The sequence below is a fragment of the Helianthus annuus genome, chromosome 9, assembly GCF_002127325.2.
Source record: "Helianthus annuus cultivar XRQ/B chromosome 9, HanXRQr2.0-SUNRISE, whole genome shotgun sequence".
NCBI classification, from domain to species: Eukaryota; Viridiplantae; Streptophyta; class Magnoliopsida; order Asterales; family Asteraceae; genus Helianthus; species Helianthus annuus.
In genome coordinates this window covers 47655097-47727185 of record NC_035441.2, presented here as the reverse complement: position 1 = coordinate 47727185, position 72089 = coordinate 47655097, and the positions used below count along the sequence as shown (strand labels likewise).

Here is a 72089-nt window from a genome sequence, read left to right as displayed (position 1 = left end):
TAACGGATGGTTCATGGATCATACGACGCGGAAATTGCACTAAAGTGAAGTATTGTAAACTATAGGGGCCAAAAGTGTCAACATGTTTAATTTATACCTCTGAGTGAACTTTTGGCAGACCCGAAGCTTTGTATAGCTAAAATATACTCACTAGAATATGTGGTAAAAATTTCATGAAGTTTCGTCAACGTATGAGAAAGTTATGGCCAAAACCGTACTTAAGGGACTAGACGCGTCAACGTCGAATTTCAGGGCTTTTCGGTTGAGCGCAAAGTTATCCGAGGGCATTACCATGTTGGTAAAAGTCCTAAGGTCCATAAAAACCAAGTTTGGGGGTTTACGGGTCGAGAAAAGTAGCCGAAACATCACGTACAAGTCCAGGGGTCAAAGCTGTCAACATTGGAAAGTTGTTTGGCTGAAACAAGGGTCAGGCGACCCGCCTGGACATGCCCAGGCGGGCCGCGTGGGACTGCCAGCGACCAGAATTCGGTTTTGGGTCAAATTGGGTCCGAATTTGAGTTGGTAACAGCTGGTTTCTGCCTCCAATTCAACCAATAACAAGCCTTGCATGGCTACAACTACAGGAGCCTCGAAAATTCGTGTTTAAATCAGATTATTGATCACTTTTGGTCATTTGCAATTGAAGAACATAAGCTCTCAACATTCAAGAACTTCAAGCAAGCTTTCTGGAGCATTTCTGAAGATCAAGGCCGACTTCTAGTGTCCACTAAACATCTTTAGGACCATTGTAAGCATTCAATTCGTTCTCTAATCCATTCTTGTTGTAATTATTAGTAAAAGTCAAACTGGGTGTTCATAACCTTTGACTTTCTGATTAAACGGATTTCTTTCAGTAATTTCTCGAATTGAAACTTGTTATAGATTGGTATTTATGTGGGAAACAAACCCTCTAAAGGGTACTAACTGATTCCCACTACATGCATGCTTAATGTCGAGTCAAACCTATTCCTAAAAAGTCAACAGAAGTGATTTTTGCGAAAAATGACATGATTAATGATATAGATGACATGCAACCTGATTGATCATTGAAAATAACTTGTAACATATATATAAATGTGTTTTAATCATCATCAACTCGACAATCTATAGTATAGCCATGAATCGGAACCGAAAGTCTTGTAAAACGATTATTTCATAGACTATCGATTCGGATTCATACATGCATGTTCGAGATCTGCATTGGAATGTATTTTTGACTATTTTTATTTTAGTTAAACTTCCTGGAATTTTCTTTGATTGAGTCTATGCTTAGCCTATTCGAATGCTTGTTTCCGGTTTATGCATAAAGTTGACTATCTTGCCCTTTTTGATTTAAAACGGGATTTTTGGAAAAGTAAAAGAGTAGAGATCTGTATTTTTATTATATAAACTTGCACCGAAAGTTTCGGATCAGTTGGTGGTCCAGATTGTGAGTTATGGCCATTAGCGTAAACTATATTATAAATTTACATAAACGGTCCTTTTTGCGTAGAACCCGTTTCTGGCCACGTTTTGGTACAAAACTTTTTACCAACTGATTATATATAATATTCTGGGAATTTTGATGATTTTTAATTAATTTTTGGCTGAACGGATCCTAGATCACCTAGTCAATTCGGCTTATGTCGGTTTTGACCATTTTAGCCATAAAAGGAGTTTTACACATCCGTTTGACCCGAAACCTTTTTCTACTGATTTTGTATGATGAATAAATTATTATAAGACTTCTGGAAATATAAAAATCTCAGATTTACTGTGAAAACCCGAAAACGCCCTTAAATCGTATTTTTAGCGTTTTAAGCGCATAGTAAGCATTGTACTTGTTTTAAACCTATAAAACTTATACCTACTGATGTAAATCACATATTTTCATATAATAACAGTAAGTATGATATTTTGAACTCAGGTTTCCAGTTTTGGCATTTTTAGCCCTTGTGAAATTACTAAATTGCCCCTACGGTGCATAGTTTGGTTTTAAATGATATATTTGATATATGGGTCATACCCCACTGATATAATATGTTATATTAAGTATATTTACTGTATGAACCAGACCCGAAACTCAGATTCCTAATTTTACCCTTTTATTATCTTTTAAATGACCAAAATGCCCTTCTAAGGCATAAATTGAGTTTAAAATTATCCCGGGCAATATAGGACATAACTTACTGATATAATATCATATTCTAAGCATATTAATTCAGGGAACTTGCATTTGAATCTTTTGGCTACCCGTATCGCCCTTTTCGCGTTCGGTTCGGTTTACGTAACTAGTTTGCGTAAATTGACCAAAACGGGTCAAACGATATCGTTTTTGCTTCAAAATCCAGAATGTATTTAGTATACCCATATTATACAAGTATTCAAACTTGTCGGGTCTAAATCACATTCTATCCGGTCTTTCGCTTAATCGTGCGTAAACCGTATCGTTCTTAAAACTAACCGGTCAAAGCTTAAGCTTAAATAAAAGGCCGTTAGGAATCTAATAGGTTAATTATAAACCTTTGTTCCAGATTAGGAGGCCCGGTAAAAGCTACCACCACTTATCGTTTGTGACTTATACTTGCTCAGGTAAATACATTTTTGACTTATTTTCCCTATACGGGCTTGGGGTACGGTATTTAAAATACCGCTTGATCGGGCGCACAAGTCCTGCTCCCTATGGGTGTTCAGTCTTGAATAGCTTGTGTGATTTCGTTTAAACAGTTTTGTCTTACTTAAAGGCTTTGGGGGGTTGTTGACCATGTCCCGGATATCCTTGGCATTATCTTACGAGATGGCCACGACCAGAGCACGGGGTGTAGGCGTACACCCGTCGTGTATAACTCTTTGATGTGGTGTGTCAATTAAATCTCTAGCCCGGACAGTAGATCCCGGGCCACCAGAGATATAAGTGCATGTAAATCGTTCACAAGTTTATATTTTATAATTATCCCAAGTTAATAAAAATATTTATGCCTTGTGCATTTAAATAAATTTTAAATCATTTTCAAAATGAGTCGGTCGATTTGTATTTACCAGTGTAAACTGACGTATTTTTCCCAAAAGATTAAGTGCAGGTACTATACGGAAATAGGCTGGCTGTTTCCTAGAGAGCGTCCACAATAGTCTCGCAAACTCGGACGACATTTATCTGTTGAACTATTATTTTATCTTATTTTATTGATCCGCCTGTGGATCCATTTCAACTACTGTGATATTTATTATTACGCTTTATTTAAAAGTTGAAATGTTTCTATTCTGCTTCCGCTGTGCATTATTATATTGTGTTGATTGTCTATGACGATGCCAACTACGTCACCGTACCCCACACCGGGCCCACCGGTGACACGTGGAAATTGGGGGTGTGACAGGTTGGTATCAGAGCCAACGCTGAGTGAATTAAACACTATCCTTTTGTGTTTAATCTCAGTTACACAAATGCACATTCCTCGATTTTCGAGTCTAGACAAAGAACTTAGGAAATGTTCAACTTTCGTTTAATTTATTTTTATTATTTATTATTGCATTGTCTTATATATATGTTGTGCAACTTGTTTGATTTTTGACAGGATCAGGATGCCGCCAAGGATGAGAGGTCGTGGAGGATTTCCTACATCGCACGATCATGAGGCTGGTCCCTCGCATAGGCGGGCTCCATCTGCTACACACAACACAGCCGCTAACGACCTTTGGAGGTCTTTTGCCGAGCCTGCTAGGCATTCGGTTTCCGCGAGCACTTCTCCGTCATTACCCCACTCGTTTGGGCCCCATTCGGAGAACGGGCCCCATGATTCGCTTGGATCATACATACCGTTGCACCAATCACCGCACCAGCATCCAGCGCCAGCCTACCAGGGTTTGTATAACCCTAATGCTTATGTGGAGGAGCCAGTGGGCCATAACCCACTTGGACAGGAGGACCACTTTTCTGGTGGTCACGGGATGGACGTGGACGAGGAGACGGACCCTTCGCTCCCACCATCAGGTACACCAAACCACCCGATTGAGATATCGGATGGGTCGCCATACACAGGATCACCATTTAATGGTGTGGACAGCTTCCAGGAGAGGTTCAAGCAGCATGATTGGTACTTCACCCCTAGCCACAACTCTCCTATGCTTCAATCACTCCATGGTACTCCGATGCTTCAATCGCTCCATGGTTCGCCGGTGCACTCACAGCACCACTCGCAGCAGCAGCAGCTCCAGCAGCAGCCGCCTCTACCGCAGGACCTATCTGAGGCCCTGTGGCGTGACGTGATCACTCCGTCACCACCGCCGCCACCAGTCTTACCTCCTCCGCCTCAGAGGCCTAGGAGGAATGCGCGCATGTCTACGCGCGGAGGGATTCGCATAGGCACCCCTCCACGTGTTAGTAGCAGCCGCTACACGTCTCTACCCGGGGAGTCTGAGACAGGGGAGTCTCAGCATCCCGTATCGGAGGTTACTTCTGTTCCAATCCCGCCTCTGCCGCCGCAGAATTTTGGAGAGCCGATTCCGGCTTATGCTAGTGCCGCTCAGTTCAACCCGTTCGAGCAGGTATTCCCTCAGGGTTATGATTACACGGGAGACCCTTATTGGCAAGCTGTGAACTACAGCTCACTCCCACATAGTGGTCCACTTGGAGACCCTTGGGCTGCTGGCCCATCTACTTTTGGTTACCCTCCGGGTTACCAGCAGCCACCACAGCCGCAGCCTTACCAGCCGCCGCAGCCGCAGCACTACCAGCCACCACCACCGGCGCCTATGATGTCGCCACCGCAGGTTCAGGAGATCCTGCAGGGGATTGATAGCATGCGACGCGAGTTTCAGCACAATATGCGAGAGGATCGCCGACGCACCAGTGGCATGTTTAAGAAGGTAATTGATTTGCTCAAAGGTAAGAGCAAGAAGGATCGTTGAATCCTTCGATTATCATTTCATGTACTCATGTCCCTGCGTGGACATTTATTCCAGTACTCTACCCCTGCGTGGGTATATCTATCTTTCTCTACCCCTGTGTGGGTATGTTATCTTGTTAACCCCTGCGTGGGTTTGTTTTATTTTATTATGTTATTGCTGTACTTGTTTAGCCCCTGCGCGGGCATGTTATTCATGCTAGTTATGTTATTTCAAAGTCCCGTTTAGGGCAATTATGTACTGGTATTTTATTGAAAATTTAAATGGTTAATTTGAAATTATCATTTTATTTATATGCATGAATAATATTAAAATAATGGAAAATATCAATTTTTATTTGATTTGCCATTTTATGAGAATCTTAGTAAGGTATAACCTAGCCTGAATGTCTTATTAATAGACCTGGCCCTGATGGTAAAACCTGGTTGAAAAGATTCAACTCCCTGTTAACATCTGAGAACATGTTGACATTCTGGGCTAAGCGTGATCTGTAGAATCACACGACCCACCTTTTAATAAATTATCTACAGATTTTATCTGTATACAAGTCTATTAATGACTTGATACCTACGGGTTATGACTATGTCATATAATGGCAGTTGTGGTTTATAACTCCCTGCCTAGAAAAGAAATATCTACAGATTTTATCTGTATACAAGTCTATTAATGACTTGATACCTACGGGTTATGACTATGTCATATAATGGCAGTTGTGGTTTATGACTCCCTGCCTAGTAAAGAATTATCTACAGATTTTATCTGGACACAAGTCTGTTAATGGCTTGATACCTACGGGTTATAACTATGTTATATAATGACAGTTGTGGTTTATGACTCTCTGTCTAGTAAAGGATTATTTGTTTAATTATACAATTTATAATCCTATAAAAATCTAAATTTATAATTTAGTGATTGTCCTTGTGACTAGGCCTATGGTGCCAATATATATATTTTCATTCCTTGATTGCTAATAAGAGCCTGAATGAAATCTATTAAATTAACTGCTAAGGTTTTTGATACCATGGTTAATAAATCGTCTAGGACGATAATACTGTTAGGTTCTAAATAAGACCTTGTCCTTTATTGTAGCTTAAAAGCTACGATGGCCAAATCGGAAGAAACCAACAGTCATTCTGGGGAACGCTCAGATAATGCAAAGATTCACGTTACCGGTGCAGAACTGCAAGCACTGATTGATAATGCTGTCGCCAAGGCTATGGATAGGCAGTTCAGAGAATCTAGTGGTACTCAGAGTAGAACCCGCTCAGTGACGCATGTCAAAGCTAAGACTCATTCTGGGGCTCATAGTAAGCCGCCGTCTAAAAAGAGTGAGCCAAAGAAAGTTGAGGATGATAATCATTCCTCCAACCACAGCAGCGTCCCGAAGCAGGAGATTGAGCTGAAACGTGACACGTACAGCAGGTCCTGTACGTACAAATACTTTGTATCTTGCAAGCCCAGAGATTTCACTGGGGAAAAAGGAGCCGTCGATTGTATGACGTGGATCGACGAGATGGACACTGTAGTTGATATCAGCGGGTGTGCTGATAGGGACGTCGTTAAGTACGTGTCCCAGTCATTCAAAGGAGATGCGTTAGCATGGTGGAGGTCACTCCTACAAGCTGCCGGTAAGGCCACACTGTACGGTTTGTCATGGGAACAGTTTGTGGCCCTGATTAAAGAAAACTTCTGTCCGCAGCACGAGGTCGAGCGAATTGAATCGGATTTTGTATCCTTAGTCATGAAGAACCTCGATTGTCAAACGTATCTTACTACGTTCAACACGCTGTCTCGTTTAGTGCCTTACTTGGTGACCCCGGAGCCACGTAGGATTGCTCGATTCATTGGGGGTCTGGCACCGGAGATTAAAGCCAGCGTCAAAGCTTCAAGACCCACTACCTTTAGATCCGTAGCTGATCTATCCCTCTCCCTCACTCAAGACGTGGTTAGATTGAGGGCCATGAAGAGCTCTGAGGAGAACAAACGAAAACGTGAGGATGACACCTCACGAAAATCTGAAAAGCGACATAGAGGGAACAACGACCACAGGAAAGGGTCGGGGTCTAGGAGGAATGATCACCAGTCGGGTGAAAAACCCAGATGCAAGTTTTGTAGGAGACACCACTTTGGGAGGTGTCGGTTTGAAACAAAATCCCAGTCTTCGGAGAAGCGATGTGGAATCTGCAAGTCCACCGATCATAAGGCTGTGGATTGCAAGAAGATGAAGGATGCAACGTGTTTTGGCTGCAACGAAAAAGGTCACATTCGGCCCAACTGTCCAAAGTTTGCGAAGAAGGCCGAGGAAGGGAAGAAGACTAATGCGAGAGTCTTCAAAATGGACGCAAAGGAAGCAGTCCTTGATGATAACGTCATTACCGGTACGTTTCTTGTAAACGATATTTTTGCTAGAGTTTTGTTTGATTCGGGGGCTGATAAGTCGTTTGTAGATAATACGTTTTGTAAACTATTGAACCTTCCTGTTAAAACCTTAAGTGTGAAATATGAGGTGGAATTAGCCGATGGAACCATAGAAACCGCCTCAACTGTTCTAGATGGATGTGTTATATCCATTAGGAATCATTCCTTCCCGCTATCCTTGCTTCCCTTTAAGTTAGCTGGATTCGACATAGTGATAGGCATGGATTGGTTGTCGAGTAACCAAGCCCAGATTCTGTGCAATAGAAAGCAAGTAATAGTTAAGACTCCGTCTGGCGAGTCACTTACTATTCAAGGAGATACCCAGCATGGATTGCCGGAGCAAGTGTCCATGCTCAAAGCATCCAGATGCATGCAGAAGGGATGTGTCATTTATATGGCGCAAGTTACCATAGATGAGCCGAAGCCGAAGATTGAAGATATTCCTGTTATCTCGGAATATCCTGAAGTATTTCCTGAAGAACTACCCGGGTTGCCACCGAATAGACAAGTAGAGTTTCGGATAGATATCATTCCAGGCACTGCACCTGTAGCAAGAGCACCATACAGATTGGCACCAACGGAGATGAAGGAGTTGAGGACGCAGTTGGATGAGCTTTTAGCTAAAGGCTTTATTAGACCTAGCTCGTCTCCTTGGGGAGCGCCAATCTTGTTCGTTAAAAAGAAGGATGGTTCGATGCGTCTGTGCATCGATTATCGTGAGCTTAATAAAGTCACTATCAAGAATAGGTATCCGTTACCCAGGATCGACGATCTGTTCGATCAGTTGCAAGGAGCAAGCTATTTCTCCAAGATTGACCTCAGGTCAGGTTATCATCAGTTGAAGGTCAAGGAGGAAGACGTACACAAAACAGCGTTTAGGACTCGTTATGGACATTACGAGTTCCTAGTGATGCCGTTTGGGCTCACCAACGCACCAGCCGCGTTCATGGATCTCATGAATCGCGTCTGCAAACCCTATTTAGATAAGTTCGTTATCGTCTTTATTGACGACATCCTTATCTATTCGAAGAGCCAAGCTGATCATGAGAAACACCTTCGTTGTATTCTCAAACTTTTGAATCAAGAGAAGCTTTATGCCAAATTTTCGAAGTGTGAATTTTGGCTTCGAGAAGTCCAATTCCTTGGACATGTTGTAAGCGAGCGTGGTATCCAAGTAGATCCCGCTAAAGTAGAAGCAGTCATGAATTGGCAGGAGCCGAAGACGCCTACCGAGATTCGTAGTTTCCTCGGATTGGCAGGATATTATAGGAGATTCATCGAGAACTTCTCAAGGATTGCTGCGCCCCTAACCTCATTGACCCGTAAGAAGACTAAGTTTGATTGGGGCCCTAAGCAGCAGGAATCCTTTGACATTCTGAAGCAGAAGCTGAGCAATGCGCCAGTGTTGACATTGCCAGATGGTGTAGATGAATTTGTGGTGTATTGTGATGCATCGCATACGGGCATGGGTTGTGTACTCATGCAGAAAGGCAAAGTCATTGCCTACGCTTCTCGACAGCTCAAGGTGCATGAGAAGAACTACACCACCCACGATTTGGAATTGGGTGCAGTTGTATTTGCTCTGAAGCTATGGAGACATTACTTGTATGGAACCAAGTGTATAATTTATTCGGATCACAAGAGTCTTCAGCATTTGTTCAATCAGAAGGAATTGAACATGCGTCAAAGGCGATGGATGGAAACTCTCAATGACTATGATTGTGAGATACGATACCATCCAGGCAAGGCAAATGTGGTTGCCGACGCCTTAAGTAGAAAGGAAAGGGTTAAACCGATCAGAATCAATGCCAAGCGCATTGAAATTAGAAATAATTTGAATGAAAGGGTGTTAGCTGCACAGAAGGAAGCTGTGCTGGAAGCTAACTATCCTGCAGAAAAATTGGGAGTAACTGAGGAGCAGTTATCCCATGACAAAGATGGAATGCTACGACTAAACGGACGAATATGGGTTCCAGTTTATGGAGGACTTCGGGATGTTATCCTCCAGGAAGCCCACAGCTCGGAATACTCAGTTCATCCTGGAGCTGATAAGATGTACCAGGATTTGAAATCAAACTACTGGTGGATTGGTTTGAAAAAGTCCGTGGCCGAATATGTGGCCAAATGTTTGACTTGTGCGCAAGTCAAGGCTGAGCATCAGAAGCCGTCAGGTTTACTTCAACAACCTGAAATTCCCGAGTGGAAATGGGAAATGGTGACAATGGATTTCATCACCAAGTTGCCAAAGACGAAAAAGGGAAATGATACCATATGGGTCATAGTAGACAGACTGACTAAGTCAGCTCATTTTCTACCCATCAAAGAGACGTATAGCTCAGATATGTTAGCTCAATTATACGTCGATAAGATAGTAGCACTACATGGTATACCTATATCTATTATCTCTGATAGAGATACGAGGTATACGTCACATTTTTGGAAGAGTTTCCAACAATCGTTGGGCACTCGTTTGAATTTTAGTACGGCTTACCATCCTCAGACTGATGGTCAGAGTGAGCGTACTATTCAAACTTTGGAAGACATGCTTCGTGCATGTGCGATCGACTTGGGTGGTAGTTGGGATAAGCACCTACCACTGATTGAATTCTCCTACAACAATAGCTACCATTCCAGCATAAAGGCTGCGCCTTTTGAGGCCCTATACGGTAGAAAGTGTAGATCGCCCATTTGTTGGGCAGAAGTTGGAGATGTCCAGTTGTCTGGACCAGATATCGTCTTTGAGACGACAGACAAGATCGTTCAGATCCGTGATCGTTTGAAAGCTGCCAGGGATAGGCAGAAAAGTTATGCGGATCCTAAGCGCAAAGATTTTCACTTCGATGTGGGTGAAAAAGTGTTGCTTAAAGTATCACCTTGGAAAGGTGTAATGCGATTTGGAAAGAAAGGCAAGCTAAGCCCGAGATACATAGGACCTTTCGAGATAATCGAACGTGTCGGGGCAGTCGCCTATAAGTTAAACTTGCCTGAAGAGCTTAGTGCTATTCATAATGTGTTCCATATCTGTAACTTGAAGAAGTGTTTTGCTGACGATTCACTGGTTATACCGCATGCAGATATACACATAGACGAAAGTCCAAAGTTTGTTGAAAAACCTTTGTCGATTGAGGATCGACAGGTAAAGAAGCTTCGAAGGAAGCACGTGCCTATTGTCAAGGTCAAATGGGATGCCCGTAGAGGACCCGAATACACGTGGGAAGTGGAATCCACGATGCAAGAAAAATATCCCCATTTGTTTGAATAAATCTCGGGGTCGAGATTTCTTTTAAGGGGGTGAGGATGTAACACCTCGAAAAATTTCGGCCAATAATGTCTTGACACGTGTCATAAGGTTCCGTTATGTGAAAACATACTTTAGAGGGACTAAAAGTGACAAACAGTGCAAACTATGGAACGTAAGGGTCCAAAGTGTCAACAATGGATAAATAGGCTCTATGATAACCCCACATAATGTTTATAACCTTTAACGGATGGTTCATGGATCATACGACGCGGAAATTGCACTAAAGTGAAGTATTGTAAACTATAGGGGCCAAAAGTGTCAACATGTTTAATTTATACCTCTGAGTGAACTTTTGGCAGACCCGAAGCTTTGTATAGCTAAAATATACTCACTAGAATATGTGGTAAAAATTTCATGAAGTTTCGTCAACGTATGAGAAAGTTATGGCCAAAACCGTACTTAAGGGACTAGACGCGTCAACGTCGAATTTCAGGGCTTTTCGGTTGAGCGCAAAGTTATCCGAGGGCATTACCATGTTGGTAAAAGTCCTAAGGTCCATAAAAACCAAGTTTGGGGGTTTACGGGTCGAGAAAAGTAGCCGAAACATCACGTACAAGTCCAGGGGTCAAAGCTGTCAACATTGGAAAGTTGTTTGGCTGAAACAAGGGTCAGGCGACCCGCCTGGACATGCCCAGGCGGGCCGCGTGGGACTGCCAGCGACCAGAATTCGGTTTTGGGTCAAATTGGGTCCGAATTTGAGTTGGTAACAGCTGGTTTCTGCCTCCAATTCAACCAATAACAAGCCTTGCATGGCTACAACTACAGGAGCCTCGAAAATTCGTGTTTAAATCAGATTATTGATCACTTTTGGTCATTTGCAATTGAAGAACATAAGCTCTCAACATTCAAGAACTTCAAGCAAGCTTTCTGGAGCATTTCTGAAGATCAAGGCCGACTTCTAGTGTCCACTAAACATCTTTAGGACCATTGTAAGCATTCAATTCGTTCTCTAATCCATTCTTGTTGTAATTATTAGTAAAAGTCAAACTGGGTGTTCATAACCTTTGACTTTCTGATTAAACGGATTTCTTTCAGTAATTTCTCGAATTGAAACTTGTTATAGATTGGTATTTATGTGGGAAACAAACCCTCTAAAGGGTACTAACTGATTCCCACTACATGCATGCTTAATGTCGAGTCAAACCTATTCCTAAAAAGTCAACAGAAGTGATTTTTGCGAAAAATGACATGATTAATGATATAGATGACATGCAACCTGATTGATCATTGAAAATAACTTGTAACATATATATAAATGTGTTTTAATCATCATCAACTCGACAATCTATAGTATAGCCATGAATCGGAACCGAAAGTCTTGTAAAACGATTATTTCATAGACTATCGATTCGGATTCATACATGCATGTTCGAGATCTGCATTGGAATGTATTTTTGACTATTTTTATTTTAGTTAAACTTCCTGGAATTTTCTTTGATTGAGTCTATGCTTAGCCTATTCGAATGCTTGTTTCCGGTTTATGCATAAAGTTGACTATCTTGCCCTTTTTGATTTAAAACGGGATTTTTGGAAAAGTAAAAGAGTAGAGATCTGTATTTTTATTATATAAACTTGCACCGAAAGTTTCGGATCAGTTGGTGGTCCAGATTGTGAGTTATGGCCATTAGCGTAAACTATATTATAAATTTACATAAACGGTCCTTTTTGCGTAGAACCCGTTTCTGGCCACGTTTTGGTACAAAACTTTTTACCAACTGATTATATATAATATTCTGGGAATTTTGATGATTTTTAATTAATTTTTGGCTGAACGGATCCTAGATCACCTAGTCAATTCGGCTTATGTCGGTTTTGACCATTTTAGCCATAAAAGGAGTTTTACACATCCGTTTGACCCGAAACCTTTTTCTACTGATTTTGTATGATGAATAAATTATTATAAGACTTCTGGAAATATAAAAATCTCAGATTTACTGTGAAAACCCGAAAACGCCCTTAAATCGTATTTTTAGCGTTTTAAGCGCATAGTAAGCATTGTACTTGTTTTAAACCTATAAAACTTATACCTACTGATGTAAATCACATATTTTCATATAATAACAGTAAGTATGATATTTTGAACTCAGGTTTCCAGTTTTGGCATTTTTAGCCCTTGTGAAATTACTAAATTGCCCCTACGGTGCATAGTTTGGTTTTAAATGATATATTTGATATATGGGTCATACCCCACTGATATAATATGTTATATTAAGTATATTTACTGTATGAACCAGACCCGAAACTCAGATTCCTAATTTTACCCTTTTATTATCTTTTAAATGACCAAAATGCCCTTCTAAGGCATAAATTGAGTTTAAAATTATCCCGGGCAATATAGGACATAACTTACTGATATAATATCATATTCTAAGCATATTAATTCAGGGAACTTGCATTTGAATCTTTTGGCTACCCGTATCGCCCTTTTCGCGTTCGGTTCGGTTTACGTAACTAGTTTGCGTAAATTGACCAAAACGGGTCAAACGATATCGTTTTTGCTTCAAAATCCAGAATGTATTTAGTATACCCATATTATACAAGTATTCAAACTTGTCGGGTCTAAATCACATTCTATCCGGTCTTTCGCTTAATCGTGCGTAAACCGTATCGTTCTTAAAACTAACCGGTCAAAGCTTAAGCTTAAATAAAAGGCCGTTAGGAATCTAATAGGTTAATTATAAACCTTTGTTCCAGATTAGGAGGCCCGGTAAAAGCTACCACCACTTATCGTTTGTGACTTATACTTGCTCAGGTAAATACATTTTTGACTTATTTTCCCTATACGGGCTTGGGGTACGGTATTTAAAATACCGCTTGATCGGGCGCACAAGTCCTGCTCCCTATGGGTGTTCAGTCTTGAATAGCTTGTGTGATTTCGTTTAAACAGTTTTGTCTTACTTAAAGGCTTTGGGGGGTTGTTGACCATGTCCCGGATATCCTTGGCATTATCTTACGAGATGGCCACGACCAGAGCACGGGGTGTAGGCGTACACCCGTCGTGTATAACTCTTTGATGTGGTGTGTCAATTAAATCTCTAGCCCGGACAGTAGATCCCGGGCCACCAGAGATATAAGTGCATGTAAATCGTTCACAAGTTTATATTTTATAATTATCCCAAGTTAATAAAAATATTTATGCCTTGTGCATTTAAATAAATTTTAAATCATTTTCAAAATGAGTCGGTCGATTTGTATTTACCAGTGTAAACTGACGTATTTTTCCCAAAAGATTAAGTGCAGGTACTATACGGAAATAGGCTGGCTGTTTCCTAGAGAGCGTCCACAATAGTCTCGCAAACTCGGACGACATTTATCTGTTGAACTATTATTTTATCTTATTTTATTGATCCGCCTGTGGATCCATTTCAACTACTGTGATATTTATTATTACGCTTTATTTAAAAGTTGAAATGTTTCTATTCTGCTTCCGCTGTGCATTATTATATTGTGTTGATTGTCTATGACGATGCCAACTACGTCACTGTACCCCACACCGGGCCCACCGGTGACACGTGGAAATTGGGGGTGTGACAGTTGAGCGAGTTCACAGTTAATAGTTCAGTAATAGTACAGTGTGAGTAGTAGTATGTTCGTTCGTTATGTCACGTATCGTATTAGTTTCCATCGCGGCCTCCCAGGCAGGTATGCGAAGATATTAGGGGGATGTTCATCCCGTGTATTCTAGACTAGGTTTACCTGTATCGCGGCCTACCAGGCAGGTGTGCGAAGATCAGTAGATTACAGTTCGCGGCCTTCCAAAGGCAGGTGTGCGAAGTCAGTCATAATATCGCGGCCAACCCTTGGCAGGTGTGCGAAGATTAGTTCAATAAGTGTTACTAGTCTAGTAGTAGTTTCTAACAGTGGAGTTTGTACAATAGTTCATCAAATCACATCACTACGTTCCAGTATACATAAGTACCAGTAAATAATCAAATCCCATTCCCACCCTGGGAACCCCATGCCTTGGCTGTGTGAACTCACCTTGGTTTGCTCGGTATGCTAAGTTATGTGCTCACAAGTAATCGGTCAAATCCTATTGTTATACACGTATTCTCAATTAGTACATGTCGGTAAAGATTCACATGCAATTAATACCACAAGACGCGTTTGGCAGTTATCATCATGCGTTACACAAGAGTCAATCACATGCAAACAATTCATGTTTCACATAACTGTCATTATCAGTTTATTCTAACATAACTATCCTCTCATGCACTTGACAGAGTTGCATACTTTAACAGAGCCAAATGAGGTTAACGGCGTTAATTGGCTAACAAGGTTAATTAATTTACAGGGTTAATCACTTACAGATAACAAAACCCCGACCATTCATTTGTTCATAACCCTCAGATCAAGGTTCAACATAAACTCGACTTCATCAAGCATATAAAGTTGGACTAACATAGGCCATCAAAACTCTCGGGCCATATGTGTTTTGTAAAGAACTTCGGTCAAGCATTTAATCTTATAAACTTCGGACAAGACTCATTAACATAAGGGCCATATATTATAACACACAGTTCGGACCCCCCCTATCTTCTTGCCAAAACTCGGACAAGACAAGTGATTAAGAAACTCGGACCCCTCATCCAGAGTTTAAAAGTCGGACAAGGAAAGGGTATAATATTCGGACAGTAGCATGCACACAAAACTCAGACAATCTACCATCACAAAGCTCGGACAAGAGTTAATAAAACTCGGTCATGAAGGCTTAATACAAACTCGGACCAATGACTCTTTTATTAAACTCGGACATGATCAACACATAACATCGGACATCCACTCCTTTCATGCGAAACTCGGACCACAACCACCTCATGTAACTCGGACAAAGGCTGCCCCCATTAAACTCGGACTAGAGTGCTAAACTCGGACATTATTCATCAAGGGGAGGTTTTAAACCTCGGACATCACACACCAAAAAAAAGTCGGACCTTTTATGTTTTTAAAACTCGGAACTTATGTATCTTGCATTAAAACTCGGTCCAACCTCATCATATCTAAATCTCGGACCATGCATGATGAATTAAACTCGGGTAACACAATGTCAAGAAGCTCAGACGTACAGTTGTGAGGAAACTCAGACAAGAAGCATGCATTTAAGAACCTCGGGCAAGTATATCATATAACCTCGGGCTAAGGCTTTTAAGCATGTTATTCAAAAACTCAGACAAGTCAGACAAACATATGCATATGAAACTCGGATTACACAATTCATGAAACTCAGACAATAATATTTATTCACAAAACTCTGAGCAACAATTTAATCATTCGTTCTGTGCATCAAAACAGTTACGCTTTTCTTAGGTTCTAACCCTAATATCATACACAGTGACGGCAGAATCCTAATCAATCTACTTATGATCAACAACAATCAACCTATAATCATTACAGGAACCATCTATCAATCATACAACCATTCATATTCGTTTCTCAACAATCAAAATCCTTAAACACAGAAACATCACGTGTGAAACTAGGGTTTTTCATGAACACATAATCAAGAAATCAATAAACCATAATCATTTGATAGAATCAAGAAATCAATAAACAATAATCATTTACCTTGCGATGATCCTAGAGAAATGTGGAATCGAAAGTGATGAATAGCCCTTGCCAATAATGATGGTGATGATTGCTAGGAGATTAGAGAGTGTAGTACGTGTTTTGGTTTTGTGAAAATGATTAGTGAAATGAGATTAGGGTTAAGTATGATTTAGGTTTCACTAATAACTCTTTACACCCTCCATTATTCTATTTTACAAGAGTGCACTATCTCAATTAATTTCACAGTTTCACCACCAAGTTTATACATTTGACAAGTTTATCACAATTAACACATAGTCATACACAATCACACAATACACTTCATTGTATCAAAACGTATACAATTCTATAGCAATCAATTGTGCAAATACAGCTACACAATACATGAACGTGCAATAAATGCGAAATGGAAATCTTGGAAATTCGAGTTGTCACATTATCCCCAACTTAAAAGAAATTTCGTCCCGAAATTTGGTACGCACTCACTGAGGAAGCTAGGTAAGTCATATCGTTTACTGGTTTTCCTGGGGTGTCACATCATCCCCCCGTTGATTTGGAATTTCGTCCCGAAATTCAGTAGTAGTAGCTTCAGCCTCAGTAGTGGATGCATTGGTTCTGACTAACTGGGGGTACTTTTCTTTCATTTGGTCTTCGCGTTCCCAGGTGTACTCTGGGCCACGTCGGGAGTTCCAACGAACTCGAACAAGAGGGATTCTCTTGTGTTTGAGGACCTTAACATCCCGGTCCGTGATTTCAACTGGTTCCTCGACGAACTGCAACCGCTCGTCGATAGTGAGTTCCTTAAAAGGAATGATGAGGGTCTCATCTGACAGGCACTTCTTCAGATTCGACACGTGAAAGACATTGTGAACTGCACCGAGTTCAGCTGATAGATTCAGTCTGTAGGCTACTGGGCCTATTCTTTCAGTGATTTCAAACGGTCCAACATACCGTGGATTAAGTTTGCCTCGTTTACCAAATCGAACCACACCCTTCCAGGGTGAGACTTTAAGTAAAACCCGGTCCCCGACCTGAAATTCCAATGGCTTCTTACGCTTATCCGCGTAGGCTTTCTGACGGTCGCGTGCTGCCGCCATGCGTTGTCGTATTTGTGAAATCTTTTCTGTGGCGTCCACTACAATCTCTGGACCCGTGATCTGACTATTCCCCCACCTCTGCCCAACAGAGAGGTGACCGACATTTACGTCCGTACAATGCCTCGAATGGAGCGGCTTGAATGCTGGTGTGGTAACTGTTATTGTACGAGAACTCCACTAAAGGGAGGTGCTTTTCCCAGCTGCTGCCGAAATCGATAACACACGCCCGAAGCATGTCTTCTAGAGTTTGAATCGTGCGCTCAGACTGCCCATCCGTCTGAGGATGATACGCTGTGCTCATGTCTAATCGTGAGCCGAAAGATTTGTGCATCGCTTGCCATAGCTCTGACGTGAATCGTGCATCCCGATCCGAAAATAATGGAGGTGGGCACCCCGTGCCTCGAAAAAACTTCTTTAAGATAGATATCTGCGAGAATGGAGAACTTATCCGTTTCTTTTATAGCCAGGAAGTGTGCAGACTTGGTGAGTCGATCCACGATTACCCATATAGTATCATTCCCACGCTGGGATCTGGGTAGGCCTGTAACAAAATCCATGGAAATCTCTTCCCATTTCCACTGTGGTATTCTGGGTTGCTGAAGTAAGCCTGCGGGTTTCTGATATTCAACCTTGACTCTTGCACAGGTCAAGCACTTGCCAACATAGGTGGCGATGTGGGCCTTCATGCCAGGCCACCAATAAGTAGTTCTGATGTCGTGGTACATTTTGTCCGACCCTGGATGTACCGAGTAGCGAGACTTGTGTGCTTCGTCCATCACAAGCTCTCGTAAACCGCCATAGAGTGGGACCCAAATACGCCCCGTTACATAGTAGGCGCCATCTTCCTTTTGTTCCATACGTTGCCTTGAGCCGCGTAAGGCTTCAGCTTTGACGTTTTCGGGTTTCAATGCTTCTATCTGGGCAGTTCGTATCTGAGCAGGAAGACTAGACTGAATGGTAAGCTGTAGCGCTCGCACGCGCTTAGGTAGGGTGTCCTTTCGACTGCGGGCGTCAGCCACAACATTGGCCTTGCCTGGATGATACTTGATGGCGCATTCGTAGTCGTTCAGAAGTTCAACCCATCTTCGTTGACGCATGTTCAAATCCTTTTGCTTAAGAATATGCTCGAGACTCCTGTGATCGGTGTAAATAGTGCACTTGGTACCGTACAGGTAGTGTCTCCATATCTTAAGCGCGAAAACAACAGCTCCCAGCTCTAAATCGTGCGTCGTGTAGTTCCGTTCATGAATCTTGAGTTGCCGCGAAGCGTAGGCAATAACCTTATCCCGTTGCATCAATACGCAACTAAGCCCCTGTATCGATGCGTCACAATAAACCACAAAGTCATCCGTGCCCTCGGGCAGTGAGAGGATAGGTGCGCTGCATAGTCTATCCTTCAGGTACTGAAAAGCAGTTTCCTGCGTATTACCCCATCTGTAAACGACACCTTTCTGTGTCAGCATAGTAAGCGGCTGCGCGATCTTGGAGAAGTCTTTGATAAACCGCCTGTAGTATCCCGCCAAACCCAAGAATTGGCGTATTTCTGTTGGTGTACGCGGTGCAGGCCAGTTCCTGATCGAATCTACCTTGGATGGATCAACATGGATCCCGTCCTCGTTCACTACATGGCCTAAGAAGTGGACTTCACGAAGCCAGAAGTCGCATTTTGAAAACTTTGCGTACAGTTGCTCCTTTCGAAGAAGTTCCAAGATAAGACGTAAGTGCTGCTCGTGCTCCTCTTGACTCTTAGAGTAGATCAGAATGTCGTCGATGAAGACAATGACGAACTTGTCAAGATAGGGTTTGCACACCCTGTTCATAAGGTCCACAAATACGGCAGGTGCGCTCAATAATATCAAACCATCCATCATATCAAACATAAAGTATAGCAGTTAAAATAATTCATAAAACCCAATACAATTGATGTTCAAACCAAACTTTGTTTGAGTAGCGGAAACATAATAATGAAAACCCAAAATAAGTTATAAGTTCAAATATCGTTCATTGCGTCTCCTCGTCCTAACACGAAAACTCGACCTCTTGCCTCGTTGCCATTGTTGTTGTTGTTTCCCCCGTTGTTGTTGTTGTTCCCGTTGCCCTGGTTATTGTTGTGGTTCTGATTCTGGTTCAACTGAGGGCAATCGCGTTTGTAATGACCTTCTGCCCCACACTGGAAACATCCCCGGTTTCCACGCTGTGGTTGCTGCTGCTGGTTCTGTGGAGCTGGCGGTGGGAGTTGCTGGTTCTGATTTGCTGGCCGAGAGCTTCTACAATCCTTAGCCTCATGACCCATCTTGAGGCATCTTTGACAGCGTTCCCTGCGACATCTTCCGCTGTGGTGTCTGTTGCACTTATTACACAGTGGGTGAATTCCCCGATATCCACCCTGCCCCTGACTGCCAGATGATTGCTGACTCGAATTCTGGTAGTCATTTGTCTTGCGCTGCTGAGACTGAACAGAAACTGATCCCTTGCTGGAATCCCCCTCCCATTTTCTCTTGTTGTCACTGGGAGTAGCAGAAGTGGTGACAGCAGTAGTGGTAGCCTTGACACGTTTTGGCAGTCTGTTCTGATCCACTGCCTGATCTGTAATACGATGAGCAAGGCGCTGAATTTCCTGGATGTTGTCAAGATTAGCCGAGGTAACATGGCTCTGGATTTCTGGTGCCAACCCCTTGAGATACATCTCGATGCGCTTGTATGGAGGGTCCACCATAGTTGGGCACAGCACGGCCAGCTCATTCGACCGTTTAGTATACGCTTCGATCTCTGACCCAACCATTTTCAAATTATACAGCTCATCTTCCAACTTGTGAATATCTTCACGCGTGCAATATTCCCTTTTGATAAGTTCCTTAAAATCGTTCCAGGGTGTGGCGTTAGCAGCTGCCAACCCTAAGATCTGTACTTGCGCGTTCCACCAAGTCAACGCGATTCCTTCCAAGGTGCCAGTGGCGTACTTGACCCTGCGAGCCTTAGGGCATTCACACATTTCGAACACGGATTCTAGCTTCTCAAACCAATGGAGGAGTCCCACTGCCCCCTCGGTGCCACTGAATGAGCTTGGACGACAGTCCATGAAGTTCTTGAAAGTGCAGACAGGCTGCTGCGCGTGTTGACCTATTGTGTACGAATAGGACAAAGTTAAATACGAGGGTTAATGTAGGATCTAAGGATCCTAGTGTGTGTCTATACTGCAGGGTATACTACCTGCTTGAGCAGCTGCAAGTGCCGCAGCAACTTGAGCTTGAACGAGAGCCTCTAGCTGGGCTTGAGTTATGTTAATTCGTCCGGCCATTGATCTTCACATCAAAGGCAACATAAGTGAGAAAGGTTCGCGAATAGTGCGATGACAGAAGAGTGTAAGCACGTAAGTGTTCTTAAGCAATAACAAGTAGTGAGCAAAGTAATGTAAACATACTACGAGCAAAGTTCTATGCAGTTCTAGCAAGCAGGTAATAAACATAAACCTTATTACCTAGGATGTCGAGTCTTGCACGTGGAGCGAAGCGTCGTTGTGGATCGTTGAGAGCACTGTTCTGGTTATAGTCTGGTTTTAATAAAAACGTTTTCCCATATTAAAACCAAGTTCTCTATAACCAATGGCTCTGATACCAATCTGTCACACCCCCAAAATCCACACGCAGAGTACCACCGCTTGGGAGCGTGACATGACCAGGATCAAGCCACCAATCATATTGAACATGTATTAATATCAAATATAACAATGTAAACCAATCATTCAATTCGATAGGTGATCAAAACATAATCATAGTTTTTAAGTAGCGGAAGCATAATCATGAAACCCAAAGTATGTAATAAGTTTAAGTGTTATAAGATTAGCAAAACATCCACGATCCATGCTCCACAACGACCTGCTCCTCCCTGTGCAAGCTCCTTATGTACCTAATGTCCTGCAAGGCATGCAGCAGAGGGTCAACAACTAGTTGAGCGAGTTCACAGTTAATAGTTCAGTAATAGTACAGTGTGAGTAGTAGTATGTTCGTTCGTTATGTCACGTATCGTATTAGTTTCCATCGCGGCCTCCCAGGCAGGTATGCGAAGATATTAGGGGGATGTTCATCCCGTGTATTCTAGACTAGGTTTACCTGTATCGCGGCCTACCAGGCAGGTGTGCGAAGATCAGTAGATTACAGTTCGCGGCCTTCCAAAGGCAGGTGTGCGAAGTCAGTCATAGTATCGCGGCCAACCCTTGGCAGGTGTGCGAAGATCAGTTCAATAAGTGTTACTAGTCTAGTAGTAGTTTCTAACAGTGGAGTTTGTACAATAGTTCATCAAATCACATCACTACGTTCCAGTATAGATAAGTACCAGTAAATAATCAAATCCCATTCCCACCCTGGGAACCCCATGCCTTGGCTGTGTGAACTCACCTTGGTTTGCTCGGTATGCTAAGTTATGTGCTCACAAGTAATCGGTCAAATCCTATTGTTATACACGTATTCTAAATTAGTACATGTCGGTAAAGATTCACATGCAATTAATACCACAAGACGCGTTTGGCAGTTATCATCATGCGTTACACAAGAGTCAATCACATGCAAACAATTCATGTTTCACATAACTGTCATTATCAGTTTATTCTAACATAACTATCCTCTCATGCACTTGACAGAGTTGCATACTTTAACAGAGCCAAATGAGGTTAACGGCGTTAATTGGCTAACAAGGTTAATTAATTTACAGGGTTAATCACTTACAGATAACAAAACCCCGACCATTCATTTGTTCATAACCCTCAGATCAAGGTTCAACATAAACTCGGCTTCATCAAGCATATAAAGTTGGACTAACATAGGCTATCAAAACTCTCGGGCCATATGTGTTTTGTAAAGAACTTCGGTCAAGCATTTAATCTTATAAACTTCGGACAAGACTCATTAACATAAGGGCCATATATTATAACACACAGTTCGGACCCCCCCTATCTTCTTGCCAAAACTCGGACAAGACAAGTGATTAAGAAACTCGGACCCCTCATCCAGAGTTTAAAAGTCGGACAAGGAAAGGGTATAATATTCGGACAGTAGCATGCACACAAAACTCAGACAATCTACCATCACAAAGCTCGGACAAGAGTTAATAAAACTCGGTCATGAAGGCTTAATACAAACTCGGACCAATGACTCTTTTATTAAACTCGGACATGATCAACACATAACATCGGACATCCACTCCTTTCATGCGAAACTCGGACCACAACCACCTCATGTAACTCGGACAAAGGCTGCCCCCATTAAACTCGGACTAGAGTGCTAAACTCGGACATTATTCATCAAGGGGAGGTTTTAAACCTCGGACATCACACACCAAACAAAAGTCGGACCTTTTATGTTTTTAAAACTCGGAACTTATGTATCTTGCATTAAAACTCGGGCCAACCTCATCATATCTAAATCTCGGACCATGCATGATGAATTAAACTCGGGTAACACAATGTCAAGAAGCTCGGACGTACAGTTGTGAGGAAACTCAGACAAGAAGCATGCATTTAAGAACCTCGGGCAAGTATATCATATAACCTCGGGCTAAGGCTTTTAAGCATGTTATTCAAAAACTCAGACAAGTCAGACAAACATATGCATATGAAACTCGGATTACACAATTCATGAAACTCAGACAATAATATTTATTCACAAAACTCTGAGCAACAATTTAATCATTCGTTCTGTGCATCAAAACAGTTACGCTTTTCTTAGGTTCTAACCCTAATATCATACACAGTGACGGCAGAATCCTAATCAATCTACTTATGATCAACAACAATCAACCTATAATCATTACAGGAACCATCTATCAATCATACAACCATTCATATTCGTTTCTCAACAATCAAAATCCTTAAACACAGAAACATCACGCGTGAAACTAGGGTTTTTCATGAACACATAATCAAGAAATCAATAAACCATAATCATTTGATAGAATCAAGAAATCAATAAACAATAATCATTTACCTTGCGATGATCCTAGAGAAATGTGGAATCGAAAGTGATGAATAGCCCTTGCCAATGATGATGGTGATGATTGCTAGGAGATTAGAGAGTGTAGTACGTGTTTTGGTTTTGTGAAAATGATTAGTGAAATGAGATTAGGGTTAAGTATGATTTAGGTTTCACTAATAACTCTTTACACCCTCCATTATTCTATTTTACAAGAGTGCACTATCTCAATTAATTTCACAGTTTCACCACCAAGTTTATACATTTGACAAGTTTATCACAATTAACACATAGTCATACACAATCACACAATACACTTCATTGTATCAAAACATATACAATTCTATAGCAATCAATTGTGCAAATACAGCTACACAATACATGAACGTGCAATAAATGCGAAATGGAAATCTTGGAAATTCGAGTTGTCACATTTGATGTATTGGACGTTGTTTTGATTGGATAAGAAGATTGTTGAATTGATTTGTAAAAGAAAATGATACGCTTGAAAGCGTGGCCCTCTCCAGTTACAGGGGAAACTCTGGCGAAATTTTTCAAAAAAACCTAACACTTAGTATTATTTTCCATTATAAGTGTTAGACATACTTTTTGACATGTTTTCAAAATATAAGTTTCGCCACGATTTTATTTACAAGATATCAGAGATGGGATTTTCACAAGTTAAACGTGATAAATATATATTTAGTAAATATATTTTTCACCACATTATTCATGATTATTTTGTGAAGAATATAATATTATTTTTAGAGTAAAAATAATATTTACGAACGTAACGAATCCAAAATAATACGAACGCTTTCACAATAAATATATAAGTTACATCGGTAATTATTATTACCACTCGATCGTTAAAACGTAACTTACGCATTATGCGAAAATATTTATGAACACGTAATTTTGTCGACGTATTATTTTTGGGGAAATTATGTGAAATGAAAATATAATATTTTTGAGAAAAATATTTATATTTTGGAATTGAAATAAATATATATTAAGTGAGACGTAATGATATAATTCGAACGCACATGTATTTAATCCCCCATCCTTGGGAAGGAGAATAATTACCAAGTATATATACGAAATGTAAACACGAAATAGTTGTCTAACTATTTTCCAAAAACATAAACCATAAAGCTAAGGCACGGCCGTCCGTCTAATAGAGTTAGTACATGTAGGTCGTTGCATAGCTGCTTGATTTGGAGTATACTTGGTAGAGACGCACCGACTGTGAGTTCATCTCACCCTTTTCTCTTAACTGTTTTCAGTTTTCTAAACTGCGGGGGTGAAATACATGTTACAATGTTTATGAATACTTTATATACGGTATGGTTAGCGTAAGGAGGTTTACTACTTTAGATCATGTGAATGGGTAGGCGGAAACTTGAGGTCATTAATCCTCAGGGTAGGACCGAGGGGCAGGAGCGATAGATCTATTTGGGTGTAGCGAGCCCAGTCCCAGGCCCAGCATAACGGACCTCGGGATGACTTTGTACCCAACGCATAAATCTGCTAGGTTTGAGCCTTCCTACTTGCATTTCACACATATCAATGGCCTTGCAAACCATTGGTGATCTCTTTTTCCTTATTTGCTACATACCAGGATTTTGATAAATACAAAGGTTTTATACTCACTTACACATGAACTCGCTCAACATTATTGTTGATTTTTCAACTTACATGTATTTCAGGGAACTAAGAGATCTGGCACGGTATGGCACGTTTTCCCGCTGCACTAGTACAAGGTCATCCGGGGTTTAGGGAATGTGACTCTTTCCTGGACAAGTCACAGTCCTTAAACTGTGTTTATGTTGTGTTTGAGTTTGTAAGGTTGTTGAACAATGTTATGGTTGTTAGGATGTTTTCCCGTTAAGACAAAGGTATTGTATTTGGTTTTTAAAACTTAATGGATGATCTTGCATGTTTTTAATTCATATAGCCTTGTTATGATAAGCTATGGTATTAAAAAGTCACACCAAAATAACCACGCTTCCGCAAAGCCAGGGTGTGACACTTATAACTTGGAAAGATTAAAGAAACAGAATGTTCAAAGCGTAACCCACGGTTTAAACCGTACGCCGGTTGAAAGGTTGAAAGAGGCAGCACACATGGAAGGCATGTTAATAAGTTGGAAATAAAAAAACTAAGTGGGCCGTGACTAGACTTGTAGAGTTTGGATTAATATTTTCCATCTAAAAAGAAAAGAAATATATACACGCATGCATTTGTATCGGAGGAAAAAGTTTGGTAGCCATAATAATTATTTTCAGTTCTTAAAATAAAGAGATCACTATCATTGATTTGGGGGGAGGATTTATGAGCAGCCACTATCACGTGCAAAAGAACTTGGATGGACTTTTGGGCTCATATTCACTCCATCGATTTTGGGCCTCACTTCGGGGCTCTCGAATATTGGGGCAGCTTTTAATGACTTTTTGGGCTCTCAAAAGTCACTTATGGGCTCACGAGGATTGGCAGCCGCATATTAGAACTTTGGGGGCACAAAAATTAGGGAACATCCTCAATATCATCACCTCAATATCATCGCCCATCATCTACAACATAACGAAGTCGATCATGTCTTCATCAATTTCTTACCAAGCTATTGAAGATCAAGTCATGAGCATGAGCGGCTAAATCTCTCGTGGACACTTTGGGTGAATGATTCTTGTGAGACACTTTTAATTCAAGTTTCTGTTTTGTATTGAGATTTGGATTTGTAGTCGGGTGACAACCGACTATTTGCGTGATTATATAATTTGTGTGACAGACAAATCCTGAGTGACAGTCAAAGTTATAATTATGTTTTGAATCCAATTATGCTTTTGTTGATTGAATGATTCCTATGTATGCTTGTTTTAATATTTATCTGATCAATTAATAATAAGATTTTGAACTGTATAGGTAATTGGTATATGTGACAGATTTACTATTCAATCAATAGCATCCAATAAAATCAGAACTAGGTTATTAGTAATTACAGAATCTGAATCCCGGAGTGATCACCTTTTCTCATCATTGTTTATTGCAACTCAATCTTTTTCTTAATTGCAACTTGTTTCATGTGTTTTTAATTTCATATCAGTTTTATAATCATCAGTTGGTTTAGTAAAATTTGTAAACAAAACGTTTAACACTAACCACATGCTCCTTGTGGATTCGACACCCGACTTACCCTATCTATAGGTAAAGTTAGGTTATTATTTATTATTTTTTGAGTGGCCCACGACAGCCTTCACCAAGTGCACAATCATTACCAATCACAAAAGTCTTTAACATAATATTTAACCAGAAAGAGTTAAATATGCGCCAAAGGCATTGGCTTGAGTTGTTGAATGACTATGATTGTGAAATCAAGTACCATCTGGGCAAGGCAAACGTTGTCGCGGATGCTTTGAGTTGAAAGGAACGAGTGAAATATCTTAGTCTACGTTCATTAGGACTCACTATTCACAGCAACCTCACTTCTCAAATTCTTGGCGCTCAGCGAGAAGCGTTAAAGGAAGGAAACCTTAAAGCGAAAATGCTTAGAGGCATGGAGAAACATCTAGAACCAAAAGAGAACAGAGCTTTGTACTTCGCAAACAGAATTTGGGTTCCTCATTTTGGCAATTTACGAAACCTAATCCTAGATGAAGCCCATAAGTTCAAAATACTCGATACATCCCGGAACGGATAAAATGTATCAAGATCTCAAAGAATTCTATTGGTGGACTAATATCAAAGGAGAGATTGCAACTTATGTTGGAAAAGTGTCTAACATGTGCAAAAATTAAGGCCGAATACCAGAAACCTTCAGGATTGTTACAACAACCTGAGATTCCCACTTGGAAATGGGAACAAATTTCCATGGATTACATAACCAAATTACCCAGGACTTCTCGCGGTCATAACATGATTTGGGTAATCGTCGACCGATTAACCAAGTAAGCCCACTTCTTAACGATATACGAGAAATACAAGATTGAGAAATTAGCTGAACTTTATCTAAAGGAAATCGTGGGCCAAGGCATGGAGTGCCTATTTCAATAATCTCCGACCAAGATGGTCAATTCGTATCAAGAATTTGGCAATCATTCCAAAAGGCTTTTGGATCTCGTTTAGATCTAAGTTCGGCCTTTCATCCACAAACTGATGGCAAAAGTGAACATACAATTCAAACCTTAGAGGACATGTTTCGTGCTTGTGTGATGGAATTTGGCGGAAATTGGGAAACTCACATGCCTTTAGTGGAGTTCTCATACAACAACAGTTATTACATGAGTATTAAAGCTACTCCATTTGAAGCGTTTTACGGACGTAAATGTCGATCTCCGCTATGCTGGGCGGAAATAGGCGACAAACAATTAATAGGTCCCGAGTTAGACCAACAGACTATCGATAAGATATTTAAGATTCGAGACCGTATTAAGGCGGCTCGGGACAGACAGAAAAGCTAAGCGGATAAACGTTGCAAACCATTATCCTTCGAGGTTGGAGACAAAGTGCTGTTAAAAGTCTCGCCTTGGAAAGGCATAGCTAGATTCGGGAAACAAGGAAAGCTTAGCCCGAGATTTATAGGACCATATGAAAGCTTGGAAAAGATTGGAACCATCGCCTATAAATTGAATTTGCCCGAAACACTTGGTAATGTCCATGACACTTTTCACGTGTCAAATCTTAAGAAGTGTCTATCTGACGAATCACTTATTATTCCCCCGAAGGAAATCCGTATAGACGACAAACTCCATTTCATCAAAGAACCTGTAGAGGTTTTGGATTCAAAGATTCAGAAAACAAGGAGTCGTATTAAACTAGTGATGGAACTCGAAGCGCGGACCCGAGTTCACATGGAAACGAGAAGACGAAATCAAAATAAAGTACCCTCACCTGTTTAAGAAAGTCCCAGCAAAGAGTAACGCAACTTAAATTTCGGGACGAAATTTTCTTTAACAGGGGGAGAATGTGACACCCGACAAAATCTCGGTTAATTCCGTACAACCCGAACAACTATTACATTATTTATTTTCGCATATTTGACTTGATTTTATTTGATTATGTCTTAATAGTCTAGGAATTATAAAAATCATAGCTTATTATGATAACAAATCCATTACGATTAGAAACTATGTCCTAGACTCGCGGCAGAAATGCGAACAAACAATATCTGTCAGTACTAGTCGCGGTACAGTCTGACACGACAAAAATGAGACATAAAGATATGTCGGCACAAACATTCTATAAAAAAACTTCGTCTAAAAATAACATGTGTCTTATATTATTTATATAATTCCATTTAAAAACCAAATTGTCCAAGTTCGCAGAAAAGTATAGTAATCCTGCGGAAGTGTACAACATTACGCAGAACGAAACGGTAACTGTCCAAAAACCAAAAAATAAATATTATTTATCATGAATAATATAATAAGTATTAATAACGACTCAAAATCCGCACTTAAATCTCATTGTGTTAAGCTGCACAGCTAGTTCAGTAAACTGCCTACTGCCTGACAACAAAGCCGGTATAGGAACTGTGTCAGAAATAATTATATTTTTAGTCTGGAAAGTTGGATTAATAAATTGGATGATAAAACATGTGCAAATATAATTTTTGTCATAGATTTTATATAAGAAAAACACCATGTTAGTATTTAACCCGGTATAAGACCTGAACCAAAATTTTCAACCAAACAACGAACTAATAATTTTAGTGGGTTAGTTTTACCTAGTATTACATTACTTTAAAATGTTAAACCTTGAAACTTTATAGAAAGTTATATATAAAATAAATAAGTTCTTGAAGTTTATATATTTGAACAAGATTAAAAAAAACAAAACACCTTTTCTCCCTTATTTCCCACGAATTGGTGGGTCCCCTCTTTGCCACCCATATTCTAATTGATGTGTTGGAACCAGTGTTGTAAAAGTCGCTAGGCGGTCTCTAGTCGGCCGACTGGGGAGTTGGGAGTAATCGGAGTACTCGGAGAGTACTCGAGGAGTACGCGGACATGGTAACTATAAAGAAAATTAATTGTTATATATTATACATATGTTAAAATAAGCATAATTCATGTCAACTGAGTATAATTTAAAATAAAACATGTTTAAAGTTCAAATATTCTGAATACAAGTCCGAGTAGTCCGAGTACAAGGCCGAGTAGTCCGAGTACAAGGCCGAGTAGGCCGATTTTGACCGATTTTGACTAATTAAAAGTCAACAAACCACGTTGACCGCCTAGACCGACTAGGCCGAATCTTTCCGACTACGTCCGACTAGGCGCCGAGTTTGACCGAGTTTGATCGAGGCCGACTAATTGAGTCCGCCTAGGAGGAAGTCGCCTCGGAGGGGTTCCGAGGACCGAGTACTCGCCGAGTACTCGGTCTTGGAATCCGACTTTTACAACACTAGTTGGAACTCCAAGTGGATGATTAGTGTTGAGGTGTAAGAACTAGAATCAAGCAAAATCTTCTAAACACTCCATCTCAATTCACTTTCCAACAAACTCAAAAACTTTTCATCTCCTTCCTTTCTCTCTCCTAAAATCGGCCAAGAGCAATATCACCATCTTCATCTTTTTCAAACTTCAAACACTACTAAATCATACTAACATGGAGGTGCATGAATGATTCAAGACGTTTACAAGACTTGAAGATACACTTGAAGCACTTTGGTGGCGCTTATAGTTCTTAGATCATCATCTTCTTCATATCTTCATCTTGTTCATCCATAACAAACCAGTAAGAACCAAAACTAGCATTTACATTCTTATGATTTTTTATTAAACAATATGTTCAAGTTCATCTTGAATTATACATAACAAACCCACTTGAAAAAAAAAAAAACAATTAGAAAAACTAAAACCATTATTATGATCTTATTATTTCTTGGTGATTTTGGATGAACTTGAAGCGGTTTATGTTAGTGATTTTGAATCTTGTATGTTCATGTACAAAAATATGATCTAAACACATGCATGTCTAGATTTAACAAGATTCACCAACAAAATGTTATGAACATGGATTTTTATTCTTAAAATAGTTACATGCATGTTAGGAGACATGAATAATTATATAAAACCCAAGAACTTAATTTTTTGTCGAAATGAATGAATAAAGTTTCTATTTCTAGAAAGATCATGGATTAATAGAAAAGTTTTGAACACATGTTTATACTTAAAATGACTTCATACGTCACCTAAAATATGGGGTTTTAAATATCATTATGATCTACAAGTTTTTGGCAAAAATTATAAATAAAGTTTCCCTTTTGGGAAAGATGGAGACTACAACATGTTCATAACACTTTTGTTGTCAAGATAAGATGATTCTTGATACTTGATGATGTTTTGAGTTGAAAATGGTTCAAAAGCAAGTTTGTTTAAACTTGGCAAAAGTCTATAATTTAAGTGGAACTATGGAAAAATTTTTATAAAATCGGTTACGATCGAAAGGTATTGAACGAATGATTTGGTGACTAGAAAACAACTTGGGATCTTTAAACTTGATTAAACGGATTTTCGGACAAGAAGTTATAAGTTCACATGTTAAATGGCAAAGTATACACATTTTAGATAAAATATATACTTTAAAGATTCATCAAGTATCATGATTATATATTTTGTGTATATTATGTATTTAGACCAAATGAGAATAAATACAAAGATGTATAAACACATCAAAGTACAAAAATATATGTTAATACTTGAAAAACGAAAACTATAAAAATGGAAGTGTCCATCCTTGGACATAAACAAACAAATCGGACAATTCGGACACTTTTGACAAAGTGGACAAAATAAAATAGATGGCACAGACGAAATAAATAAACGAGACGGACGATACGAATGAATCGGGCGACGCAAATGAACCAAAATGAAACGAAGGAAACGATCAAAACAAACAAGCGAACCGACACTCACTTTTTTTACTAGTATTTATAAAAGTAACTTATACAAAATATTTATTAGTTTTATTAAACTAAATTGTTATAAGTAATTATTTTTACTAGTAAGTAATAAAAATATGGATCAACCCAAATAAAAGAATCATATGGGCTAACCCATCTTTTAAAACTAAATTAGGCTAACTTATCTTTTTATGTTAAATTGGACTAAAGCCCACTTTTGTAAACCCATATGGACAAGCCCACATTTTAGAAACTATTTTTTTGGGCTAAGCCCACTTTTATAAGAACATATTGGGCTAAGCTCACTTTTGTAAACTATTTTTGGGTTAGGCCCACTCTTACAAACTAATCGGGTTTGATCTACTTTAAACAAATTTACTTGGGCTAGACCCACACTAATCAAAATGAATTGGGCTAGGCCCACACTAGTTAAATGAAATAGGCTAGGCCCACACATACAAAGTCAATTGGGCTAGGCCCATATACCCTAAACATTCAAATTGGACTTTACATATAACATATGGGCTAGACCCATTCAAACATAATCGAAATAGTGTATATATATATATATATATATATATATAGGGGAAGGTTCAAATGAAAACCACTAGTTAACGCGAAAACTCGAAAACTAATTAAAAAAGCCAAAAAATCACACAAATTTTTTTTTTTTTTTTTTGCAAACCAAATTTCGCAGGTTTTTTTATATAAAAAAAATTTTCAAAAAAAAAAAAAATTTTTTTGTGTACTGCACATGTGTAATACTACATATGTGTATGTGTACTACACATGTGTATTATTACACATGTGCACTACACAAATTTTTTTTTTAAAAGTTTTTTTTTTATATATAAAAACCAGCGATTTTTATTAAAAAAATTGAAAAAAAAAATTTTTTGTGTGTTTTTTAGGCTTTTTTTAGTTAGTTTTCGAGTTTTCGCGTTAAAAGTGGTTTTCATTTGAACCATCCCCTATATATATATATATAGGGTAAGTTTATTTTAAAAAAAATTAAAAGTGTGAGAAATATTGTGGAAATGACATGTGTCCTCAATCTAAATTAATTCAAAAGGGTAAACAAGTAATTTTATCATTGATTCAATTAATTAAAAACATTCCATAATCGCCACCTTATTTATAGGAACATGATTTTTTTAAAAGATCTCTATAAAAACACTACGAACAACACTGCAACCACCATTCAGTATGTATATAACACCATTTAATAAGTATATAACACCATTTTAAAGATCTCTATAAAAACACTACGAATAACACTGCAAAATCACCATTCAGCACATATATAACACCATTTAATAATTATATAACACCATTCAATAAGTATATAACACCATTCAATAATTATATAACACCAATAACACCATTCAATAAGTATATAATACTATTAAAGACACTACTTCCATTTCTAGAATGTGTTCTTAGTATAATGTTCATAGTATGGTTATTGTACATGGTGTTTTAAATCGGCATTCATGGTGTTTTACATCTGCATGCTAGTAGATGTTCCAGATTCCATATGTTAAAACACCATGGTATTTTAAACCTACATTCAGTAGATGTTCTTCGCATGTTCATCATATAGTGTTTTACACCTGCATTCCAGTATGTCTTTAAAACACCACGCTTTAAACCACAATACAATTAAAACACCACTTTATGAACATATCATGGACTAAACATCTGATCGAAACATATTTTTTTCTCTATATAAGTATAGGAATATGGTACTCATGTTAAAGACAAAAAAACGCTCGTTATTATGGTGTAATTTATTTTTAAAGTTATGTATAAAAAGTTATTGACGTTTAAAAAAGACGGGGGGAAGTTGCATGTGCATTAATGTTATTTTCTTAATTTAAAAATGTTAAATTTACCTGTATATACTTAATCTAGAAAATTAATATGTTTATTAGTAAAAATTATTTACAATTTTGCCATTATGATCTCAACCCTTAGATCAAAGATCTAATGGTGTAGAATCTTTCTTACCTTTCTCACAAAAAACCTCTTTTTTATAGGAACCTCTACCTATATATATATATATAAACAAATAAAGCAAACGAATACAAGTATAATAACGAATTCAAGATGAGATACTTGTACGATGAACGAATATAAACCTAAGTGTTTAATGAGATTAGAACACTTGTAGGTTGAGAAACAAATGTAGAATCTGAAATCAAAATGAGATTTGCTTGGAACGCAAATTAGTGAGTTCATGTTTTCCCCTTTTATTTTAAATGTTTATAGTATTAAACTTTCGGGGATGTATACATGTTACAATTGGCATGATTATAAAAATGAGAATATTTAGATCACATGCGGATGAGGATTAAACTAAGGGGCCATTAATGTATAAACAAGTATCGAGGAACAAAAGTGATAGATCTATTGGGTTTTGGCGAGCCCCACTCTTAAACAACAACAATAACAGATCGTTAAGAGTGCTTTTGTGTCTAAAACTAGTGTCACTGACACACACAATAAATCGTCAAGGTTTGGTTGCCTCCTATTCGGCATACAGATTAGTGTCCTTGCAAAACATTAATGATCTTACAAGTTTCATTTATACCAATTTAGAACTATCAAATATTTTAAAGAATTATTTGACACAAGTTAATACACGAATTCACCAACCTTTGTTGACGTTTTCAAAACTAACATGTATTACAGGAAATTAGTGGATGGCCTCGCGAAAGTGTGTCTGTGGGAATGTCAAGTCAAGCTGTAGAATGTTACCTTGTGTTTAGTCTTTATGTTTGAAACAATGTATTTGGAAACTTGTGTTTCGATACAATGATGTCAAGCATGGTACTTTTTCGAACAAACGAATGGTTGTAAATTCGTTTTAAATAAATGTATGGATGAACAACTTGTTATGTTTTACATGTATTGTTTACTTGGTTGAATGCTATGATTATCGCTCTAGCCACACCTCGCGACGCTTCCGCTAAACCGAAAATCAGGGTGTGACATTACAAGTTCATACGATGAATCTATGATTAACAAGTTTAGTGATCTATGAACTTGTTGATTGGTACCATAACACCTATCTTGAGTTTTACTTTAAAGACCAATCCTACGATGCTTAAGCAATGGTAAAGAACTAGATCTCTATGATCTCTATATGGTGGTTCAACTATACACACGATAAATTAAAGCAACAATAAATAATACTTGGGATATGATAACTACGGATATTAGATACGATTTTGACATGGATTATGAAGTAAAGACTGTTTATTTACTCTAACTAGAAGGCATTGAATGGTACTGCAACATAATGAAGGCAAGAAATGTCAAGATTGAAGTTGATGAATCGGGAACCTCACGCCCCATCCGGAATGAAGAAAAGGAAGCTATCGGTGTAAAGGCTATTCAAGACCTAATATCGTTTTGTAATTCAGGGGGAGAATGAGGTTCTAATCACAAATAATACTTAGGGTAAATATATGTTGCTATTATGTATTAGTGGGCTACCTGTAATATGTCAAAACAATATTGGTCTACGTGTATAGTCTTTGTTATTAGGTTACCACATAAGCAGCTTGTTAAACGTCATCTTTATGTAAACGATATGTTAAGGTGTGCCTCTGTTGATTCACACATGTTCAGACTCCATATGGAGGAGATTCCTGCTAGTTTGTAATTCATACAAATAGTACATCGTTGTATTGTGCAAATCAATATCTTTGTGTTATTCAATATCAAGCCTGCATTCATGGTAATCGTTATTCTTCCATCAATATTACTTAATTCAAACATCTCTCCTTTCAATCAAACCTGTGTAGATTGCCTTTTTGATTACCCAACAACATCATCATTAGAAATACTTTTGTTAATTTGAGACACACTTTTTTGGTAATTGGAGACACATTCTAATTTCTTTCTTAATTAGAACAAGATACCAAAATTCCACAACAAACACAAGTATAACATAAGTCATGTAGATGACAACATTTCATTGAATCGTACAAAACTATAGTAATATATTACTCAAATTACAAGGTAATGGGAAAACAAGATAGAAAAGAGACTAGTATGACCTAGGGTATGGTTACTCTTGGAACCTTTATCTGGAATTTTATAGTAGAAGGTCATCGTGAAGATTCACTTCATTCAACCAAAATGGAGTATGTTCTTCATTTGAAGATTGTTAATTTATCGTACAAGCAAGATAAGGCCATATTCAGCATAGAAGAGCTGCAACATACACAAAACGTTATTTAAAAACCAATATAAAGTAACAATAAAGCAAAACCCTCTTTCTTGTAATGTATGACGAGGCGAAACAAAAAGATCACAACGAATAACAAATGCGACATCACATGTAAGGGTTATCGTCAAAGCTACACTACTAGGGTTTGTAGCCTAGCAATATCATGATGTGTACTAAAGGTGTTCATTCTCAAGTGGTTGAGGGTTCTCATCCCAATATCCCAATATGGACATTGGTGTAAATTTAGCAGTATGTTTATTGTGTGAGTTAGTTGTTCCAAAAAGAAGAAGAAGAAAGAAAAAAAATTATTTGGGGGATGCAGGTGACACTTTCCACACCCTTACTGTCAAGAGAATTGGTTTAAACTAAGACAGAACTTGGTTTAGTTTCTTATGTTATAATGAAAGGTTGGTGCAAATACAAGACACTTACGTTAACTTCAAACAATGTATACTAGGATAATTGTTACAACTAATGATGAAACTTACCTGCCAAAGGAACATATACATGGATTGAACGGCTTTCACGTTCTTCACATCTACTGATTTGGCACGCATCCAAAGTAGCGCTCCCATCGCCAGATGACTAATAATCTACACTTAAAAATGTTTTCATTAACAAATTGCTCTACTCTTGTGATCATCACTTGTTAAAGGTTCTACTGTTTGTAACGAAGCATTTTTTACTTATTTTAGCAGTTATGTTAAAGTTTGGGATGTTACAAACTAATACTCTAAAATTATATATTTACAAAGAAAATACAAATGTGTATATTACAATTATGTTTTGTTTGACCTGGATGTTATGAAACAACATATGTTGCTCATGATATATGATTTTAAAAGGTCACAACGGGACATCATAATTCAAGTTTGTGTTTAAAAGAGTTATAATCATGTAAACCGAAAACATATGTTGTATTGTTTGTATGTTACAAGTAGATAATGAACTGAAATGCCTAAATCACAGGCAAAGGTGTTTCAATAGAAATGACAAGGTTCCTCGTGACATCCATGCTATATTTTGTATACCAATAGAAATCTTGAAAATGTGGCTAGATTAATAATCGCCTAAACATCCCTCTCTTCATGGTTTTTACTGAATGTACCCCTTTCTCTACTAGATCAATTAGATCATTTACTGCCTTTTCTTATAAGGGGGTGCGCTAAGCATACAAAAGGGCACTCGCGGATTTAGGATATGATTAGGGGTACCCCTCAACTTGGCGAAGTACATTTTAGTGCATTTTATTCCTTCCTCATTTTATGTATCGGCTACCCTTGAACAAATTTTTTTAGCCTACGCTACCCCTCAATTTTTCTTTTAAATCCGCCACTTCAAAAGGGGTATCTTTAGCATCATCCGGATTCAATCCCATAAAGTGTGTTTCCTTGTGGGTTGGTTTGGGTGCTTTCATGCATATTAATTTCCTTCTTGTACTTGTAAACAACTAATACCCTTTGTGTTATAAAATACACCATTTATTGTTCACGAAATATTTTGCTATATATACAACTGTGTGTTACACCTTAATTATGCATATTTATAACTTACCGTTGCATATTTACTCCAAGTGATGGATGAAGTTGCTCCCACTAAACCAGCAGCAACATAAGCCATTTCTAGAATCCAAATGCATATCCAAAACACCTGCAATGTGTCATGTCAAAACTAACTATCAAACTGACTAATATTTTTATTAATATTTACAATTATATACACTTTTATTTCATAAAGAAGTAAAGTTTTTTTTTTTTTTTTTTTTTTTTTTTTTTTTTTAAGAGAAATATAATATTATTCCACACGAGAAAGGGCAATTACAAAGCAATGGCAGGTAGTCGGGCAACAAGTTGCGCCGCCACCCCCTTTTGAATAGTAAAGTTACAATATATATATATATATATATATATATATATATATATATATATATATATATATATATATATATATATATATATATATATAAAAGCTAACCCGTGTTTCACCCAATCGTATAGCAAGGGACTTAATTCCATGCATTCGGTCTCCTTCAATATCTGGGATGTCCTATCAATGGAATAATCAAATAAGTGACAAGAAATGCAATTAATATGTTACTTCAAGATTACTTGAATTAGAAATTTGATTAGCTACCATGGTGTTTAATTACCTTGAAGAATATCATTGAGAGAGAGAAGGCACTAAGTATTCCGACTGCAAATAATAGTGGTCTTGAAAGTAAACTTGCTCCTCCATTGATAGAATTCTATAAATTTTCATGTAGTTAGTGCATATAAACAACGGAGAACGAATAGTAAATATAAACCCTAGATAGTATAAACAAAATTCAAACCACCAGAAGATAATATTGTTGTGTATTAATCGTATTAAAACTGGATTCTTTTAAGAAAACATGATGGAAAATTGGTGTTTTTATTACTTCAAATATGGGTTAGTAGCTATTTAAAAATTAGAATAGCGGCTTTGGTTTATTGATATATGTAAATTTGAGAGGAGCCTAATTATTGTCTTTTCTATTGAGCTATTGAGGTCCCTATGGTAGATGGCGACTTTAGTTAAATTAGTTACAAGGAAAATGAACCTATTATGCTAATTTTATAAGCACTTAAAATTTCCTTTTATTATTATAATTATTTTTTGAATAGTTACAGTTTTAGGTGATAATAAACATAGGGTAAAGATCAAATACAAATACGTTTTAATATATTAAACGAGAGAATTAAAATATACATGGCATCTTTTCCCATCTATTTAAACATAATTTTTGATTGAAAAAAATATTTTTTTTTCTGTATAATTACTATAGTAACTCTAGTTATATGCACACTACTAGAAAACTAGGCAATTCCGACCAAATTTTGCGACTAACATAAGACGGTCGCAAAATTAGCGACCGATTTGTGACTAAAACCAAAACAATCGCAAAATTAACGACCAATCCAGATTCGATCGCAAAACGGTCGCAAATTTTGTGACTTTTTGTGGTCGGAAAAGAGTCGCAAATACGAGAAAAATAAAAAATAGCAAAGTTACGACCGTTTAAAGCAATCGCAAATAAAAAAACAAAAAAACAAAAGTTGCGACCGTTTAAAGCGGTTGCGGATACAAGAAAAAATAGAAAAAGAAAAAAGGATAAAAACTGCAAATAGTCATAAGTTCTGGGTCAAACTGCAAATAGCCATAAGTTTAGAAGCTTCAATCAAAACTTTAGCTGATGAGGATTTCCACATCTTGCTTAATTTTGACGATGAAGATTTAGAGTGACGGGTTTGTTTGTTATATATAATGGTTAGTTTGTTTTTATATACAATGGCCATAATTATTTATTTAAATACATGACTAGTTTATGTGGTCTCTAGTTGTATGATTATCATAATGACTTTACTCATTTAAATACAGGCACAGGTTCATGCGTCTACCCTTCGTCGTCATCGTCATCATCTTCCCCATCATCACCTACACCGGCAATAACCCAAACGCCTCGCCTACTGCACCTATAGTGTTTGTTAATTCTGAATTTGGTTTAATTTTGACTTTGTTTCTGAAATTTGGTTTGATTTTGACTTTAATAGTATGGTATATTATAGTTGCTTGCAGTTTAGTTTCTACACTTTCATGCAGTTTATTTTATAATTCCTACAAATGCCATTTGTTTTGCAATCGTCAAATGGGTCAAAGGCTGCACAAATGCCTGTTTTGGCTGCAAGTTTGTTTAATGGGTCAATTTTGTAATGGTCATCTAGGCTGCAAGTTTGTTTAATGGGTCAGTTTTGTAATGGTCATCTAGGCTGCAAGTTTGTCAAATGGGTCTGTTTGTCAAAATTAGTTTTGGCTGTAAGTTTGTCAAATGGGTCAAATGCCACTTATTGGTAATTAACTGCAAGTTCACAATCATCATCTGGGTCAGATTGTTATGGCAGTAGGTTTCAGCAAATGGGTCACTTTGTACATCATTCATAACACACAATTAACTTCAACAAAAAGTTACATCAATCCATCACTAAAAGTTAGATACTATGAAGCCACTCCTTTTTATAAAAGTTAACTGGTATGAAAAGTTGAATAGATGATTGTAGTAGTTGTTGCCCATCGAATACAATTAGAATTAGAATAATAACAACTAGTATCAATCAATAATGACTCTTAAAAAATAAAGCTTTTTTACCCTGATATCCTACGTTGACAATGTAATTAAGTTAACAACTGTTGACATTAATATTTATTTCACTAGTCATTATATTAGTTTTGCGTAAAAAACGAGCCGAAATAGAGTTTTTAATTAGTTTTAGTGAAATAAGTAGGTTAGATAGAATGTAATTTTAATCTTATATTGATTTCCTTTATACTTTATATAGTCGAGTCAGTGTTGAAGTAATCGCTAGTCGCTAGTCGGGCGGTGGGGCGAGGACTAGCGATTAATCGAGATTAATTTTGATTAATCGGGGATAATCGGTGATTAATCGGCGTTATAGTAATATCAATTAGTGACATTAGTTATATTTATACATACTTATTAATTCACTACTACAAAATAGGGCAACTGCCAGCATAATCTGCTACCGAACAAAACAGTAGCAAAATAAGCAAGAACTTTCCACGGGAGGTTATTTTTGGTGGCAAATTACTGTCAAAAATACATTGAATCGCCACGTCTAGTGACCCTTGTTAAACATCCTACGCGTGACTCACCCATACCTCCTATTCATCTACTCATCTCCTCTCTTCGATCAAACTTCTGTCAAATCGTAAACCCTAGATTCTTTTCAGATTCTCCTCTCTTCGTCTCCTCACACTTCGATCAAATGGTTAATCAAATCTAAACTTAGATTCATCGATTCATCCGTCAATCTAAACCCTAGGTTAAACGATTCAACCGTCAAAAGATTCAACACCAGAACTCAATCGATTCAGAGATGTTAATGCTATTTCGGAGCAAAACTCTGACGACTTTTCCAGAACAGATAATAAGCCTGTAATTCGTGATCTTAGGTATGACTATCTTCTCAAATTTGTGATTTCTGTGATCAGTTATAATGTTGATTTGGTTGTACCCTAATTATGCTTCGTTTTAGTTAACTAAACATTTGTAACGATTGGTAGGAACATATTATAGGCCTGTAATTCGTTTATTAATAAACGAACAAACATGAACTGTTGATTTGGATGATAATTACTCAATTGGCTCTCAATTTTAGCATATTTTCTACACTGAAATTGATTTGTTGTTGTTTGGCTACTTGATTGGTTAGGTTTTAGGTTTAATTGGTTATATACTTCGTTCATGCTTGATGTGTTAGCTTGTGATTGGCCAATTAATATGTTTATTTGCAAAATTCTTTTCATAGTTAGTAATGAATGATTTATGTACATATACGTATTTATGATGATTTTGAACTTTAGGGACACCGGTTTGATTAGTAATGGCATGGTATAGCTGAATGGATGGCAATGGAGATTATTCGCCGACTAGGTCTCAGGCTTAAGCTTTTTTTGTGAAAAGGACAGATTGCGATATGAGATTGAAACAGGGGATTGTAAAAAAGTTGGCTGGCGAATATACATTATTTTCATTTGTGTTAGCTATCTTTCGTATTGACCTTTTGTTTGTGAGTGTGTAGGGGCTGCCACTAGTCAGAAATCAGGCACCTGACTTCGAAGCTGAGGCCATTTTTGATCAAGAGTTCATCAAGGTAACTGAAGTGACTACGGATGTGTGCTTTTGAAGTGGTGAGTGGTCTGTTGAATTTACATGTTTGGGCGAGTGGAGGTTTGTGATATTATTCATGAGCATCCAACTATTTCTCGGTTTCATGCTGGTAAGCGTCGCCTTTGGTTTCCTTGTTAAGCACCGATATATGTATTTAGGCGTGTAAAACTATCGTGTAGGAAGTTGTTTTGTTTTATAATGACATGAAATTGTTCAAAATTCAGATCCGTACAGTTATGCTCCAAATCTATTTGTCTTGCAGTCTGTTGCTTTTATTCTTTTGTGCCTTTTTGATTTTATTGAGAAATTAATATTGTTTTGGTTGTGTTTTATACATTGAGGTTTTAACTCATATCAGATATTTTCTCTTTGCTAGTTTTCTAGTTCAACAAATCTGGTGGTGCTTTCAGTCATTAACTTGATTTGTATTCGATAAGTAATGTTACGGCCCCGAAGAGGTCCTACGGTTCTGCAGAATCATTGACTGTGGTTGAACTGTAAGTATCCGCCGTGTTGATCTAGTACTCTTCAGGTACCAAACGCTACTCTATTTCGGTTACTTTTGACACAATACTAAACATTTGCATTATTTTCCATATGCAGAAGTTGTGATTCATCATTTGGACTTCCCAATAGGCACAGAGGTATGTGGCATCATCAATGTCAATTGTGTTATTTTTGTTACAGTGTGTAGGCTACTCATTAGGTTTGAAGTTTTATGATAGTGGGACCAGATTGACTTGCTGTCTAAACACAACTAGAATTTTTTTAAATTTGGAAGTAAGTTGCACGCTGTATTGATTGCTTTCTCCCCCAAAAAGAAATTGATTGCTTCTTACTCTTTGTTTCATCGAGTCTTAGGAAATTGTGAAAGGTTTAGATGAATGTGGCAATAATTTTGGTATTGGTGAGATCGATCATATTTTTATTAGGATTTCTTGTTTTTATTTTGCTAACTTGATAAGCATCGGTATAATGTAGTTGACATTTATGACATTAAAGTCCAAGTTATTTAATATTTTGTACATTTTGTGGTTAGGCTTGATAGGCTGCTAAATAAAGAAAGTTGTGATAATAGCTCTACTTTCTTTATTTGGATTAAAGAAGCAAATCCACAAAACTATGGAAACTTTGTCAACAAATGTAATCGCTTAATTAGCTTTAACTAGAGAGAAACTCTTTGTGGGATGTAAAGATCAATGATGTGAGAAAATGAAAGGTTGTTTGGATTTATATTTTGAAACTAATTATTGCACCATTAAGAACTAGTTAATGTATAATCTGATTATTTCTTACATCTTCTTATGTGAGCCTCCGAATCTGGTTATTTTGACCCCTAAATAATCAGAAAACCGTGATTACCCCAATTACTTACAACTGATGAAATGCACATCCAAACCCTCTCCGTGTTTAGTTATAGAGGTTACACATTATTCCCCTTGAATGGGTTAATAGGCTGATCTTGTTTAAGAAAGCACATACTTCAGATATAATCTTGCGGTGGGTGGGATGATGTAACACCGAGAACTTGACAAAGAATTGTGGTACCGAGCTTCCGGGGGAAAGAAGAGAGGCAAAGTATATGGGTTAAGCAATCTTAAGAATGATTTTAACGTTCAGCATCATGGCAAACAAGACCAAGAGGTATGTTTATTCTTTTAAGTTGTTTGGTTCAAGCATGTTTAAACTCAAATATTGACATTATATTTTCATGCAATCACTTCTCAGTTAATAATATGTAAACTTTTGTATGGATATTATTGAAAAATAGGCTATTTGACCTTAGAAGTCAAACTGATTTTTTTCTCTTTATTCTATAATTGTATAAGCAGCTAATAAGTTTCATGAATTGTATAAATTGTGATAATGTTGGGCATTAATATTTCACTTTGCATTGGTTTTATTAGATCGAAAGATTCAACGTGATTATCCAAGATATGGTGAAAGAAAAAGAAGAAGAAAAAGAAAGGCTGAACGATGTTATTGCAGGATTGATGGTGGAAAAAGAGAAAGATAAGGCGGAGAAAGAGGCTATGAATGAGAGGATGTCAAACATTGAAGCGATGCTAAAAGCTAGGTTTCAAAACGTATAAACACTTTGTTTTGGATATGTATTTTGTTATGATAACTTTTGTATTTGATGTTTCAAGTGGGATGTTTTATATAATTGTGAAAATTTGATAATATGTGGAATTTAAAATTGACATTATATGCAGGCTAAAATAGAAAATGGATATTAAAAAAAAATAGAAATTGCGACCGCAAAAATGGTCGCAATTTTTCAAAAGACAGGCGGTCGGAAAACGGTCGCAATTTGTAAAAGACAGGCGGTCGGAAAATGATCGCAGTTTGTAAAAGCATGCGGTCGGAATACAGTCGCATCAAGACTGTCGCAACCGAAGTCCCACAAAACCAGGAACAGTCGCAATATTTGTGACCATTATTGAAGTCGCAAAACCCGGGTCGCAAAATATAGTAGCAGTCGCAACATAGTCGGAATAGAGCAATTGCGACGGGTGTTTTTCCGATTGTAGTTCCAGTCGGAAAACGGTCGCAACGGGGCAATTGCGACCGGTTTGCGACCAAAATTGCGGTCGGAAAAACCTAGTTTTCTAGTAGTGGCAATTGCTCTACTAGAGTAATTTGATTTATGTTTGATTGTTAGTTATTATGCTAATTTAAATACTAGGATAACTATTTATGTTTTATCATTATTATTAGTTGATTGGTTTTATCGTTATCTTATTCTTTGTAAATTTCTAATATCCATACATAAAGAGATGCGGTTTTGATCATTATTCAACATATGGAAAATATTGTCACCAATACAATTTTTTAGCTCTTTTGAATTCTTTCAATCATCTTTTTCTTATAAATTCTGCAATTGTTTTATTTTAATTCTTTTTGTTATATAATGCAAATAATTTATTATTTACACAAACAAAAACGTACCCATAAATATTTCACTACTTTTCCTTAATGAAACCCACCACAAAAAAATTTATTATTTCCACACAAGAATGTTGATCAGTTCTGTTTTAGGCATAATGGAAAACATGAAAAAACATACCTTTGATTGCATCGGTACAGGCCAGCAGAGAATCCAGATGTAGATGCAGTAATAGTGTTTGACATAGTTGTCAGTTTGGTCTGGTTCCTCCTTAGGGTGCAATCTAATGATGGTGATGATGAGAACCGATAAAGGGGTAATCGGCTATGGAGAGGAGGCCGAACATTATGATGTTATGGCTAATAGGGTGTCTGATTGTGTAACTGAGTAACCCCTTAACCTCCATATAATTCTCCTTATATAAGCACCCAGGAGGAAACCCTAATTAGTTAATAAGGGTAATTGGGCCCATCAACAATTACCAACTAATTATTTAATAGGATTGTTATATATTTTGATCCATATAATGTAAATGATTATAATGGCTACTAGATTAAATATAAAATAAATATATTTAATCTTACATTCTCCCACTTAGCCGAGTAATCATTTACTATGAGTGTTAGATAAGCCTGATCAGGAGTTAACACTCATTTTAGCCTTAAACAAGTACTATAGCAGAAAAATACAGCCGTTAAATCATTATGCGACTCAGGACCCCCATTAATCATACTATAGCCTTAATTTAAAACCTAATCGTTATGATCAAAATACGCGTAAGCCCTTTGTTTGATTTGTAACTATATTTGTCTATATGCCATTATGCTAGCTTGACATATTCTTAGAGACATACAAAATCAAACTGATGAGGAAAATTAACTAATACTTAGTCATTCATAGTACGATATGCAATTGCGCACGACTATTAATTAATACCCGTCTATGAGCTCTCTTAATAAGACTTATGGGTAATAGCCCTTCAGTTATAGGATCCTTAAGCATATCATGAATGTATTCGATACAAAACTTAGTTTCCTCAATTCGTTCATAAACGAATAATTAATTGCGTATCGAAACTTAATGCAGCACCTCTTGAACTGTTACTGTTCAAGGAGTTATGGTAGCTGACTTTATCACACTAATTCTTCAAAACATTAATTATATGGAGTTAATAAACTTATGAGTCCACTGATAAATTTCCAACAACATTTAGTGACTATATTATGTCGTTATAACTTAGGTTGTTAATATCAGTGCATTATGATTCCTCCATGAAATAAGTTTTGTCTGCTGACATAAAGATATACCCGAAATTACATTTTGTCATCTTTGAATATCTCAAAGTTAGAGTAATAAACCGGTTTTAATTCTCACTTCTTCTTCAAATTATAGCTTCTCGTTTCCTTTAAAGATATTGTAATACTCCATTAGATGCTTCACATTAATCTAGACATATCTAATGTGTTGCAATGTGAGTAATATCTAAACGAGTGTAGACTTAAACTTACATAAGGCTTCCAATTAATGAAGCGTAAGGAAATAATCTCATTTATCTTATTATCCTCTAAAGGAGAGCAGTATTTTGTTACATATGTAAGGACCCATTTAACGTTAAACTTATAGAACGAAACTATTGTCCCATTGGGTCTATCTCGGTATGTTATGATATCTATTACATAAGAGACATCTCTGAGATCTATTATATCAAAGTTTGTGTTAACAATGCTTTGACTTATGTAACATATACTTGTCAAAAGAATATCATCTATATAGACAAGTTTATCTTAGTTGCTCCCACTCATTTTGAGGTAGGTTCATTAATCCACTTGATTCTTGATGAAAATAATTACGTTAGCTTTTCATCACGTTATGATGTTTGCATTAACCCATACATGGATATTATTGGCTTACAAATAAAGTGTTCTTTAACCTTCAGTTTGAAACTTTAGGTTGTTATCTAATGAACATGTAAATGTGTCAGCCATTTGTTAAGGAAAAATTGTTTTTAATGTTCATCTAATGTAGCTTTAAACCATTATAAGCTACTAGAACAGTGATGATCCTCAAAGAAATCTTTGATAATTTATCTCTTCCTAAGTATAACCTTTGACAATCAATCATGCTTCTTAGTGTCTTAACGCTTATATTGGGATTTGGTTTAGTTATGAATACTCTTAGGTAATTCAATCAAATCCCAAACGTTATACGAACACATAAAATCAGTTTTACTAGAAAACTGTTTTATTCCATTCAGATGATTGATTTACGCTAATGGCTTGATTTTAAGAGATACGATCATTAAACATTTCCAAAATCCATTTCAACTTCATTAGGGAGGGTATGTAATCATCAAAGTTAGTAGGCTTTTAAACTTAGATGACCTCCTGAGTTGATTATTGGGTTCATTAGAAGTTTCAGTTTTATGGATTAGCTCTTGGTTAGGTTGCTATCATTTTTATTCTAAGTTTGTAAGGGTTGGTGCAGTATGGTATACAAGAGGTGTAATCGGAGTTAAATTCGGAGTGAAATTTAATGACACTCTTCCCCCCGCCTCTTGTATTCCTTGCAAATCATGATAAGGACTTTGACTGCTCCTACCGAGCTTAGAAATCTTTAGGAACTCAGCATACGTAGGGTCAATGTGTAACGACCAACAAATTCTAATAGAGAAACAAGTTAATGATGTTAGTCGTTGTAGTTTCTCTTGTTGAGGATTATGTTAGTTTAGGTAAGAAATCTAAGTGTGCCCACAATTAAGCAACAATGAAACTTTTGTAAGAGTAGCATTAGATTTAAGGAGACAAGTATTGATGATAGAACAGTGTCATGATGGAGCGGTGTCTTGTACAAGAGGTGCAAACTTATAAGGTAATGTAAAATTTTCACTCCCTCACCTCTTGCAACTATTGCAAGTTATTATTAAGACACTTAATGCTCCCACTGATCTTTAATATCTCTAAAATGCTACAAGAAAAGTTTCAATGAGCTACGTGACGTGGGAACCTATCACATATACGCTAGACTTTATTTGATTTCTTTAATGTCCAGGTATCATAAGAAACTTTAGGGACATATTTAATAGAAATCTTATAAAGTATATGTATGAATAAATTTCTTCTAAGACCGTGGGCCATATGTGACAAAATTTAGATACAAGTTGATAGTCTGTTAAATGATAAATGAATTATGTCTGAATATTCCATTTGGAATAAGTTCCACGAATGTCAATGAATGACTTATGATGGACCCATGCTTATTCCTTAAGCCAAGTCATATTTTAGGGCTTTAACGTCATGATTTAAAATCACTTAAAATGAGATTAGATGAAAAAATCATCCTCATTAACTATGTCATGATTTCTCATGAATTTTGGTTCTAATGGATGAAATTTATAAGTCTCATTTACCTGTTGTCAAATTCTCATTAGCATGATGACAAAAGGTGTGAAAAAGTAAGGTATCATCTAGTTTCATCTTAGTAATGTTTCTATCCAGATATTTAGAACAAATAAGAGGAGAGTTTAAGATAAGTGTGACTTTATGTTGACTATGCAAACCTCACAACCTTCATAACATTGCTTAATTATGATACTATATTCTGATTAATCTTCAGAATATATAAGGTATCGAAAAGCGTTGTTGGAAGACTGCTCATTATGGTTCTTATAGTCTTAACATTTAATTTTGTCACTAACTCTCATGTTAGTTATTTGTCGAGTTCTGGTAAGGAAACGTATGGAACTAGAGTCAACTAATCATTTGTTAACTGGAATATTAAAATTAGCAGACTTAAATATCATTAGTAAGTGACTATCTAATTAATTTGCCCAACTGTTCTTTAGAATAATGGATAGTCTCGTTGCTTATGCCTAGTCTAATGACATAATTATGCAGTGAGATTTTCCTTTGAAGAACCTTAACATTGGGATTAGCACTTGTAATTTGTCTATGGACCTTAGAACAATCCTCTTTTAAAGTTTTAGTGGTTGTAAGGTGAATAACATCTTATTTTCCAGTTTCAAACATTTATTTCTATGTACATATGTTGCTTATCAACACACTCGTTATACTTTGGTACTTTTGAGTGTTATAGCTGATTTATAATGCATCAAATTGTACAAATGAAAACTTAGTATGTAATGTACTGGAAAAAATGTACTTATTTCCATGCGTAAGCCCTTAACTTTATGGGTCATGGTATTGTACATTATAATATATTCACATATACCACTTAACCTTATAATTTATAATTTTAAATGAAGACATGCGCCTTAGGAGTTCTTGTGATTATTCCACAATTATAGATTAGTCTTAGGAAAAACTTAATCTGGAATAACTTTAGTGATAGCAATTATGTTAGAGAGTTCTTGATTATCATAAGAGACATCATGTTCGATTTATCCTAATCATCATGCTCTACTTTTCTTCTGTAGTGCCTTATCAGAAGAAAGCAATAGGGTTATCGTCTCTTAAGAGATAATCAAGTATTTAATTTAAGAGCTAATTCTTATAGAAACTTTAAATAAAGCAAAACATTTTAGGCTTAGGAATTAGAGTGGATGAGATATAGATTTATAGAAGAAAATTATAGTGAGTAAAAATTATGGGTACTAAGAATAAGGCAGACAGAATGATCACAAAAATTAATTGAGGATCATTAATATAAGGATCATTATGTGAAGAGGTTGTGATATGTCTATTACTAACATCAAAATAATAGACTACTTAAAGTTCTACTTAAACGAAGAGAAAACAGCTTTGGCCAGAAGTGTAATCATTTAAGCATATGTGCAAAGTGGTTGTAACAAATCAGCTTTGGCCAGAAATTGAGACAATCACTTTAGTTATGCACTTGTTAAGTATGCCATCTATGAATGAATTAAATCAGCTTTGGCCAGATATTAAAACATTCATGCTTATGATGCATGCTTAACATAGCTTTCGTAATACTTGAACGATAAGTAGATGTATCAAGTCAGCTTTGGCCAGAAATGATATATCAAAAACTCATTCAAGTAAAGCCATTTTGGTTTTGTAAAACATTATTTGATCCTCATTAATTAACTAAATAATTACAAAAACCAATCATTTAATAGCAAACCACCCATTAGCGCGGATCGAACTAACGGGTTCGAAATAATTACGGGGTTCGGGGCGGAGCCCCGAGCTAAATCTTAGTTCACATTAAACAGCCTAAAATAATGAAGTTTCGAGTCAGGTTTCGACTGAGTTATGAGATCTCGAGTCAGTTATGAGGTCTCGAGTCGCAACCTTGTTGTCACGAGTCGGAACCATGGTCTCGACTACTATATCTTATGAGATCTCGAGTTATGATGAGGTCTCGAGTCGCAACCACGGTCTCGAGTCGTAACCTTATGGTCTCGAGTTATGACGTTATGGTCTCGAGTCGCAACCTTATGATCTCGAGTCGAGATCTGTTGGTCTCGAGTTGTGAAGGTTTAAGGACCTGATGATTTCGAGTCGAGACCTTATGGTCTCGAGTCGAGACTGATGGTCTCGAATCGTAATCTGATGATCTCGAAGCTTCCTGTTAACAGCTGTTAATTGTGATAACATAACTGAAAATTCGAAATCTAAGGGATTATGAGATATTATTTCCTGTTTTAAGATGATCTAATTTTATCAACATATTTCGAAAAATTGTAACTGTTTATCTAATAACAGTTTTCGAATAAACTTAAAAGATAAAATTGGATCAAACATGGAAAAAACACTCATTAATCCTAAAACATTCCAAAACATAATAGAATTTTCGAATTTTCCTAAGAACATGATGAACCCTAAAAAAAATAAAACATAAATTCTGGAACCCGAAACCTGAAATTTAATAGTTTTTCTAAACAGATTTCGGTTAAAGCATAACCCAGTTGAAATCGAGTGAACATGTAATTAATCCTTTTTCCCGAAAACAGAGATCTCGAGTCGATCTTCATGACTCGAAACCGGCTGTCACCGTTTTTAAAGTTACAAAAAAATCCGTTTTCCAAGTTTCAATCCCAGAATTATGGATACAAAAACAGAACTGACTAATCAACATATGCTCTGATACCACATGTTGATCAGTTCTGTTTTAGGCATAATGGAAAACATGAAAAAACATACCTTTGATTGCATCGGTACAGGCCAGCAGAGAATCCAGATGTAGATGCAGTAATAGTGTTTGACATAGTTGTCAGTTTGGTCTGGTTCCTCCTTAGGGTGCAATCTAATGATGGTGATGATGAGAACCGATAAAGGGGTAATCGGCTATGGAGAGGAGGCCGAACATTATGATGTTATGGCTAATAGGGTGTCTGATTGTGTAACTGAGTAACCCCTTAACCTCCATATAATTATCCTTATATAAGCACCCAGGAGGAAACTCTAATTAGTTAATAAGGGTAATTGGGCTCATCAACAATTACCAACTAATTATTTAATAGGATTGTTATATATTTTGATCCATATAATGTAAATGATTATAATGGCTACTAGATTAAATATAAAATAAATATATTTAATCTTACAAAGAATACAAGATGATACAACACTACCAATGAAAGTAGGAAAAAATATACCTGCATATGCATGTAATATGCAACAGGAACAACCAGTGCTTTCGAAATTAGCATATAAAAAGCTGTCATGAAAGGAAACCTCTTCCATCGCAATAAGGGGTACTAGAATGGTCACACATAAGAAAATTTAGTTTAGTAGTTGGGTACATATTTTTAGAGCAATTGAATCCAAAGAAATTTTTAAAACCTCACCACATTGGCTGAATATGCAGTCGCAACCGTAAACCACCCGACGAAACCCCAAAACAACGGTGGAGAACCAACAATCCACGCAATCGAAAAGCCCTGCGTTCAAATCAATCTATATTAAAATCCATTACACCTAATATGGAACCCTCTAAAAGTGTTAGTGATATATTATGTTTTGTGTAACATTTTACAATTACAACACCCCCTTATATATATATAGGTATATAGGGTGAGGAATAACAAACTAGTTAATCCTATGATTATGCTAACCTAATCACAAAATATATTTTACATAAATATATATCTCCAATACCCTTATAAAAGTCATGATCAAATCTGTGGGCGGACTCAGGGGGTCAAAGGCTCCCTTGAATTCGTCCTTATAAAATATGAGTTTTTTTAAGAAAAACATGAGTTTGACCTCTAGTTGTAATAAATAAAAGAAAACTGCCCCTAACAAAGACGTTTTGTGACCGCCACTGACAAAAACTAATGAGGGAATACCAACGGCGGTTCAACCATTAGATCAATCCCAAAGGCAAGCCGGCTATATATACGGTTCTTTCTTTTGAATGATCTCTACAACTTAATTAAGGAGGTTCATTAATAAACTATTGAATACCATGACAGCTGATATTGAAGACACAATGATAGCAGTTCTCATAGATAGTTCCCCAGCAGCTAATGGGAGAGAAGGCTTGTTAACCTGAAAGATTCATTACACTAAGTATCAACAATCGTTATATTCTATAACTTAACATATAGACGTCAATGTGTGTGTGTGGCCAAAATTAGTTTTTTTAACCTTGTCGAGTTCTATATCGCATATTTGGTTGAATCCACAGACGTACATTTGCATAAACAAGCCTCCAACAAGAGCCTGAAAGTAGTAATTAAATATATAGAAGCATAGAACATTAATTTTAAGAAAAACAAATTATAATAGTACTTGAGAGTTAAAATGTTCTATCTAAATATACCTGCATCAATTTAAGGAAGAACAATGGGGATAAATCTGACATTTTCTGGACAGCAAGAAGTGACATGGAGAGTACACTAAAAACCTACAAAATGGAATTAGACATAGTGATCAGGTAACTTGTATCTTAGTCTTTTTCAATGTCAGTTTTTATATTGCAATATTTGAATTGCCATTATTTAGACTTAGAATTGCCACAAGGCATAAAACAAACACCCCCTCGCAGACTCTACCAATTGCCATTTTAGGCTTGAATTGAAATACCCAACGGTTAATATTTTGATATGCTATTTGTAGAATTCTTTTTAGATGGAACGTCTATCGGTACTAGACCCCACACCAATAAATAACTGAAAAGTCTAAGCAGGAATCCAGATGAAAATCATACCCTGAAAACATCGATAGATTAGCGAGGGAATTCTTACCCTCAAAAACAACGATGGATTAATAATGAAATATCCGTCGGTTAAACCAGTCGCCTAACTTTCATTGGTAATATGTCAATGATTAATGACAATCTTAGTTAAGCTAGTTTTTTTTATTTGTTTTATCGAAATTTTGTGAAGTTTTGTTGCTGATTACTATATTTTCTGTTGGTGATACTTCTTTGTTTAGTAGTGTTGATATTTCAAATCTATTAAGATTTACCGTTCCAATCGCTACATACGGCCTCATAAATCTATACAGAACATCCACAAAACGGATAGCATTTTCCAAGGGATTTATCAAATCATGAGTTGCATCAAATTGAGGATTATCGGTAGATGCTGCATTCAGTTCAAACTTCTCTTTCTTCATTTGGCGAGGCGTTAATCGGTTATACAATTTCTTATCGGTGTGATTGGTACAATGCCTTCCTTGCAAGGACTCTTTCATATCAAAGTTGGATATCCGAGGAATTTTTGAAGCTTGTGCTCCTAAACATGTTGAATCCATTGAGTATGAGAAAATATAATGAAAAGCAAGAAATATAAGGCAGACAATCAAGTATATGAAACATTGCAGATTTCAGATTTAACAACCACAATTGAACAAACTAAAACATTATTAGATTAAGCAAATCTCAGTTCTAAGCCAATAATGACTCCCTCTGGCTGCCAAATATCATATCAATAGAGATAATGTTTTAATGTAATTTAACCCTCAAATTCTAGTGTGGTTCAAAGAATGTGTAACAAAATTTTCATTTTCAACCCTATTAAAATAAATTTTTCTAGTTTAAACTAGTAGGTAACCCAATTATTATTAAAATTTTCTAGTTTAAGGTAGGTAACCCAATCACCCTCCAATTAAAATGAGGAATACATAACAATACAATAAACTAACTTTGCCCAAAACCGAATCATTATAAGAAATTTTTAAAATTTATCCTTTTAGTGGCAGACCCTGTTAAATTAATGAAACTTTGACTTTCATAATTAGAAATTAACAGAATATTCCCGAAGAGAATACAACAGCATCTCCAATGAAAACCCAATCCCCCCCCCCCCACACACACACACACACCCCTTGCGTAGCATAGTAGGGGCGGGAGAGGCGACCGACCCCCGAACTTTTCGTTCAGTAGTGGAGGGTATGTAGTTTTCGTATAGAAATTTTTGGGTATATACGTTTTCGATCCCCCAGCGCCACGCCCCCCCCCCCCCCCCTGCCTAAATATCAACCATTGGAGATGATCTAAAGAAACATGATGATAAAATTTAACTCATAAGCTAGTGGGAGTACCTGTGGCAAGGGAAGAAGCCTTAACAACTCCAGAAAACAAAAGCGAAGTTGGCTTGCAAAGTGACCCCATGCATACAGACGCCATATATGTCCTTCCTGAAATAGTGTTACTAAATTGTGTGAACTAGAATTATGGCCCGCCGCAATGCGGCGGGGATTCTTTAGTTATAATTAAATTGATTTAGGATAAGCACGTTATGTTGAACCCGTCAAACGGGAAAAAAGTAGATGATGTAAAACTGTTCACCCACACACGCACATTGTGTCTTGTTAACTCGCAAAATTTAGAACGAAACGTAAAAACACTAAACCAAAGACACACGGTGCGATGTGTTAATTCACAAAATTTAGAACGAAGCATATAGCGAAAAATTTTGGGAAAATGAAAACTATAAAGGACCAAAGTTGAAAGTAAAAAAAGTTGTGAGGATAGATTGCAAAAGATAAAAAGTTTTGTGTTAAAAGTAAAAAAAAAACAAATAGTTTTGGGTTAAAAGTAATTTATGAAATACTTTTGGGTGAAAAGTAAAAAAACCAATTTTTTTTTTAAAAACCTCCAAAGCCAAGGTTACAACAACCATATGTATAATCATTTTTTCTTTGAAAAACCTCCAAAGTCAAGATTACAACACATAAGTAAAAAAAATCAAAGTGGTTAAATCGCAAAAGATGGAAACTTTTGAATTAGAAGTAAGAAATCAAATTAATCAAAGGGGTTAACTTACCAAAAATTAAAACTTTAAAGTTAAATTGTCAAAGATTAAAACTTTAGTGTTAAAAAGGAAACAATGATTAAAAATTTTAAACTTAAATTGTCAAATATTAAAACTTTAGGGTAAATTGTCAAAGATTAAAACTTTAGGGTTAAAAGAAAACAAAAATTAGAAGTTTAAACTTAAATTGTCAAACATTAAAACTTTTGGGTTAAAAAGAAAATTTTCCATTTTTTTTAAATGAAAAACTCTCAAAGCATAACTTACAACACATACATGCACATATAACTTGCTTCTTTATATAGTGTTTAATTTTCATTTATATAAGGAATACACATGTAGGGAGGGGAAGGTTCAAATAAAAACCACTAGTTATTGTAAAACTCAAAAACTAATTAAAAAAGCAAAAAGAAAAAAATACCAAATTTTTTTTTTTATTTTTGCATACCAATTTTCGTCAATTTTTATATATAAAAAAATTTAAAAAAAAAAATTTGTAGTGCACATGTGTAAACTACACATGTGTATGTGTACTACACATGTGTATTATACTACAAAAGATTTTTTTATATATATAAAAAAACTTGCGATTTTTATAAAAAAATTGAAAAAAATTTTTTTGATGTGTTTTTTAGACTTTTTTTAGTTAGTTTTTGAGTTTTTCACAATAAAAGTGGTTTTCATTTGAACCACACATGTGTTCATTATTGAATATGCTAACTATAACATTTTAACCGGTTAAGATCAAAACTGCAAAACATTTAAAAATTACCAAAAGCTATTTCCATATTATAAATTAGCAACAAATTGTTGCTTAATGGTATTGTACCCCATGCATGGGGATTTTTTCAAAAATAATTTTTGATTTTTCACTTTTAACCCAAAGGTTTTACCTTTTGCATTTTAACCCTTTTGCTTTTTTAACTTTTAGCCTAAAGTTTTTCATCTTTTACAGTTTAACCCCAATACATTTTTTATTTTCAACTTTGGTCCCCCAAAGTTTTCATCTTTCGCAAGTTTTTCGTTTTACATTTCGTTCTAAATTATGCGAGTTAACACGCCATAACGTGCATGTGAGACTCAACGTATTTTCGTCATTTTTTAACGTTTGACAGGTGCATCGCAACGCGTATATTTCCCCAATTGACGGATTCGTCGCAACGCGTGTGTCCTAGATCGACTTATTTTTTCTTTTCTACATATTACGTTTCATTCTAATTTCTTCGCATTAACACATCGCAACGATCGTGCGTGGTTCAACAATTTATTTCTGTTTTTCGTCCAATATTGTTTTTTTCTTTTTTATTTATTTTAATTTTACAAGTTTTTCCGATGTTGGTGATCGCTAGCAGTGATGTGACATTGGTGCTACTTGACACGGTTACATGCATATTTTCACGTACATATTTTTATGTGCGTTTTGCTATAAATTCGAGTTGGTCTACATTTCAACATAAACTATTTTGGAAAACGACTCAGGTCAAATACAATTTGTTTTCATGTTTTTTTATGTATGTTTCGTAAATTTTGTTTTGAACCGAGTGGAGTCATATTTTACTTTTCCCTTTTTTCAAAAGGTCTAATTAATCCCTTTTGATTACATGTGTCGGTTTTTCCTTTATACCCGCTAATGTTTTCCATATATGAGCCGGGTCACATATAATACGTTATGATCGAACGGTATAAACTCGATTTACTTTACGTTTTGATCCAATCGCAATGCTCATATAGGTCACACTGAGCACAATCAGATACGTCGAAATATACTTTTTCATATAATTAACGCATAACATAACATTTAGACTAATAAATTCTATATTTACGGTGCACAGATGTTAGTGCTAGTTACTATTAATAATAATAAGATAGATGACAGATGTACAAGGTTGTCTGGTCAGAGCCGGCCCTAAAGGAGGGCGGGGAGGACAACCGAACAGGGCCCGTGATTTCATAGGGCACGTAATTTAAAAAAAATCTGATATTATATATGTAATTTTTCTAATAAGGTTTAGCCAAACAAATACTAACATAGGCTCACTTACAAAAAGAAATCATATGGTTAGATTTATTAGCCCATTAGGTTAGTGAGCCCAATACCCAAATGATTTTAAAAACTAAAAAAAAAAACATTTATCCCATGTTGGGCGGCAACTGCCATTAGGTTAGTGCCCTGGATAATTGTGCCTTCACCTTTCACGCATAGAGCCTGTTCAGTTCAACCATCTGCACTTTTGCTTTTAGTTCTTCGATTGTTGTTTGATTCAGGCCGTATTTACAAAATCACAAAGATCGTGGATCAACGTATAGAGCCTGTTTGTTTGATTTCAGCCTGTTCGACTTCAATCTCAGACAATACACGGACACGGATCATGTTGAAAGGTAAACATCTGTCGAATTCAGTTCTTATGTTTTGTTTTTGGTCGAATTCACAGTGAATTATTCACTCATTCAGGCCCTTATTAGTTATACAATTGTTGAATTCAGGCTCGTATTCACAGTGAAGACTAAATTGTTGGTAACTTATACAAAAACGATTGTCGAATTCAGGCCCAAATTCTGTTTTTTTTTTTTTTTTTTTTTTTTTTTTTTTTTTTTTGTTGTTGTTGTTGAATTCAGGTATGGTTTACGATTCTATTATTAGTTGATTCATGATTTTGGATTTTTTTTTTTTGTCGATCATTAGGCGTTAATTTAATTTGATACAAACTTTGTCGATTATTTAGACGTTAATGGCTCCTAAACAACCATCCGGATGGCAAAAACGTCAAAAGAGGAAACGAGTTGAAGAATTGTTGAAGTCTCAAAATTTTGTATTTTGTTGGCTCCTAAACAAGCATCCGGATGGCAAAAAAGTCACTCATTCAGGCCGCTTACGGTATGTCACTCATTCGAATACTGTATTTTGTATTTTGTTAATTGCATTGTTTATCGAATGCTATATTTTTTCAAAGGTTCACGGTTGAATGAAAAAAACTAGTTTAAATTACTTATTTCGTTAAGCCCTAAGGGCACGTTTTTTCAAGCTCGAACAAGGTACAGTAATTCTCAGGGCCGGCCCTGTGTCTGGTGTTCCTACATCACATTATTTAGATACTTCCTTTTCTATCCAAGCTGGCCATCCATGTCGGTATGAGTCCCACATGGAGCTACATCTTCCGATGACGTGGCTTTCTTTAAATAGGCGTGCTACAAAACTATGAATTTATCAAACCCTACCCCTGTTGTCTTCTTCAAACACATACAAACTCATGCCAACCCTTCCTAATCAATCTTTCTAATAACACCAACAACAAATTATTGTCTCCTTAGTAAAAACAAATTTTCATTTTGGATGGTTCAACTGTAACAATAAAAAAACACACGTTTCTTTTAACATATACTTTAGTTTGGTTCTTTGTTGAAGTTTTATTTTTACGGTATTCATGTTTATTACAACTTGTTTTGTTTATTAATCAATACATATTGCATACACTATAACCTTTTAATGGCGTATTGATAAATATATGTCCTTGGAAGCTTAATAAAAAGTGTATTCTTCATAGTATTGAAGACAGTGGTTTGGTTATTATTTACATCCGCTTAATCAAGCTTTAATAAAATTAACAAAAATATTTATAATTTACAAATATAAAAATCACAATTGTTTAACATTATTCGACCTATATAACATTTTTTAAGACTAATAATAATCAGGCTTTAATAAAATTAACAAAACTATTTTAACTATAAAAACCACTCATATAATTAAAATTAATTGTTTAGTTGCGTACTTTTTTATATTTGGTTTAAATTAAAGAACTTTTATTATTGATTAGTGATTTTAATAAATTATAAGCTATACAAGTGAATAATAATAAATTATATGCTATACATGTGAATAAAAAAAGGGGAATTGGATTTAGTTGATATTAACCTTTATCGGTTGGCCGGCGTTGATTCTAATTTAAGAAATTTCATTTGACAGTTCCAACTTACAAACATTTTTATTCCATCGAGCCTTTTCTTACTGAGGTCAAATCCACTTAAGTTTTATTATTATTATTATTTTTATTTTACAGATATGTCGGTTTATGTGGCAAAAAACGTGGTTATTTGTTGACATGGCTGTTATGTGACATCATCACCACCTCCAACTCCACCACGAACAAAACCCACCACCACCATCAGCCGCCACCACCATCACCCACCCCACCTGCTACCCCGCCAACATCCATCTTCTGTCAGTCCGACTTCGAACCCGCCCGCCACGCATTATGTTTCCATAACCATAATTACCAAATCCTAAATTCAAAACATTGGGTTTGGAGCTCCGGTTTAACATCATACCCGTTTTCAAAACCCAACTCCAAAGTGTAAATATTATTGGCTGGAAGTGCATTCATCTCCGACCTCCGGACAAATATTATAGGGGTGAACATAGGTGTCAGAATGGTGGATGTTGGTGGTGGTAGCACGTGGGTTGGCTGATGGTGGTGGGTGGGTGGTGTTGGTGGTGTAGGTGGAGATGGTGATGGTGCCACATAACAGCCAAACCAACAAAATACCCAAGTTTTTCCATATAACTTGTCGCGTCAGCTAAACACTAACTAGGCTAGATCTTATTTAGAAAAGGCTTGGTGGAGAAAAAATATTTGCAAGTTGGGACTGTCAGGGAGAATTTCTTAAGTTGAGATTATTACCGACCAAGTGGTGAAAGTTAAGATTATTGATGTACATGAAAAAATTTTAACTTTTATGCGTTTTGTACATTTGAAAAAAGTTAAATAAAATTGATGCATAGTATGGTTCATAAATTACGATATCAATATATTTTCTCTCTTTTACACACAACTACTTTCAAAAATATTAAAAATTTATAGAGGATGAATAGTGTTTTATCCAAATTTATTGATGAACATCCTCATAACCAGTGTCACTCACTCTACATAATATACAAGACCCCACTCACGTAAATTCAGAGGATCAAATCTGAAATAGTTTACAGATTTAACCTGAAATAGTTTACAGATTATTTCTCTAGCTTCTTAGATTCTGAGTGCGCCCTACAGAAAGACTTGTGTACCCCTATAAAATGACTTTAATGCTCCTCAAGTCATCACTTTTAGATATTATTTAGCAAGTTTATTTTTTTCGAACAATTTGGCAACCATGTAAATGAAGAGAGAGACATATGAAAGTTTTATGTTGAGAGATATTTAGGAACAAAACACATACCTCCAAAACGATTTCAACCAAGAACAATATTATGATTTAAAAGTGCTGCTTGGTTAATGATGAAAAGAAGATCAGCCAAATTATCACACACCAGAAAATATGAAAATGTTTGAACCACAATCAGGGCTTTATATAGGTTTAAAACGACAAGTTGCCATCACTAAGATATAATTAATACGTTGAATTCCACAAGGATTATATAATATTTCTAAATTCGGAAACCACAAACTTTAAAGTTTGAACACACAGCAAACTAAATTTTGCGTCACCGAGTAATATGGTATTTTCTTTGAGGGCTGCCATTTTTTCAAACACATGTAAAGGTTTAGTTTTATTAATATTCACACACACACACCACATACTTTTTTATTTTGAAAGATAACATATAAAGATATGATATTCCCTTTTTTGAAAATTCATTCATATTCTAAAAAAGGTTTTTTATGGTTTCTTCTTCCGGGTCAAGTTATTCTACAAAGACTTCTAATTGTAAGAAGTGTAAGAAGAATTTATAAAGTGACAAGTGTCCAATAAGCTAAAACTAAACCCACTACATCACCACCAAAAACCATACACCCCACCCCACCACCACCCAGAAACCTAACCCCCCCCCCCCCACCCCCCCCACCCACCCCCGGCAAAAAAACAAAAAAAAAAACTATACCTCACCAAAAAAACCCCCAAAAAACCTAACCCTCCCCCCCCCACCCCCCAAAAACTTAAAAAAACCTAACCCCCCCCCCCCCCAAAAAAAACCTAAAAAAAAATCTAAAAAAAACTAAACACCCACCCCACCACCACCCAAAAACCTAACCCTGGGGGTTTAGGTTTTTGGTGGTGGTAGATGTTTAACGGGTTTTTTTTTTTTTTTTTTTTGTAGTGGAGTTTTTTTATGTAGTTGGTTTTTTTAGGTTATTAGACAATTGTCACTCTATAAATCCTTCTTACACTTCTTACAATTAGGATGCTTTGTATTTGATCCTAATCCTTCTTCTTTCATCTAATAGATCTCATCAACCATGTTTCTTAATAATAGTCCCATTTATTGCATGGCAATTAAAGAATGAAAACTGTTTTCATTAACTTTATATTACTTTTTAAGTAAAACTAGGATTGCGACCCGCCGCAATGCGGCGGGGATTCTTTAGTTATAACTAAGTCAATCGAGGACCCGCACGTTATGTTAAACCTGTCAAACGGGGAAAAAATAGACGATGTAAAAACGTTCACCCACACACGCACGTTGCGTCGTGTTAACTTGCAAAATTTAGAACAAACGTAAAAACGTTAAATCAAAGACGCACGTTGCGATGTGTTAAAGTCACAAAATTTAGAACCAAGCATAAAGCGAAAAATTTGCGGAAAATGAAAACTATAAAGGATCAAAGTTGAAAGTAAAAAAAGTTATGAGAATAGTTTACAAAAGATAAAAAGTTTTGGTTAAAAGTAAAAAAAAAACAAATAGTTTTGGGTTAAAAGTAATTTATGAAAGTAAAAAAAAAATCAATTTTTTTTTGGAAAACCTCAAAGCCAACGTTACAACAACCATATGCATAACCATTTTTTCTTTGAAAACCCCCTAAAGCACACCCCGCGTTGTGGCGGGGCATAAAACAGTGTGTCAAATAGTACTAATGTCACACAACCATCATCGACCACCAACACTGACTCGACCTAGGATATGCGTGTTGCGACGAACCTATCAAACATGGAAAAATAGAGGTAAAAACGTTGAACCACACATGCACGTTGCGTCATATTAACTCGAAAAATTTAGAACTATACGTAAAGCGAAAATTTGCGAAAGATGAAAAGTATAAGCGACAAAAGTTGCGAAGTTAAATTGCAAATAATGAAAAGTTTGGGTTAAAGTTAAAAAACAAATTATGAGGGTTAAAATTGAAAAAAAGTTAAAACATTTTGGTTATAAAGTAAAAAAATCAACTTTTTTATTTTAAAACTCACAAAGCACTATGTACAAGTTGTTATGCACAAAAAACTTGCAAACTTATATATGGAATAATTAGCCTTCTGGTAAAGATTTACGTGACCTTAATTTTTTTAATTATATTCGAAACAAGTGTGATGTTCATTGGGGAACACTAAAAAAGTGGGGAACAGTGGGGAACCGACTCAAATGAACTCCGATTGGACTCATTCCAGCGGCGCTGGAACCGGCTCGTCGAACCCTAACTAGGATCTCTTAATCCTAAACCCTAAATCATAACCCCTAAACCCTAAATATATTAGGGTTTGGCTTTTAGGGTTTATAGTTTAGATTTTACGGTTTAGGTTAGGTTTTAGCCTTATTTTTTAGCTTTAGGGTTTAGAGTTTAGGAGTTAGGATTTAGGGTTTAGGATTGATAGATCTTAGTTAGGGTTCGACGAGCCGATTTCAACGCCGTTGGAATTAGTTCAATCGGAGTTCGTTTGAGTTGGTTCCCCGCTGTTCTCCACTTTTCAGTGTCCCTCAATGAACCTTCCCCTTCGAAACAAAGGCCCTTTTTGGTAACTTTATTAAAAAATATCACTATAATTATAAATCTAACATTAAAGAGTTTCATAAAATGTTTAAAATCTAATCTAATCAAATATATTGGTCACCTTAATTAAAAGTAGTGTAAACTACAATTTACCTCCTTGTGGTTTGGGTCACTTTCCACTTTACCTCCTTATTTCATAGACTTTTTGTACTGCACCATAAAACTTTCATTTTCTTGCAATTTTACACCTTGTACTTTGTTTTTCGTCAGATCTGTTAACCTGTCGTTGATTAAACGAGTGAAAATACCATTTTATCCTTCTTGTGAACGTTATAAGATTCCATCTTCTTCAATACAAGCCCTAATTTCATTCCAGGTAACCTGTCACAATCATTGTTCCAATTTTGATTTAACAGGCAACGCTCTTGTTCAACACAGTGTCGCAATACTCTGCAAACTCCAGTTCATGCCGCCGTGTTAGCTCATAGAGGGTCGTATCATCTGATCTGAGATGCTCATGTGGTTTAGGTATATGCTGCATGATCTTTAGGACGGAGGCAAACCCTGGACGACGTTTCCTATGCTGTGTAAGTGCTCAATTCGTCTAATATTTCCCTAATGTTGAATCTGTACGTTAGTTCATGTAAAGATCTGTATTAAATGTTGGTAATTTTTGTTTGGTTGTGAATGTGATATGTTGTAACACTCCAGTGTTTCGAAAGTCAAAGTCAAAGTCAAGATTGAAGTCAAAGGGAGAAAAGATTGCTAATTGCGTTCTGTCTCTCCTTGCTCAATTCCTGTTTTGACTTCTTTGACTCGTAGTTAGTCTATTTTATGCTTTACGTTAGTTGTATTATGTGGAGTAATTAAGTATAATCGCAATAATCGAGGTACGCTTACCGCTACGAATCGCTTTACGACTGTGAATAATAGGAAGTAACAATGTGATAAAGTTAACTAAACGCTAATCAATCTAAACTAGTCAACATCGCGCTCGCAACTCGAACTACGCAATTGGTTATTGTTATACGCGTGTGTGTGCCTTATGTGTTACTTGTGCATGTTTATTTACGTTATGTGTGGCAATCAATCGAAACGCAATCGAACTCAATCGCAATCTAACTCAATCGCAATCGAATCGCAAACGCTAAACGAATATGAAATGAGGATCCTTGTATGTAGAGATAGTATGATAATTGGTGGCGAAAAGACAGTGCAAGATATAAGTAGTTGGGATTAAAAGTAATTTGACTAGGAAACTCTATTGCATCGCAACGCTCGCAATCTCAATCGAAACAGCAAAACTCGTCGCACCGAGCACTCGAACCAGTCGACCGATCGATAGGCAACCAGCTGATCGACCAGCCGTCCGTTCGGACTGCCGTCTGTCTGGATAACCATCTGTCCGGATGGAACCCATCCGTTTGGATAGACTGTTGAACACTTAGCTCGTCCGACATTTTGTTTACAACCATTCAGCCCTAAGGAAGACTTATGCTTTTGTTTCCGTGCACAGGCTGACCCGACACGCTCCCCTCAATCCAATCCAGAATTGTATTTACTCGTTAAACACACACTGTGAGTATACTCGAACCCATTTTCGTTTAACGCACTTTTGGGTGTTACATACGTTCTATATCAAAACGCAACACACAACGCAAACACTTTATAGACGCTAACCGCTCCTGCATGCTATACGTGATTTGTTGAATGCTTGTTACTATGCTTATACAATGTTACACTAGACCGCCTCTAGCAACGATAGTACTATAGTTTGGACTCAGCACCTGTCGTCGACAGGGGTTGCTAGGAATCACATTACTTTACTTCACGTGTTCACTTCGGTGAACCTGTGTCGCGCATACTCTACAACGCAGTCTCGTGGTTAGGTTGTATCAATGTTGATAGTTACATGCTTCGTCCGTTACGAGTTACATACTATTATTATGCAAACTTGTGTACTCACCTTTACTTAATGTATTGACTTTTATTTTAACGTATGTGACAGGTTGATTTGGATGTTATGCTGGAAATCAAGCTAGGCAGTCTAGAAACCCATCTAATAGATATCTAGGTTGTCGGATCATGTTTTGTTTAAGAGAACTCGTCATCTGTAATAATTGTTTGTTGAATATTTATTCGTTAGTATGGGATGATGAACCTTTAAAATATTGGTAATGAATAGTTGTTATGGATTCTCTTGAGCAATCTGGTTCGCCTAGTGCCGCGTCCCGATTTTTCCGCCATCGGTTGGGGTGTGATAGATTGGTATCAGAGCCATAACTATAGGGAATTAGGTCGATTTGTGTAGAATTGACCTAGTCTATAGTCTAAGTACCAACAGACCAGCTTCGTGCAAACCCAGTAGGGGTTTCGTACGAGCTTACTTTGTTACTCTCATTCGAACTCGCGAAAACTACATCTTCATGCAGACCCACATATTATAGCTTCGTACGAAGAAGCCTTTCCTAAGGTCGAAAACTATTTTGCCATCCCTAAGGCTGACACAGCACACACGTTTTCGAAAACACTCGCATAACACAACCGAGTGATTGGGTCGAGACTAGGTGTGAAAACCAAGAACTCTCGATAAGATCACTCACTTTACGTGTATTTTTACTCTCAGCACAAGAATCTACGTTGATTAGGAGTGACATCCATGTCTCAACGGAAATTCTCCATCTCTATCTCTTGGTTTTGCCACACTTTCAGGAACGAAGTTGTTAAGTTAGGGGTGATACCCACAACTTAATGACTTGTCCCACTCCCTACTTTGATTTTACAACTCTCACCAAAGTCTCGATTGTTCTGATGACTCGAGTTACGTAGTAACTGGAAGGATGAGTGCCGTTCACCGTGTTTCGGTGAGAGCATAGTCTATTAGGCCAAAGCGTGTACTCGAACTCATTGGGGATAATCGAATCACTTTGGGTAGTCGACGTCTAACACCCAGGACACTCTGTTTTTGATTTAAGCCTGCAATCGCCGATTTTACGCATCATCAATTTTGTTATGGTTTTGTGTTTTAGATTGCGAGAGTCAAACTCTATGCTGAGAGTTTCGATTTAATGCTACTCACTCCGCAAAACGCGCACAACTCGCACAGCCTTCAACCTAAAATGCTAACTAATCACGAACAAACTAAGAAGCCTCATATGCAACTCTACTCGCTATACTACTCGCTACGCTACTCGCTATCGCTTGCAACTCTCGATCGTGCCACGCGTCCTTGAAAGATAGGTGAATACGTGCAAAATATGTAGGTGAATACGTGCAAAATATGTGCTTACGTGAATTATGTGCTCATACGTGCTTATGTGTATACATGCTTATGTGGTTTATGTGCCTACGTGACTATGTGTTTATGTGCCGACGTGTTCCTACGCTTTACTGTTATGCCCTAACACGTTTTACCTTAAAAATGACGTAGCGGAAAAAGGGCTTTAAAATTTCTTTCCTTATTAACGACATTACTTTCGCGAAGGTTCCAAATGCTAGAAATGTTAAACGTCCTATAAAAGAATTCACAACATTTATACTAAAATTTACATTTCTAGACGTTATACACTTCAATTATATGACCGATCTATCCGTGCAATCCTTGATCTTGACTCGATCTACGTCCGCTTCACTTTCTAAGTAGCAGAAGAAGTCCGTGTAGCACCTGTGGGCATCACATACAACTTAGTCATTAGTCAACGACAACATCATATAACATTAATCTCATATAATTAAATATTGAATCACGTTCGACAATTTAACATTAGTTCATCCAACTATCCTTACTCATCCTCTTATTTCAGGTTGAGCTTAAATTTCGTAAGAATCCGATATTCTCGTTCCTGCATTACATACCAACCTCAAACGGATAATTAGTAACGTTAAAACTCTACGTATTTAAATCATGCACACGTACCATCTTACATGCATACATACTCCTCTACATACATACATACCTTTCTTACGACCTTACATACGTGCAAATACTCATACATGTCTTTACACATACATACATGCACAACCACACACGTACATACCTTTCCTACATCTTTACATACATGCATACGCTCATACATATCTTTAGACATACATACCTACACATCTACATACGTACATATCTTTCCTACACCTTTACATACAATATTAACAAGGGTCTTAGACTTAGGTTTAAAGCCCATAAACATCTAAGGACCGTAAAAAAAATCATGTTTAGAAAGTCCGTTGTAGTCCACGGATAACAAACCGAAGCCTACGACACATAAATCAACTTAAATAACAAGAATTTAGCTTTTGAGACTTGGGGAGGCCGTCGCCGACGCCCCTAGGGCCGTCGGCGACGGGCCTTGCATTTACCCGTAGCCCAAAAACCTGTAGACAGGTAATTAACCCGTCAGCACAAAAACTGATTTTCCCTTGCCCGTCGGCGACGACCCCCTACCCGTCGGCGACGCCCTCTAGTTTTTGCAGTTTTCTGCAGATTCGTTTCGTCGTCCGTACGCACTAAAACGCGTGTAACTTTTGAACCGTTTACCCGTTTGACCTCCCGTTTCTTCCTACATGCTTGTAAATTCACATTCTATCATATGAACTTAAAATCTTACCTCCGAATTAAGGAAATTCTTATCTTACATGCATTCGACATATTATCATTTTCTACTGATTCGACCCGTTCGTGCATTTATCAACATAATCTATTTATTTGACCTCAATCTCATATGAACTTTAATAATTTCATTGGCGCTTATCATAAAAGATTAAGTTCTCGGACGTCTTGCATCCTTTTAACCCATTTTCATTCAAAAGCTTATTTTTGACCCGTTATGGGTATTTGCGCTTTAAGTGGACTATGACATACAAAACCCTATACTTCGCTTTCATACTTGACCAAAACATTACTCTAATCAATTAGCTTGTTTCCAATAGACATTTAAGGTTGTTTACCCGATATACCTATCAAGGGCGTTTTTGTCAACATTGCTCCATCCTTTACAACCAAGGACTTCCTTGCATATTTAACCAATCCTACCACTTAACTACAACTCTAACGCACATACCTTGCTCGGATCAAAGCTAAGATCCGTTTAATACTTCGTCAATTTCATACAACTCATTCCTATTTGACCTCAATTATCATACTTAATTAAGTTGCAAATAACTTTACATAAACAACTAAAAGTGATTACGGAAATCACTTACCTCATGCATCCGTGTTCATATTTGTTTCTTCGCCACTTCTTGACCCGTTAGCCTTCTGTGCTTGATTCCGTCTCGACATGATTCCTATACTTCCATGTCATCGAAATCACATTCTTATTAGCATACATAATTGTACATGTTAACGATCATATCGATTGCATAATTCCTATTTGACTTTCATTAGTTACTTCTAGCAAGCATAATACATGTGACCAAATTCATATCATTTCAAACTCATGTAACCATCATGTCATCGCATTAAACACACATTCGTCAAACACGCTCCATATAACTTACCTTAATCTTACAATTATGACAACTCATCTAACCATCCTTCTTATACACGGTTGACTTCTAGAAGTCAACGGTTCATTTAGTTTAACTTTCGACTTATCATTATATACCCGTAACACCATAATCGACTATACGGATGACAATACATACATTTTATCATACGATTGGGGTGCGTACCATCTTTTAAGCATAACGTACAACTAATTCATGCACAATCTTCTAAATTCATACATAGTTCATCAAATCCTTCTACTAATCAACATGTGGTATTTAAAATTAAACATCATACATATTATCATCACATTTGTTCACTTCATCTAACAACAATTCACCATTTCTTATCCAATTTCTTTAAACACTCACACACATGTATGATTCCAAACATTGTTAACATAAGTAAATCATCAATTTACATTACATCATCTAAAACCCACTTCATAACTACTTATTAATCACTTACAAGTGATCTAATCTTAAGTTCTTCGTAATTTCATCATACTTTTGATACGTGTACTACCTTGTAAGCATAGTGTACAACTAGTTCATGCATATCCTTCTAATCTCATACATAATTCATCAATTTCTTCCTTCTAATCAACATGAATCATACATGCATAAACATCAAACATACTAGTATCACATTTCTTTCAATTCCTCTCCTAAGAATCCATCTTACAAATCAAAATACATCAATTTTAAGCAAGAATTTAGACATAGATGATTTACCCATGTCATCATCTTCATCATAACAAACGGGTTTCACCCTTAAACATCAAATTAACCTAAACCATGCATAATCCATGTTCTAAATGATGAATCTAACACATACTCATGCTCAATTTCACACAAATTTGCGATTTACAACATAACCCACTTCGTGCATAATCACCAATCTAACTTTTAAGACATACCTTGCGATCCCCTTGTGAAGGTGATCATTAATCTATGCTCGGTTATGAGTTAAAGCTTCATCTTGCCTTTCAATTTGAAGATTTTGAAGAAACTAGGGTTTTGACCCTCTTTTCCCTTCCTGATCATCGACACACACACGCACACTATGTGTGTGTGTGGTGTTTTAATTTTGTTTTATAAAATCAAGTTTCCCACTTAACGGTTTTGGTCCCTCTAGTATACATTCCATCATAATTGTTACAAGTTTCATCCCTTAGCTTATCTAATAGGCATTTAACTAGGTTTATTAACTTAGTTATTGTATCTCATTTTACTAACATGGTAAAGAATTTAATAATTCGAATTTTGGGGTGTTACAAGTCTACCCCCCTTAAAGAAGGTTTCGTCCCCGAAACCTTTCTCGTTCTTACTCTTACCCTTCTATTGTACTCATTCAATGGGCACATTACAACATAAGTCATTCGGGGTCTTTGCAAAAATCTTTATCATGAATAATTATGATCGTACGCATTGTCCTTATCTTCTTAAATTAGTAATTTACTTTCATAATCACATGAGGTCAGGGTCTGATCCAGATCTCTTATTAGTGTCTTTCACTTTATATTGCTAGTTTCTAGTACATACTATCACTAGCATTTCATTCATTGAACTTATTCCAAATGTATACAATTATTACTCGTAAAGACCTAAGGTCACAACTGGTTTCTAGCTTCCTATTTAACCATATTACATTCATACATTTACTAATCAAAATAAATCAATTTATTTCATACTACTCATACATCATATGCTATCTTTTATTTTGTTCACTATGAGCTATCCTAAACATTCCATTACTATCATTACCTCTGATTAGCTTTAAGCTCATAGGAAGGGTCGATATATTATCATACGCCTACTGCAATCATTAAAAGGTTTATTATTACAACCAGAATCAACCTTCTTACACCTACTTATTTGTACTTAACATGAAGACTAAGCATTATTTCCATGCTTACTATTGTTATTTATGTCATGCGTATCTTTTCTACAATGTCTTGTTCAATTGAACATGGCCAACAAGCCGAGCATCAAGGTTAGCATTTCTTATCGATTCTTGCCGTCTCTTATATTCTATCAGAATTCCCACAGTTACGAGCTTTCAATTTCAATACCACCAGTTCGCATAGAAGTATTATTCAATATGTAACTTTCTATTTAACATCCACAAGTTAAACCAGTTACTAACCTTGCTAATTTGGCACGAGCCAACGTTTAACAACCCGAGTTGACTTGCTCCTTCACGATCCCGTATCTTAACAGGGTTGATCTTGTCCATCTGGTAACATGAGCTTCCATTCATGAGCATTCTTTCACCGTCCTAGGTAGCTTTATTGCATCATGATTACTGCCAATCTCATTATAAAATTTGGGATTTACACACTTCATTCGATCTCATTCAGACATGTTGTTTATCACATCACCTCATTTATATATCAATACTTTCTCAATTCCTTCTTAAGACATTAGTGTGTTAGACCTATTCATAACGGGTCAATACATGGCCATTTCTTAATATATCATTCTTATTATTTATATATACATACGTATCGAAGTACATGTTTGTACTCCTTTTCAATTCAGACATGCTTACGCTCTCATCGCTTCACTGTTCCAGTGTTTTCTCGCAAACACTTGCCTTCCCGTTTTAAGAGTTAGTCATAATACTTATTTCGCTTACAATACTAACATTTTAGTTCCATTTGCTCATATACTTTCATTTCCCTTACACATTCGATTACCCAATTAAAGGGGTAATGGCATATACTCTCATAATGAGATTCAAGCATACCGCTTACGACCCGGTCACATCGGGTTAATTGCTTTCAATATAAATCTTTCGTTCTATCCGTATAACGGATTGAACTTCATACATTCGTTATTGCATTCACGACCACCCGTTCTAAACGGATGGTACCTTATCCTTACTCGACTTGTTCGACTTGAACCGGTCGACTTGCATGGCTTATTATAGCATTCGCTATCATAACCAAATCCGCAAGGGATTTGCATCATTCGTATCTTTCATTCCTTGAATCCGTCTCGCGGACTCAAGCATTGCATTCGCATATTTCATTCCTTGAATCCGTCTCGCGGATTCAAGCATTGCATTCACATCTTTCATTCCTACAAGGTACTCTCAATCCCCCGAGAGTCCTACTACCCATTTCACCCACACGCCTAGCTGCTACCAAACTCTATCGGACATACCTGTAATAATTATCACGGTCTCACGAACGTCGTACGTTTCTTGTGTACTGGCCAGGTACACATTCCACGTACTAGTTTCGTGCCTTCGCGTAATTGCCACCTTATGTCCGAAGAATTTAGTTTCGGCTCGTGTAACCTTTTCAAAACTTATTTATCATGTCGTTATTATATTTTGCTAAAAATTTTCTTTCACTTGCTTAATTATACCATTTCATATGCCCACACGTTAGGTTTACGTACCTGGGGTCAATTCGCCTTATTACTTGCCTTGATGTCGGTCCTAGACCGCATCCACGGATCATCCCTTCCAAACAATTGCGCTTACCCTTCACATAACATACTATTAATTTCCTTCAATTACATAATCTAATACATACTTACATTTGCTTTTGCCTTTAGGCCTTGATCGAGTCTTGGATTGCATGGGATCTGGTCACAAGAGCACACCGGTTTGAGTTCAAGTATTTACCTCCTTCTACTTGATTCTCTCAAACCAGGGCTCTGATACCAACTTGTTACGCCCTAACACGTTTTACCTTAAAAATGACGCAGCGGAAAAAGGGCTTTAAAATTTCTTTCCTTATTAACGACATTACTTTCGCGAAGGTTCCAAATGCTAGAAATGTTAAACGTTCTATAAAAGAATTCACAACATTTATACTAAAATTTACATTTCTAGACGTTATACACTTCAATTGTATGACCGATCTATCCGTGCAATCCTTGATCTTGACTCGATCTACGTCCGCTTCACTTTCTAAGTAGCAGAAGAAGTCCGTGTAGCACCTGTGGGCATCACATACAACTTAGTCATTAGTCAACGACAACATCATATAACATTAATCTCATATAATTAAATATTGAATCACGTTCGACAATTTAAACATTAGTTCATCCAACTATCCTTACTCATCCTCTTATTTCAGGTTGAGCTTAAATTTCGTAAGAATCCGATATTCTCGTTCCTGCATTACATACTAACCTCAAACGGATAATTAGTAACGTTAAAACTCTACGTATTTAAATCATGCACACGTACCATCTTACATGCATACATACTCCTCTACATACACACATACCTTTCTTACGACCTTACATACGTGAATACACTCATACATGTCTTTACACATACATACATGCACAACCACACACGTACATACCTTTCCTACATCTTTACATACATGCATACGCTCATACATATCTTTAGACATACATACCTACACATCTACATACGTACATATCTTTCCTACACCTTTACATACAATATTTACAAGGGTCTTAGACTTAGGTTTAAAGCCCATAAACATCTAAGGAACCGTAAAAAAAATCATGTTTAGAAAGTCCGTTGTAGTCCACGGATAACAAACCGAAGCCTACGACACATAAATCAACTTAAATAACAAGAATTTAGCTTTTGAGACTTGAGGAGGCCGTCGCCGACGCCCCTAGGGCCGTCGCTGACGGGCCTTGCATTTACCCGTAGCCCAAAAACCCGTAGACAGGTAATTAACCCGTCAGCACAAAAACTGATTTTCCCTTGCCCGTCGGCGACGGCCCCCTACCCGTCGGCGACGCCCTCTAGTTTTTGCAGTTTTCTGCAGATTCGTTCC

The 72089-nt window shown here is 36.7% G+C and overlaps 1 protein-coding gene and 2 long non-coding RNA genes across 4 annotated transcripts; 2 read left to right on the top strand and 1 right to left on the bottom strand.

Moving 5' to 3' along the window:
• Window positions 1-35028: 35028 nt before the first annotated feature.
• Window positions 35029-59450, bottom strand: LOC110875595 (homogentisate phytyltransferase 1, chloroplastic). Its single transcript, XM_035977189.1, has 14 exons — window positions 59345-59450; window positions 53418-53513; window positions 52341-52609; window positions 51694-51777; window positions 51519-51593; window positions 51336-51419; window positions 50717-50809; window positions 50525-50626; window positions 37500-37595; window positions 37325-37396; window positions 36905-37000; window positions 35839-35943; window positions 35293-35334; window positions 35029-35261 (listed from the first exon to the last, which is right to left on the bottom strand). Exons 2-13 carry the CDS (start codon window positions 53500-53502, stop codon window positions 35293-35295), a joined length of 1203 nt encoding a protein of 400 aa, XP_035833082.1. The 5' UTR covers window positions 53503-53513; window positions 59345-59450; the 3' UTR covers window positions 35029-35261.
• Window positions 40971-43241, top strand: LOC110877486. Of its 2 annotated transcripts, none has more exons than XR_002557072.2 (5): window positions 40971-41166; window positions 41434-41554; window positions 41661-41701; window positions 42545-42701; window positions 42965-43241. It is a non-coding gene; the product is annotated as an uncharacterized LOC110877486 (long non-coding RNA). The 2 variants fall into 2 exon arrangements; XR_002557071.2 differs by having other exon boundaries at window positions 41434-41589.
• On the top strand, window positions 56281-62488 carry LOC118481876. Its single transcript, XR_004866186.1, has 3 exons — window positions 56281-56509; window positions 56854-57005; window positions 62244-62488. It is a non-coding gene; the product is annotated as an uncharacterized LOC118481876 (long non-coding RNA).
• The last annotated feature ends 9601 nt before the right edge of the window (window positions 62489-72089 follow it).

Coding starts and splice junctions, on each gene's coding strand:
- LOC110875595 (XM_035977189.1), bottom strand. CDS start 53,502: ATGGCGTCTGTATGCATGGGGTCACTTTGCAAGCCAACTTCGCTTTTG. Junction 37,596..50,524: donor CATATTACATGCATATGCAG/GTATATTTTTTC, acceptor GAAAATTTATAG/AATTCTATCAATGGAGGAGC. Junction 35,944..36,904: donor CTTGGAGTAAATATGCAACG/GTAAGTTATAAA, acceptor TTTTAAGTGTAG/ATTATTAGTCATCTGGCGAT.